Here is a 68,411-nt window from a genome sequence, read left to right on the forward strand (position 1 = left end):
AAGAATCGGCGTTATAAGCTTACAAATGGGTTAACGTCTATTACAGAGCTGATTGTGTGGCGATCGGTTACTTGGAGAAAGAAAACGAAGGACAGGAATTGGAGGTTACTACGTTTGAAAGAGACAGTACTGGCCTTAGGCATGTGCAAATTGTGCACCTGCACAGGGCCACCAAATCTCAGGGGCCACCACGCCAATATATATTGAATATAAAACAGAAAAAGAAATTAACGACACAGCTAAAAATGCAGCGGCAAATTTCAGCAAAAGTTAAATGCTCGTGTCATGAGCACGAGGCGGCTATGCAGTGTCCGCAACGGACGTGGCCATCTGCCGTGCATAAGATACCATATTGACATTGGCAGGCGAAGGGGCCACCGATTCTTTCTCTGCCTAGAGCCACCCCTGAGTACTGCTGCAATAAATTATTTCATCGAAGGTTGCGCACAATCACTGCGCAACCATGAAACCTGTGTTTAATAACGTGCTTTAATTTCTATCATCATGAAAATGATATCACGTACACATCTCAGTATTTTAGTTATTCAGAGGGCTGTAATATCACAAATGTAATGGATTCTGTGTCCTGTCGGAGATAGAGAAAGTCAGTTTAAGAAGCACGTAGTGATTCACACACATAGAGCACATACAGCATTTAATGTGCTACTTCATTATGATGGGATTTGAGAAACTAGTAGATTAAACAATTTTAAAATGAAGTTTATGATGTTCTACTTTAATGACAAAATAAACTACGTGGTTAAAGTGGAAATTTCGAGATTGAAGTTGACATTTCGTGCTTTTTCCCCACTGTGTGCCTTTTATTTTTTTCTCTGTACCCTAATAAGCTTTCATATGACACTCAGACGGTGGGCTATGACTTGCCTTTTCACTGCAACTTTGATATGTGACGACTTCTTTTTTATTTCGGGCACTGTGCGACAACAAATAGTACGTTTTTCCTTCCCTCCACTTGGTATTCGCTGAAATTCTTCGATTTTCCCTCTTGCTTTTGCCATTGTCTTTTCACAGAACGCTGAGCTTAAGGGCGATTTATATTGATTTGCATATTCAAACAGGCGGAATTCTGGGAGGAGTTGGGGCGGAATAGCAGGCGCGTGCACGAGCGTTACTTTTCACATTGATTGGGATTTATGTAGCAGAAGAACGTGGAAGTTGGTGAACGCACAGATTCCTGCATCTGGATTTTTCTGTGTGTAAGCACATTTCGGCTTTTGTGCTTACATCATGTTATAGTGCCAATTCTACGCACGGCGTTATGCATGAGGCCCCATGTCCTTCATATCTATACAGTACATAACATTTGTGTGGCCAGAGCTATGAGGGTTAACTACTTATGATACAGATTTATTAAAGTAAAATACAAAAGAAAATTACTATTGATGTACTAGTTATTCTCACAGCTAGACAAGACACTACATATTGAGTGTCCATTTTAATATGTTCACCTATGTAACACTACTGTATGCTGGTCCTCCATTTACCTTACAGCCTGATCTTGTTAAGGTATGGACTCTATAAGGTGTGAAAGGTGCAGCTCATAACATGTGGATGTCTCAAAGGTGATTCCAGTGTATTCCACATCCATCCATCCATTAATTCAAGCTAATTACTCCCACCAGTTTGTTTTTTTTGTTTTTTTAAATAAATTTGGCATTGGTGACTGTCAATCCATTCTATCACAAACCACTTCTCAGTTAGACCAAGATCAGGTGACTAGGGAGCCCACAGCATTAAGATGATTTCACTCTCCAGTTTCTGGGACTTTTCTGGCCTTAAGGAATGGAGCAGTATCCATTGCAGGGGAAAAAAAATTAGGTTTCTGGTGGGAACACTGCAGCCATTAAGGCAACGATGATCTTATACCCTGTGGCTTTCAAGTATTGCTCAAAGAACAGAACTATTTTTGGTCGTTAGTTTTCATGCTTCATCTGTGGCATTGTACAATGAGTTGTCCATTCTGGGATGTCATCTTTCAGCACCTTTCAGCTTTTAGTTGTTTGTTGGGAGCCCAGCTGTTCTGGTTGTGGTAGCCACCATCAGAAATTTTCACTGCTGGCTTCTTTTTGAGGTTTATTGCATGTAAACACCATAGGGATCACTGTTACTGATTCATTCACTCAAGCACATCTCTTCAAAATATCATCAATCTTTATTCTTGACCATTCTCCCTCTTTATTGCATGTATACATAAAGTGCACTTGAATATAAAAAGGAGATAAAAATGCAAATAATATAAAATGTTCATTAGATACTCACAAAAAATACCAATGTTACACACACAAGGGCTCAGAACTTAGAGATGGGATGAGAGGAGTAGACATTTAGGTGGAGCTCAAAGTAGAGCCGCTGCGCCACCACATCAAAAAGAGCCAGTTGAGGTGGTTTAGGCATCTAATAAAGACACCTCTCTTTCATCCCTCTCTGATTTGGGCATGTCCAAGTCGGGGGAGACTTCAAGGCAGACCCAGAAGACACTGATGTGATTATATCTCTCAAACACCTTGGCAAAACTCCTGGAGGACTTGAAGGAGATGGTGGGGAAAAGGGACATCTGGGCATCATTGCCTACTCTGCTCCCATTACAACCTGGATCCAGATAAATGGCACAGAATGGAGGGATGGTTGGATGGATTGCACACCCATAACATATAAATGACAAAAACGATCCTTCCATTTAAAGGGCTCTAAAGTGCTCAGCTCTGATGTTTTAGATTTCCGTGGGGGCACCGAAGAAACTTAGACTACAGTATGTTCACATTGCAAGCCTAACTGCTTAATTTCTGATTTTTTGCTCTGATCCGATTTGGTTCACATTCATAAGTACAAGAGACCTCTAATGTTTGTCCTCTGAAATGGCACACACGTGCACATAGATACGTTTGTGCATGAGTCATCTGCATCACCAACGACAAAAAATGTCATATTTGTGAGACGACTCATGGTAATAAACCTGACAAAATGGACGCGCTAGTAGCGAGTGTATGCACTGCATTTTGCTGTGGAGGACAGCAAACAATTCATCAGATTTACATGATTAGGTCGAGAAAGCAAAAAAGCAAGATGGCTAGCTTTTGCTGTTTTCACTCCTATTGCTATCACTGCTGCACCAAAAGATGTTTTAGTATGAGAAAAGAGGCAGCAATGGTGGGACTGTGACTGTTATCAAAGCTGTAGCTCCCCTCCATTGTTGTTTTGCCATGCAGTGCTCAACCCATGCGTAAGGGCAAAAAAAAACCATGAATTCAGATCTGATCACCACACATGGAAGTGATTCAAATATGATTTAAAAAGATCAGATTTGTGTCCACATAGCCCTAAAAACTTCAGATTTGTGGCACATTAATGGCAAAAATCATGCTGGTAATGTGAACATAGCGTTAAAGTCTCTTCCCATGTGCCCCCAGATTTAAACAGAACTCTCGTCGTGCTTGTACTGACATCTCCAGATCCTAGACCAGTAATTCCCAACCTTTTCTACACTCCACACCACTTGAAGATGTTTCATTTATGTTTGCACCTCCTACATAAGTACCGTAGATACTTGTGTATAAGTCGAAAAATGTATGCCTTAAAATTCATTCAAAAAAACAGGGTCGACTTATCCACGGGGCAAAACAATTTTCCATAGAATTTGGGTAATGGCACAGTGCTTTTATTTAAAACAGTCAATCAAAATCAGTGTTTAAAGTAAACAGTGCAGTGATTCAAAAGAACTCTTCATTAAATAAATAATCCATAAAGCAAACGTGGAGGTTTAAAAATCAATAAAATAGAAAACCAATCCTTTAAAAACCCGAGGTTAAAACGTTGCTGGAAGCAGTCTTTAAAATCAATAAGCCCGGTGCCTCTTTTAAACTAGCGTCTCACCTGCTTCTCCCGGTTGGGCTTTACAGCAGGTGAGATGCTCACTCAGCAGCTGCCCTTTCTCTCACACACACGCAGTTCTGGAGTCCTCCCGATCCTGGCTTCGGTCTGGCACTCATCCCAGGCCTGAGACTTGGAACCTTGGCATCCAGGACACCCACACCAAGGACTTCACCTCCAAGCCTCCCGACTCGCGCTGCTGTCCTGGCCTTAAGCGGACAGTCTTTTCTTCTTTGGTCACTCCCGCTACATGATCGCTCAGCAGGACCAACTTCTACTTCGACTCCCGGGTGTCGGCCTAACACCAGGCTTCCACACAGCTGCCTGCGAGCGCTCGTTCGGCCACTCGCACCGCCTCTCCCTCTCTCCTGCTTTCTCCAGCCACCTCCGTCTTTCTTTCTCTTCCTTGTTTTTTTTTTTACTCCGTTTTTCCTTCCTCTCTAACTGACTCGCGCTTCTCTTTATATTCAGAGAGGACATAGCAGCTGCAGCACTTAGCCACAGAAACAATCACGGAAGTGGGCAGTCCCTCACCTGTGCACTAGGAGAGAAACGCCCGCACCGCAGATCACCCTGCGGCTCAATACAGCCACCATGCCCCCTTGCTAAGCCATGAGGGCGGTGATTATTTATTTAAAAACTAAAATGGCCTTTGCTAAGACAGCTGTGGACCCATAACACCACATAAGCCTTTGTTGGAATTTCAAGCATCGGCTGGCTGATGTACGCGGTTTATGAACAGATATGGGCTGTGCCTTCGTCAGCGAACAAAAATTGAGCGGAAGCTGCCGAAAGATCTAGAAGAAAAGGTCAGTTCCTTTCATAAATTTATTATCAAGCAAAGACAAAGGCATGACTTTGATCTCAGTAACATTGGTAACATGGATGAAATGCCAATGACATTTGATATGCCGGGGAGTCGAACTGTATTGGTGAGAAGACCGTACTTATTAAGAAAACGGGCCATGAAAAAAACCAAAGTTTTACCCTCGACTTATACGCGGCTCATACCAAATTTTGGAATTTTCGGCTTAAAAATACACTCGACTTATCTGCGAGATCAACTAATACGCAAGTATCTACGGTAATCAAATTTAACATTTTTGAACCAGAAATTAAACCACATGGTGAACAAATTGAACTAAAAAAATAAGTTTTTAACTCAGTGCATAAAATCTAAATATAAATTGAGTAATTTACCTTTATAAAACTCAATAATCTTGTACATATGTCCAGCGTGAAGCTCAGATGCTCAATTGGTGACACGGTGGATGGGGTATCCCATGAAGCATCAAGTACCACAAGGAAATGACACACCATCAATTATCGAGGGTTTCGGGGGATTGGAGACACCCCCTCAAAGTAATAAGTGTTGGCGTAACTAAGCAATGAAACACAGTCAACGATAACACCTGCATTGTAGTACAAAAACTAATGTGCCTGTGATGCCCTGTGCTATGGCAGTTGCACAGACTCCAGGCATCTGGGGCCATAATAAATGAGCAGGGGATGGGACAATTGATACTGTTCCATGGTTTATTCCAGATGTGCCAATAACTATTTACAAAAATGCCTTGTAAATATATAGAGTTCAATACAAGAACATTAATAAAAACTAGAAATATAAGTTCAGGTGGTATATACAGTAAGTACAGTGACTCCAAAACAAACAGTTCTGATGAGAAATTCAACAAAAATAAACAAAAACCTTTTCTTCTGCCTTCTTCTTCTGACAGTTCATAAAGAACGGACAGAAAATTAATCAAAAACAAAAAGTGAAAAATTATAAAGCCCAAAGATGATTATGAAAAAGTGAGCACCCACAAACACAGATTACTTCCACCGAAAACGTATATACAGTACGAATCGCAAGTAAGCTGGCCTCACTAAAAACACGGTCAGCATCAATTTTCCAGCCAAAGGTTAGGCTCAAAATTTTCTTGGGTGGTGGTGATGACAAATGACGGCACTCTTTGCTGGCCATTGTTGACTCGGGTGTGAAATGATGAACCCATCATTCATCAGTCGTGACGATTCGATCCAGATATGCCTGACCTTCCTGCTCAAAACTATTCAAATTTTCCTGACATGCCACCAAAACCTCTTGGCACCCATCTGGGCGCTGAATTTTTGGTATTCCCGCTCCTCATGAATGATTGTAGAGACTGAACCGTGACTGATAGATACTTCTGACGCTATTTGGTCAATTATGAAATGACAATTTTGTTGAATCAGATTGTCCACGGCTTCACTGTTTTCCGCCATCACAGCTGTCTTTTCTCTTTCAAGCCAGTCTGCATCTTTTCTTGAATTACAGCCTTCACCGTACACCTCGGATATCTGTTGATGGATTTCTGATGGGATCTCAACTTTAGTGTGTAAGAAACGGATGACTGACCGCACTTGTTCCTTGGAGTAAGTTTCCAGCTGACCCGCCATTTTCGAGCCTGACTGGTCCTCATGATTACGTAAGCAAAAGCATAGTTCAGGGTAAAAAGCACTCATCAGAGAGTGTGGTACACAGTGGTGGTCCAATATTCACACTCATTATTACTGGTGTCATTTTATTTTCTAACTTTAGCTTGACTGCCCCTCGTAATACAAACTTTAAACTCCCTGCTCTACCTGCTCAGCAGTAAAGAAGTGTCTGCAAGTCCGAAGACCTGTCAAAAGACAAAAGACTTCAGTATTTATACCACTAGTGTGTTTGCATATCCAATCAATGTTCAAGTCTTCCGGGGCTCCTGATAGCAAATGATGTCCAGTCACGTACCACATGTCCTCCTCTGATCAGATGCAGTGTCACTGTTTTAAACATTTCCTTCAACGTGCACGTATGTATTTGAAACCACATCACGCTGGCTGCTCATTCACAGCTTCAGGTTAAGTTGCACATAGAGCTTCCACCTACTTTTTTTTTCACCCTGGCAGCCTCTTAGCCACAGTATTCTGCTCTTTCCTTCCTGCAGTGGCTTTGGACATGCGCTTTGCCATCATGCCACTTCCATTTGAAAGCATGCCTTGAGATAAAATAGCAGCTTTGGACATTCAATGCAGCATAGTGCCGGTCCAAACCAGGAGAATCCTGGAGAATCCTTGTCCTTTCAGGCCTTCAAGGTAGGGGGCAACTCGGAAGGCCACAAAACACTGGTGTGGCTATACCCCTCCACAGTGTTCTTCCTCGCTGGAGCCCTAACAAACGTGATAAGCTAAAGATAACTATAATAATTGCCACTTGTGAAGTGTCTGTGGACTCAGCTTATAACAGTGCCATACAGTTAAACTTGCTACAGTAGTGCCAGGACAACCAGCAGGAGAGATGGGTGGGAGTGTTAGCAGCAGGTGGTGCATCCAACTCATTCCCCTATGTCCCCTCTGGCAAAAATGTCAAACAAGCCTCAAAATCAGTGACATTTCACGATCAGGGCTTGAACGGAACAAACGGAATGGAAATTTAATACTAGACCTCACCCTTCTCTATGGATCAGTGCAAAGTCTAAATTTAATTTTCTTAAAAAAAAAAAGAAGTTATTCAGCTTTACAAATGCTCCACGCGCCAGAAGGAACCTGCAAGAAGAACGTGTATTTCTGTAGCTCATTCACAGGTGACAATTGTGTGTGCGGCGGGACGGTGGCTCTACTGCCTCACAATAAGGAAACCTGGGTTTGCTTCCCGGGGGTCCTCCCTGCATGGAGTTTGCATGTTCTCTCCGTGTCTGCGTGGGTTTCCTCCCACAGTCCAGACATACAGGTTAGGTGCATTGGCGATCCTAAATTGTCCCTAGTGTGTGCATGTGCCCTGCGGTGGGCTGGCACCCTGCCCGGGGTTTGTTCCTGCCTTGCGCCCTGTGCTGGCTGGGATTGGCTCCAGCAGACCCCCATGACCCTGTGTTAGGATATAGCGGGTTGGATACTGACTGACAATTGTGTGTGCAATGCTCGATTCTTCTCACTTCGTAGAACAGTAGCACTAAATAATAAATGACAGGACACTCCAAGACACTGATTACACCAAGATAAAGTTGGCCAAAGCACTTCACCCTGTCCTAGACTAATCCAATCTAACTATTCTTCTTCTTCTTCTTTTATTGTCAGTTTTTATACCCTGTGGTGCATTACTGCCACCTTCTGTGCTGGTGGAGGTAGTATCCTTAAATTCTATTATACAAGTTCTGTGTGTATTTTAAATTTTAGTACTTTGTCATATATTTTTTTTTACTTACATGAGATCGACCCAAGATTTTTTTTTTTTTAAGTTGGGTGATAAAAACCTAAACCCCTTAACTGTCATTTCAGGCAACCTTGTTTTATTACATATTTTTGACACTAGATTAAATCATGTTGTTAAATGGTCAGTTCTAGGTTACTATTTAGTCCTCAGTGACATATTCTTAGTCATCTTATAATGATATTATCCCTACTGTGCTTCTCTCCAAAAGCATTCTCAGCAACTGAATTTGGAATAAATGCCCACCTTTCTTGCCACAATGTCCCAATTTTCCTATTAAAGAGATTATTTCTCACATACTCAGCTACACTTTAATATGTCTGTCCATTTTAAATGACCCTTTCCAAGATAGTTTATCAAACATTTATAGTTCACTATTATCCACATGTGCTGAAACCAACAAAAACTCCATGGTATTAACTTGGTTGTATAGAACCCATAGCATATGTAGAATTTCCATAATCCTATGAGGTCTTGATTTACTTTCCTCATTTTGATTTGATAGTAAAGCTGTCATTGAATCAAAACAAATTACCACATTATAAGGTCTTATTTCCTTTATACAAACTAATGGCAAAATTATAGCCATTAATTCTATTGAAAAGACTGATAAATGATCTGTGCATCTCTTCATAATATTTACTTTGAATTGAGTAATATATACACTGCTGCTCCCACTCTTCCTTAGTTTGGAAATTGAAAACCATCTGTGTGTCTTTGTAAATGACCATATCAATATGATGCAATATATTTTTTAAAGCTTCTTTTTTGACATTTTCCTTTTTCATCAATAGGCTTTGTAAAAAGCTGGGGTGGAATTTTTGCCCAAGAAAATTCTCCTTCACTTTCTACCTGCCAAACCTTCCTTATTTATTTATTTAATTTATTTATTTATTTCCTTCCTTATTTTATTTATTTATTATAGCTCTTCTGAGCCTTCTTCCATATCCTTTAAATCAATTACTCTATTGATGTTCCCACACTTCACCTAACAATTGGTAAATCTTGTATACCTCCCAGAGTGTCACCCGGCTGGGGCCTAATGCCTGATCAACTTGAGTCATGTGGCACACGAGTTCACAAGACAAGCCTCCGGTAGTTTGTGGCATGAGTTATCCATATGAATGACCATCTCATCAGTTAGCAATGCCTTTCACAGACCAGTCACCTCCATCCAGGGCAGTACGAGGTTTTAAAATCGGGAGTGGTCTCCCCTAGACTTTCTCGTATACTCAGATATACAGATGGATATTTGAGGAGTAAACTGCAAGACAATGATTATTTTTTTATATTATGTAGATTAAAGAACCATCAACAACAAATCAAATTAATAATAATATATTGAACTATTCTTATAAAAGTAAAGTTGAATAAACCAGACTCTGCAGCTACATAAATAAAAAAAAATATTTGTAGGCAAAATTTGGTTGACCTAAGTGAAAGTGTACTCAAGTTATCGTGTTTACATACACACACAGACAGACACATTGACATCATTCCAAAAACGGTATTTTCTCAGGGAGGTCTAAAATATCGAGATTCATCAAAATCTCAAAGTTGAATTTTTGGACGATTGCAATACTTTTCCTATACCTTGTACAGTACAATCCCTCTTAACCGGCCACCTTGGGACTAGAGCCATGGCCGGTTGCCATTTTGGCTGGTTAATCCGACACATATCTATTTTCATGTAGAAAAATATTTCTAAGGTATGTACTGTACCTCTTCAACATTCCTGAAGAAACTATATCCACAAGGCTTCATCCACGATTTTGCACACGGTTTTTTTCTCGTACAACGACTGGACAGTGTGGTGTAGCAGGTCCACAGCTCAATTCAAAAAGGGCACTTTTTAAATAAATAATCATCGCACTCACGAGGGGGCGTGGTATGTGTGGCCGATCATTCCCGGAGAATTCGTGATGTGGGCGATCCTAGCTTAAGTGCACAGGTGAGGAGTTGACCGCATGCATAATTGTTCCCGGAAACTGCTAATTCCCACAACTGAGCCACTTCCTCGTGATAAACAGAAGCGCAAGGTGGCTAGGGGGAGAATAGGAAAGAACGGGAGGTTAATGGAGAAGGAAGCAGGTAGAGGAAAGCAGGTACAGGAGAGTGAGCGAGAGAAAGCAGATTCGATGGAGCAAAGGCAGGCAGCTGGGAGGTGAACCCCTGCAGAGGAGTGTTTGGCCAATACTTGGTGGGGCTGAAGAAAGTGGTCGCTCCAGCTGAGCGATCATGGAGCTGGAGTGACCGGTATTGAAGATGACTACTCGCCGAAATGCAGTGGAGGCTTTGGGCTGGTTTAGCCCCAGCGTGAGCTCCCTGGCAGATGGGGAAAGAACCCAAGTCTCGCTCTGGGTGGAGCTTGACGTAGCCAGGGATCGGAGGGCTACCGGACCAGTGTGGAAGGCAGCTGCACCTGCAGGTAGGGCGACTCCCCTGTTGCGAAGCCTGATGGGAGAAGCAGGCGAGCTGGCAAGTAGAAAGAAGAAGGCGCTGTGCTTTGGATTTTAAGAGACCACTTACAGCCATTGTTTTAAACTCGTTTGCGTTGTTTTTAAAGGGCTTGTTTTTTTACGAATGGATTTTAACCTCCACTAAATTCACTCATTTTAATGGATTATTTATTTAAAGAAGACTTTTTGATACACTGCACTTTGTTTAATTTGAACACTGTTTTGTTGTTTGCTGGTTTTAAAATACCTGTCACCTTTCAGGAAAGAAGGACGTGCATACATATAATATAAAGAAGAACTCAGGATTAAAAAAAAAATAAAAAATTATTTTAACAGGCCGGTTAATGGGTGGGCTTGAAAGAAAAAACACAGTGGCCGCCCCTCAAATTTAGAAATCCAGTCATTACTCAAGAAATAGCAAATCTAACAAAGGAACAGAACACTGGGTCAGTAAGGCAGAGCGGCACAGCAGGGAAATAAAAGTTGAACACAGGTGAGCACGGACAGTGACCCAGAAAGTCTCCACAGCAAATACAAACTGCTGGTCTAAATAGTTTTTGATCCAGCAAAATAATGGAATAATACTATAAGATGTGCGGGAACGTGAATACCAGAGAAGGGCAGGCAGGTAGCAGGTAACCCACACAAGGTTGCCCTAGTGCTCTGAATGCGAGTCTGGTATTCCTGCAGGCAAGAGCCTCAACACTGGAGTTGAGTTAATGGCCTGTTGTCATTATTTCACTCAGATAACCGGCCTATACTGTAAATGCTAATCTTAACCACAGTGTATCCTGGCAAAGCTCTGGAGGTGCAGGGGAGACTTTGGCTCTTTTGAATCATTACATAATATTCCCTGAGAGAATGGGCAGAGAGGGCAGGTTGTGTTTTGTGGCGAACCTCAAGGGTCACAGCTGAAGGAACAAGGATGTGAGGGTTGCCAGCGATAGAACAATAAGCTCAGGAATGGCATAACCAAGCAAGGATGGAGAAAACGCTGTGATGTAGCTGTTGACTTGTATTTTGATGTAATGGGGCAGCATTGGCGATGAGGCTACATTTTGGATAGAACACTTGACTTCGTGTTTCTCTTCAGGAAGGACTTGGTATTCAGGACATTTTTGGTTTCACAGCTTTTTAATTTACTTATTGACCTCAATACTGTTTTTAAAGACAGGATTTAATTATGAAGATTTACTTATAACAGCACTTGTCAGTTTGTTTATAATAAGAAACTGTCCACTCACTTGTCACTGGTCCATCTCAGTTATGAGCTACTAGGGGTCCAGGTAACAGCGGAGGGTCAGGTATGTCTAAGCAAGGGTGACCACTGAGAAATAAAACTAAACTCTAGTTAGAGGGTGTAACAAAGGCGCTATATAGGCGCCTGACCCGACACAGAAAGACACAGAGGCACGTATAAAAAGTACAATGACTTTTATTTTTCTTTAGCTGTGGGACACGTCTTCTCCGTGCCACACAGCCCAAACACAGTCCCAAAATCACCAAGCACAAAACACAATTCTTCACCTCTCTCCACCACTCCTCCCAGACAAGCTTCGTCTCCTTCCTCCCAACTCTGGCTCGTCGAGTGGTGGTGGCTGGGCCCTTTTATAGTCCACCTGGAAGCATTCCAGGTGATTAACCACCGGGTCCTAATTGCACTTTCGGATGGGGCTGAAGACTCGTCCAGCCAAGCTGTGGAAAGCAGACAGCACCCCCTAGCGGCCACCCCGGGCCCCAACCAAGCTGTGGAGGACTCCATCTCCCATGGAGCCCTGCGGGCGGTTGGGGAATCACCGTCGGCCAGGGAGGCTGCCACCAAGCGTCCCGGGGGAGGTACTGGAGTGCCCATGGTGGCTCCCCCGGAACATAAGCAGCAGTGGCGTCCCTGCTGGGCATGGGACCCGGCTGTTCTTCACAAGGGAAATGTAGTGTAACCCAGCTAAAGATGTTACACCATATGCATTAATAGTACTTCAATTTGGAATACCTAAAATGTACCCAGGTCAAGACCCTAATTGTAAGCATTTTAACATCAATGAGCATCAGGCTTTGCTCAGTCATGTGTTTAGGTTTGCCCCACAATAAGATCATACTGAAAGAAAAATCTTTGCTTACTAGTCACACAGTATTACAACCACAATAACTCCTAATGCTCTTGTAGCAGTATTTAAAATATCTGATGGAATAATATTACGGGAAAAAAGCTGGAAAATGTTATCTAATCAGAAGTAAAAATCCATCCATATTGCTGTCCAAAGCTTCTTTAGAACTTTGTAAAAATGTCAATATTGTTAAATAAGTAGCCACGGCTTCTACTAACCTGTAAAATGCTTCAATATCTTTTGAAAGACTTCTTCATATCGGGATATTCAGTTTCATAGCTCTCTCTAGATGGGTTAGAGATGGTTTTGAAATAGGATTTTCTATGATGGTAATAATTGCATGCTTAACTTATCTCTCTATTATAAAGAAAATCTTGAAAGGGAGACTAGGGAGACGAGACGTGATCTTCTCGGAAGACAATTTGACGTCCCGTGAGAGACACTTTACCATCACGCAAAGACAATTTGACATCTTCTCAGAAGACAACATAACATCCTGCGAGAGGCACTTTAACGTCATGCGAGACAAGGCAGTGAGACAACATTTAAAACAAGTTCACGGACATCTAACCAAGCAGTTGATGGAATGCTTTTGGCAGACGCACATCATTTGCTCCCAGGTCTTAAAACAACAACAAGCAGAACTCACAGCTTGCCAGCAGAAGATCTGACTGCTTCTCCTTAACGTGCGTTCAGCCCTAGTTCGCTGAGACGCGAAGTGACAAAAGGAAAGCTGCTGTACAGGCTTTGAAATGATCGACGCAAAGCGCGACAAGCAGAAAACACAGCTCGCTAGCAGCAACAAGCCAGCAGATGTTCCGACTGCAACTCCTTAGCATGCGTTCAGCCCCCCTTCACAACGCAAGCGGCAGAGACACGAAGTGACAAAAGGGCAGCTGCTGCACAGGCTTTTAAATGATTGACGTGCAGTGCAACAGAAAGAAAACGCAGCTCGCCAGCAGCAGAAAGACAGCAGATGATCCAACAGCATCTCCTTAGCATATGTTCAGCCACACACCCCCAACCCCCTTCACAACATGAGCAGCGTTATACGTCCTGCAAGAAAAGATTTAACCACGCCCGGGGCTGGAAATAAAGGACAAGTATTGTTTTTACAAAAGTTGTAAAGTAAAAGTGAAAATAATGCATATGTAACAATTCCAAAGAAAATTACAATCTCTTTAAATTGTATATCCGGTAAACAAAACCCGGGGGTGGGCGAGCGAAGCCCCCTAGTCATATTTACTGTAATTTAATACAATTAATAAATAAAACCAATTATAGGAATTGTAACACAAAAACGATTATTCTGACTCATTATGTCTTACTAAAGACTTGTTGGAAGCCACAGATAACAGTGAACAACAGTACCTGACCTGAATGTAGGAACAATGCCTGGGCACATTCTTCTGGATGCAAAAACTTGAATCTTTTATAACATCCCAAAATTTTGTTGCATAGTTGTTTTAAATCGTTTGTGCCATAAAGTAAAAAATCACATTCCAGTCTGCAAGGGCATAATCTTCTTGGGGGTAAAAAAAGGTCAAGACAGGAGCATTACCAATAAGCAACTAAAACAAATTAAAATAAAGACAAAAGCGAAATTAAAATATTAAAACATACCAGCTTTTATTGCCGCTTGTTTAGAAGTTGACAGTGCAAGACAAAAAGCAAATATAAATAGTTAAACTGTATACATAACATTTGCAGAAAGTTAAAAAACGAACATTAAAACAATAACTGCTTAATATATATTTATAATAAATAGTTTTTGCATTCTGTATTTACAGGTTTACACATTAGGCACATTTGAATATTAATTCAAAAAAAAAAAGCAGAGTACTGCAAATAAATGGACTATATACTCTGCTAATGCAAAATAAATGACCATATGCCTGGTTGCATTTCTTTCATTCTCCCCAGAAAAAAATATTAAGCAAACTCAATTTTATAACAATCTACTGTGAACAGAGAATATATGTACAGTATTTTAGGTAGGCAAAGCAAAATTAAAATTCCACATCATAAAGGTTTTCAAAAATATACATTTGTTATACATGAAGAATAAAAATTACAATCTGATACAAAAACATTGAAAAAACATGATACATTAAATGCTCATATTCTTGTCAATTCATTTTTGTGTATTCATAACCTTTTTGACTATAAACAGTGCCATTTCATTAACCACTGCATCTCATACAAGCACAGAACAATTAATGAGAATATTTACATTTAGTGATAATGGTGTTAGTGGCTTTATACCAAAAAAAAAAATAATAAAAATGCTGTAACTTTTTATATCAGAATCATTTACTGGATAAAGGGACATGATGTTTGTAAGATTTGCTGTGAACTGAGGCTCGTTACTGCACATCCTAAATTTTTTATTATCTTTAAAGTCTGGTCAATGAACGCTTCAAAAGGCATTACATTTACTGTATTACGTTTTAAATGACAGTCTAAATCAAACAGATACTAATGTCCTGATTGTTCGTAATTTGAAACTAACTTGCTTTTAATAAAAATAAGTTTGATACATTTTACTTAAAAATGTACATTTAAAATAAAGTATAATTAACTACTCTGGTTTTATTTTCTTCTCATCCAGTTTTGGACAAATTGCTAGTACGAATTTTGAGTATTAAATTGTACTCATGGGGTTAGCATACATATGAAGGAGAACAATCTAATGGGAAGGAATCAAACAGAGGTGTAGCAACCATGTTTTAAAAGGCAGTGGGTACTACAAAAACAAGTCACCTAACCAGACAATACACATACACAGCATACTATAAGGCCAGGTATTCAGGGAGTGGGGTATGGTATGATGAAGAATCAGTCAAAGTCTGCCTCAAGCTATTAGCTTTGTCCATTTGTCTGGCTGCTCTTAAAGCAACAAAACTTCACTAAATATTTGGAAGCAACTTACAAGCAGAAAGGATGGGAAGATAAAAACTATGATTACAAAATTGTTTTTGTGCATAGTTGCTAAATATCAAGACCTTTACAAAAATATTCAATCTAACTGACATAAAAAAAATAGGTGCGGCTGAGGTAGCAGGAAAGACTGCAAGCTGGGGGCTATAATATACTCTCTTGTCTTTAAGAAAAAGGTAACAAGTTACATATTTTCTTACCTTCGCTCGGCAGAAATAATATTTGTTAAAAATCTATGCATTGTAAAGTATAAAAAAAGCATATTAGATATAGTTCGCCTAAACATTTCAATATGAAAGTCTTTCAAAAATAGTTTGGTCAGAATATTAGCTCTTTCAACAAAACAAAAAAAAAAAAATAAATAAACCGGTCTTTCACATATTTAAAAATACAAAACACACTCACACCTCATTAGTACATCTCATAACTAAAACGGATGCTAAATATTTAGAGATATAATCAAGATGCTGGTGTCTCTGTACTTTTAAATAATTTAGAAAAAAAAAATCATCAAGTCATCTCCCACAAGAAAGCAATTTAAAGAATAAACATCTTGTCCATCTATCACTTCAGGTGTGTAATATGCATATTGCACAGACATGGATATCTGACTGACGTTAAAATATGCTGTTGGTCTCTTTTAAGACTGAAGTCTGTACGCTCCTTTGTTTTTTTTTTAGCATTCCAGTTGTAATGACACAGGCAGTCAACAATTCAGTCATTTGCCAGTCACTCCCATTCATAGCAAGGCACACTCACAGACATCAGGAAATTTAGCGTCACCAATTAGTTTAGCATTTACAAATACATTTTAGGTGTGGGGAATGGCCTTGGAGACTCCACACATCCAATTTGGAAGATCTGCTTTATACATATATGATTTGTGAGTGCATATATATGTTACATTTATTAGTTTTACGCACATAGATGTACAGGTGCAATTCAATGCACAGGTTTGGCATTCAGAGCTAGACTACTTATCCTCTTACTCTGTAACTAAACAAACAAAACATTTATTATCAGTTTAGTAAACAAGTTACTGACAAAGATAAAACAACAAATGGAAAAAATGCAGACCTTCAGAGCCTACTTATGAAATAAATTATTAGGATCACTACGGTACTTTTAAATGTACAAGTAGTGAAATCTTTAGATGAAAAATACCATTTTGAAATACACTTTTTTACTATATATATATATATATATATATATATATATATATATATCTTCTATGAATAGCACTTTCTAATTTTATATGAATTAAATCTATCCTATATAAAATACCACATATTATATACACATACACACCTATATATTACAATATATTATGTGTACGTGTATTCACTTATGTATACAATTTGTTATCCTTTAGTAACATTGCAGCTTTTAGCCTTCAGTTGATTTTTTGGTTAGATTATCAACAGCTACTCCAGACAAATGTCAGTTTAGTTCGCCATAGAAAACTGTCTTCCATCACCCCCGATTTCACTGGTCACGATTACCTGACTGCTATGGAATGTTCATCTACCATTAAGTGCACAAACCCTGCAATTCACTGCATAAACATACTACTATCTTATACAATAACGTCTGTAGCATTAAAATAACATAATACCAATCATAAAAATAGAATATACAGCTCAAAAAAATTACGATGACCTTTATTTCCACCTACAGCCAACAAACAACTGTCAACCCAAAACACACTTTCATCAGTAAAAAGGTGAAGAATACATTCTGTCTTGTCTTGTCTCTAGATGTAAACTGTGAAGGTTAGTTTTCTTTTTCTTTTTAAGAAAACAAAAATGAAGACTGCATTTTCCACCGGGATGTTCTCAAACACTGCTGTCCTGCAGCAGGGGCTCAATGTCTTCATCGCTGCCTGGCAGCGGGTTGTTGCTCTGACTTGTAACCACACTGCCACTGTGTCTTCTAGCGTTACAAGTCTTCACTGTAACATGGTTATGTTCAGGAATAAATAAGGCAACCAAGAAAGCAAGAAGGACGGCACAAGCACCAAACAGGAATGGGGGACCAGGAATAATTGAACTCTGGGAGTGAAAAAAAATGCAAACACATATTTAGCTGTAAGTACCTGGTAAAAGCCATGATTGATAGATAGATAGATAGATAGATAGATAGATAGATAGATAGATAGATAGATAGATAGATAGATAGATACTTTATTAATCCCAAGGGGAAATTCACAATTTTAATTTTAATATAATTTTTATAATATATTATATTATTTTAATATAATTATATCAGCTTACTTGGTGGACAGTATAAAAATAGATATTAGGATGCATTCAGAGAAATTCAGCTAACGGCTAATAGATCATTTTGGTTTTAGAAAAATGAAATTAAAGCAGACATTGAAAAAATAATGTCAAGATAAAGGCAGCAACACTTGTCATGAAATGAAATCCTTATAGGAAAATTCAAAGTAATAATTTGAAACAACTACAAATAATTTGCTTCGTCTGAAATGATGATTAGCTATGCTGCTATTTCTTGTACTTATTTATTAAAATATATATGCCATGTGTATACACCATCCAGTATTATGTTTTAATAATAATAATATATCCTTGTAATGTTTACATGTAGCCAAACTTGGTGGTCTACTTATGTATGAGTTAAAGGTCACCAAAGAGAAATACTACAATCCTTTACAGTGCATGCGGAAAATATTCACAGTGCATCACTTTTTCCATATTTTGTTATGTTACAGCCTTATTCCAAAATGGATTACATTCATTTTTCTCCTCTGAATTCTACAAACAACACCCCATAATGACAACGTGAAAAAAGTTTACTTGAGGTTTTTGCAAATTTATTAAAAATAAAAAAAACTGAGAAATCACATGTACATAAGTATTCACAGCCTTTGCCATGAAGCTCAACATTGAGCTCAGGTGCATCCTGTTTCCCTTGATCATCCTTGAGATGTTTCTGCAGCTTAATTGGAGTCCACCTGTGGTAAATTCAGTTGATTGGACATGATTTGGAAAGGCACACACCTGTCTATATAAGGTCTCACAGTTGATAGTTCATGTCAGAGCACAAACCAAGCATGAAGTCAAAGGAAGTGTCTGTAGACCTCCGAGACAGGATTGTCTCGAGGCACAAATCTGGGGAAGATTACAGAAAAATTTCTGCTGCTTTGAAGGTCCCAATGTGCACAGTGGCCTCCATCATCCGTAAGTGGAAGAAGTTCGAAACCACCAGGACTCTTCCTAGAGCTGGCCGATCTAAACTGAGCGATCGGGGGAGAAGGGCCTTAGTCAGGGAGGTGACCAAGAACATGATGGTCATTCTGTCAGAGCTCTAGATGTCCTCTGTGGAGAGAGAAGAACCTTCCAGAAGGACAACCATCTCTGCAGCAATCTATCAATCAGGTCTGTATGGTAGAGTGGCCAGACGGAAACCCCTCCTTAGTAAAAGGCACATGGCAGCCTGCCTGGAGTTTGCCAAAAAGCACCTGAAGGACTCTCAGACCATGGAAAAAAATTCTCTGGTCTGATGAGACAAAGATTGAACTCTTTGGTGTGAATGCCATGCGTCACGTTTGAAGGAAACCAGGCACCGCTCATCACCAGGCCAATACTATCCCTACAGTGAAGCATGGTGGTGGCAGCATCATGCTGTGGGAATGTTTTTCAGGAGCAGGAACTGGGAGACTAGTCAGGATAAAGGGAAAGATGACTGCAGTAATGTACAGAGACATCCTGGATGAAAACCTGCTCCAGAGCGCTCTTGACCTCAGACTGGGGCGACGGTTCATCTTTCAGCAGGACAACGACCCTAAGCACACAGCCAAGATATCAAAGGAGTGGCTTCAGGACAATTCTGTGAATGTCCTTGAGTGGCCCAGCCAGAGCCCAGACTTGAATCCGATTAAACATCTCTGGAGAGATCTTAAAATGGCTGTGCACCGACGCTTCCCATCCAACCTGATGGAGCTTGAGAGGTGCTGCAAAGAGGAATGAGCGAAACTGGCCAAGGATAGGTGTGCCAAACTTGTGGCATCATATTCAAAAAGACTTGAGGCTGTAATTGCTGCCAAAGGTGCATCGACAAAGTATTGAGCAAAGGCTGTGAATACTTATGTACATGTGATTTCTCAGTTTTTTTTATTTTTAATAAATTTGCAAAAACCTCAAGTAAACTTTTTTCATGTTGTCATTCTGGGGTGTTGTCTGTAGAATTCTGAGGAAAAAAATGAATTTAATCCATTTTGGAATAAGGCTGTAACATAACAAAATGTGGAAAAAGTGATGCGCTGTGAATACTTTCCGGATGCACTGTAGATTACCACACAAGTAAAAGGAAACTGAACTCTTAGACTCTGCTCTGTTGGGACCTTGAGCAAGGCCCTTAATCTGCAATTGCTGAGCACTTTGAGTAGTGAGAAAAGTGCTATATAAATGCAAAGAATTATTATTATTAACTTGCTTTAAATCACTGATCCTATCTGTGCAAAGTGATAACATATTTAAAAATTTGTAAAAGGCCCAAGCACAAAATAATAACAGTTTCCCATTTTTGCAGTATTTATTTATATAATCATTTTTTATCAAAAAACTACCAAATCATTACATACAGTTTTATAGAGAACACCTGTTTAAACCTTCTGTTATTGCAGCCCTAGCAGGCTAATTGAATTATTTGCCCAAATGTTAGTCATCTCAACAAGGACCCAATATGGGCTCTGAATAAAAAAAAAGAATCAACTGAAAAAAGTGGGTGACTTCCAACTAGGGTGTAAGTTTGTGAATATGCAACAGGGCATATTTTGAACTGTACATTAAAATACTTTTTGCCACTCTAGCAGAGCAAAAAGTAAGTTTATTATTTTCTTTTTTTTTTTTTAAATATAAATGCTGTAGTACATATCATTGGGCACAACACATAAGATAAAACCGCATCATGTATATTAAGATTGTAATACAGAAACATTTAGTTGAGGAAAGAATGAGGAATTCACGTAAAAACATCCTTTTTCAAAGGCAATTTGCATCAATCAATTCTCATTAAATGTCTTTTTGAAAATTCATTAGGCCATGTATACAATACGTTGCAAGAAATGGATACATTTTAAACTGTCACTGTGTATGGACTTCTATATTTATATATCTTTTTTATGAGGAAGTTACATGTCCATGTCAAATTTTATCACAGTCCAATAATCTAGGCAAGTACCATCTTGCATCCACTGATAAAGGTAAATGTGTTTAAAAGCAACAATGCATTCATGACAGAAAACATTAAGGATCCTATAAAAGAAAGCCCTATTCAAAAATGAAATACTTTACAGAATAAAGAAAAACACCCTATAAATTGTAATTTAAATCACTTAACTCAAAGGCACAACACATGAATACTAGTAAATGTATAATGAGTACTGGTAAAGGAACTGAACAAAACCACCTTTCCTATGGAAAGAAGTATGCTGCAGTGAAAATAAAATCATTTGCTGTTAAAAATGATATTTTTTCATATCTTTAAGCCTAGTATGAGATGGAGTGATGCTTTCTACATACCTCATCACTGGGGTCTAGCATAGCAGTAGTTTTATCTGTATGTTGATCGGGAACAATCTCATTGAGCTCCACATGGAACAAAAAGAATATGAAGCCATAGAGGGCCGGTCCAAGACCATTACATAAGCCTCTAATTCCTGTGATCATTCCTTGGACAACACCTGTTCAAAAGAAAGATACATTTTATGGTTAACAATCAAAATTTATGGTAAAGTAAAACATCTAGGTAAGCTGAATCAATTTTAAATCATAATAGATAGCTAGGCTTCTGTTGTGAAGTTATTACAGTTTTAAAAGGTAAAGTTTACACAGTTAAAAGTTCAATCAAAAGCTAACTTTGACCTGTTTTGCATATCCATGACTCACAATAATAAAGAACAATTAGATGCACTTTTTAACCAACAGGAAAAACAGGGAAAAAGTACTACATAAAGCATCCTGAAAAATCCTTAAATGCTTCTAAAATATTTTTTCTTGCACAGAAATTTCTTCATAGGTAAGGCAGCCACATACACTATAACACTGCTGAGGCGTAGTCCATATTAACCAGGATACATTTTAAAACACTGTTTTTACTTTAAAAGTAAAGTAAATTGAAATGTTAACAACTGCTTTTAAAGGAGTCAAATAAGTATAAAGTTGAAAGCAAAACATTGAATATTCATGTTTCAGTGTGGACAAAAAAAAATTGTTCAAATTTATCTGTGTTGGTATAGACTAGGTCTGAGAATGGCAATAATATATTTGTAACTATTTTCTATTTGTAATTTAGAAATGTAAAATATGAATTTAACAATATCTGTGTATAGCAAATGTAAATTTTAAATATTGTGCATGAAACGGGACTAGTAATAATGAAAGTGTCATTCTAAAAATTTAAGATAACCTTATGGTATGATTCATTACAATGGCACATTTATAAAGACCAACAATAACTGTTTGCAGCAAAAAATAGACCAAAGAAATATACTGTCTGTAAGGTCTGCTAAATATTACATTTTTATTACCAAAATTTTAACATAAAAACTTCTGGAAGTCCCCTTTGTGTGCCTTCCTTGCATTTTACATGTACAGTAGTAAAATCTACCCTGTAATAGTTTGTTTTAAAAGTTAGTATTTACAGTATGATCATCCAATTATAATTATTAATTCTCCATTCATCATAGTAACACATACTTTCCTTTAATTATTCAGTAACAATATTCAGCATGAATATTTTATAATAGATGCGTTTTAAACTGAAAATGTTTATCAGCGCAGTGGTTCTGAAGTTTAGTCTCAGGGGGTACTATGGCTGGATTAAGTGGCCTCCTCAGAGTTACTCAGGGACTCAGAAGTGAGAACTTCTGATGTACAGTCTAGTGCATACTCACTACGCCACACTGACTACACATCAATTAAAACCTCTGACATTTGTAATAGTAATGAGAATGAATCTATTTTCTATATTTTTCTAGTCAATCAATGTTCCAACAAGTTGCTATAACCAAAATATAGAATCCCTATGTGCTTAAAGCAAACAATAGGTAAAAAGCAGCTCACATGACATACATGTACTGTATCATGACAGAGTGTGTACTAATCAGTGTTAGCATCAGATGGACAAATACGAGTCAAATACACATTGTGTTGAAAAACAATTTTGCTTTCATATTTTTATAGATTAAATGAATGAGCTTGAATGATCAGGTATTTAATTCAATTTTAAATATTGCACTTCTAAATAACTACCACTAGGTGGCAATGTGATACTGTTAAATAAAACAACTGGGTGAACGCAGTGAAAATAAAATGTTAAAAAATGTAAAAAAAAAAATAAATAAAAAATACTCGATACATTTTGTGAAAACACGTGCCTGATCATGAAAAATCAACCAAGAATGAATGCTAAAGCAATTACATAAAATTATAAACTGCCAGTTTTGCTAAAGGACTCATAATTTATTCTGACACTACATTCACATGCTTGGTAGATTCACAGGAGACTAAATGGGGACTTGCATGAGTGAGTGTGGGTGTTTGAGTGTTTCCTGTGATGGACTGGTACCCCCTTGCACCTGAAGCTGCTAGAATGATTCTCTCAACCCTTAATTGGACTAAATAGATTTGATAAACTAGATATATGCACTCTACAAAACCAAAAACTGCATTATAACAAACAATTTCAGAAGAAAAGTCTGTGGCTACACATTTTGCTTTAAAGGTTAATCAAGATGTGACTTGAGTATAGTCTATGAAAATAGAAAAGTATATATTCTACTATCAAAGCTGTGGGAGCATATCTAATGGATCTCTCTGCTTTGAACTACATTTTATATGAGAAAACTGGGAGATAGGCTGAGGTAAAAAATAAAGAATTAAAGGTGCATATAGTAAAAGAGTGTTATTTATAATGCTGTATTACAGTAAAATATACAATAAATAATAAAAAGCATCCTTTTTCATAATTAAAATATCCGTTCCAATGAGAAAGAGGACATATAGTATGAAACTTCTGCACATCCTTGAGTCTTCTATAATGACACAGCTAGAGTGTAGCTGCAGCTACAATATCAATCGTAAAAGTAAAACATATATATTCATTAAAAGTAAATTCTGCTGTAACCATAATACAGTAATAATGATTGTAATCGAATAGTTTTGATAAAGTTTTTTTTTTTTTTAATTTAAAGATTAGGTTAGAATAGATTCTGCATGCTCTGAACAAACTTCCAATTTATACATGAAGAAAACTTTGCTAAAAGAATAAAAATTCAGTCTCCTTAATTCAATGTTAGCCACTTATATGATCATTCTATTTCATCACTCCCCATCATAATTTTCACTGCAATATTTGAAAGCACAATCTTTCTTACAAGATAAAGGTGACTGGTCTGTGTCATTCCTAATTCAATTAATACCTGCAGCAGCGCTAAAATAAATTTGTTTCAGAAATGCTCACTACAGTATTAATGCAAGGCCACATTCAGACAATGTGGCAACTCCTAAAATCAGTATTCAGTTTAAAATGCCACATTATTTTATATTTCAAGTATACTTTTTAACATTTCATTTGTAGAATCTTTTAAAAGTATGTTAAGCAATAAACTATGATACAGTTTATTATAATATTTCTCAAAAAACACATAAAATGAAAGTCTGTTAACTACATACCTTGCTGATCAGATTCTGCACTTCGAGAGACTAGAGCACTTACAGCTGGAAACGTTATACTTGACATTGCTGCTACTGCTCCTGCTGCCCACACCATCCTGAAGAATAGAAGCAATTTAGTTAGACACAAGATATGCAAAAAGTTGCCAAGTTGTTGGCTTCCAAAACATTTTTAAAACTCTAATGCATGAATTCCTTTATTAGTTTCACTCTAAATCAAAAAAGATATAATTATTTATGGTTTCCATACAATTCTTTTCGAATGCATAAAGAACTAAAACAGCACCTGTTTTGAACTGTAAGTACACTAACAATATGCCAACTCAGACATTTAGTAAGCAAATTATTATTCCACTGTCTTGAAATTAAAACACTAAGTAAACAGTATGACTATGCACAAATGCAAAATCATCTGTGAAAAAAGTAGATCTTAAGCAGACAGAGAGCACAAATTCTCCACTTACCATGGTTCTGAGCCAAATCCATACCAGGCCAGCTGGAGCATTTGAAAGCCTAAACCAAGCAGGACTGTATTTTTGTTGCCTATTGACTTCATAAAGATTCTGAGAAATAATGTCTAATGGAAGAAAAAGGAAAATGAAAAACAGTTTAGCCATTTCACACACAAGTTGTGTACTTTTTAGAAGGTAAAGCCTCTATCAAAACAAAAAGAAACAAATAACCACTTTTTACCCTTTAGTGTAAGTCTTTTACAGACCAAACTACCACAGAAGATAACTGAATATGTGATATACAGTAAACACATAGATGTAAACAGATGTAATAATGTACCAACATAAAAATAATCTGGTAATAGAAAGAATAAAACGTGCACATTTTTTTAAAATGGAAAGTACAGTGAGTGTGATGTGGGGGTCATTCCTGCAATGTAGCTGTCCTTCCACATAAATTTATTCAGGGGTTTGGTTCACCTGGGCTGGTGTTTCCCCCAAGCAGAACACAGCATAGAATAGTGAATGGACCACTAATACAACATCCCCCTCATCCTATCACATACATTTAACAATCCGAGTCTCCCTAGAAAGAAACACCTGCTCCAGCCCTTTTTGCACAGCATGTCTATGCTATCCACCACAGTCTAATTCCATCAAGGTGTGCTAAAAGATGCTACTGAGGCTTCTTTTGCCCACAGCCATGAGACTGCATAATGTCATCTCCTATTCCCTCCATCTTCATCCTTGGCAGTTATAACATACATACCAGCATAGACATAATGTTTATTTATACTACTATTATTGCTTTATTTATTATTCTATGTTGGCGCCGGAGCAAGTGAAATTCTCTTCATAAATCAAATAGGAATGATCTATCTCAGTTTAGTTATGTATATCCTTTTTTTATCTATCCATCCTCTATCTTAAATAGTGACTTTCCTATATGTCTATTTCATATTATATAATGCGGATGCCGTGGCACTAACAGACCAAAGATGAGCAAATCAGGAAGGAGACTTGCAAAGCTAAAAGAGCATTCACTAAAAGTTGCATGGTGTGGTTTTGGAACAGTAAGAAGGTTGATGTCAGAGCATATAAAGTCTCAGCTGGGCTGATATAAGGTGAGCTATGATGATGGGAATGCCAGCTATTTTAGAATTTACAGCTTTCTTAGTCAGTAGCAGAATTTGAAAGATAATATGGGAAAGAGTGGAAATATAGTTCATAAAGGGGCGATGTGTTCATTTCCATTTGGTACAAATAAGGCAAATTAAAAGAACAAACGGTCAGACTCAATGCATCTCTGCTTTCTGATTGCCAGTTTGTGCGCATTATTAGAAGGCATTTAGAGGGTATTTGACACCTGAAAATAATAACAATGCAAATTAATATTCAAAAATAACTAACCTAAGAATAAAGTCTATGATGCAAATTATACTTAAAATGTGAAATTACATAACATGCTGTAAAAATAAAATACCTGAGCTACAATAGAAAGAATTCCAACAGCCGCTATAAAGGCAGCAATACTGATAGATGTGAATCCAATGATCTGCAGAGAGAAGAGGAACATGTGACAACATAAAAATTATTAGAAGACTCAAATGAAATACACTAATACAGTACTGCACATTACATAGTATAATATACTATATACATTAAACTAAAATCCCCTGAAGGTACAGTATACAGTATTTTCCCAGTAAATAATCCCAACATTTTTGTCTTTACATGCCAAGTTAAAAGAAACACAAATAAAATAAAAGCAAAAAATGCACAAAATTTCTTACTACTCAATAATAAAACATTAACATACTGGTGAAATGGAAAAATAAAAGGGGAGAAAACAACAACATTAATTACCTGTCTTAAATACAGGAAAAAACTCGAGTACTGTCCTGCCTCTGGTAAGTATGACAGAAATACTGTAATGCATATCAGCAGGACTGTTGAATCCTTCCCAACTTTCTTCAAAGACTAGAGCATTAAATAAATAAAATCAGTCACAAAAAGTCACAAAAAGTAAGAAATAATGAGCATTATTAAAAATTCTGTGTTGATCTGTATATAAGAAACATACATTGCATTAATAGTAAAATAGCTCCGTGAAACCTAAACATATTGTTGTTCCATTTACATGAAGGAACCTCTGCCTATTAAATAGTTTTAAGGAATTTCGAGTTCTTAGAACAATGTGCTTTAAATTTCAATAAAACTTCAAATAAATATTTAACAACCAGTGAAAAATCAGAATGAATAAGGCAATGAAAGAAGTGAATGTGTTTTGCTCGGTCATTTTATAGCTTCTAATAATAATGGTATTATCAAGACATGTGATGCTGTATTTATCTGTACTAAAGTACTTTCACTATATTAAGTTAATTCAAGTAGCCTCTGTCAATTTTTTATTTAATTTTTAAAAATCATTGACCTCCGCAGATACATTAGAGTGTTGGTATAGATTTATTGGTATTATTGGTACTAGTTAGGTAGCTAGACAGACAGAATAGAACTATATTTGTTCCCAAGAGGAAATTTAGTCTGATTGTGCTTTGGAGGCTTTTGCATCAGTTTCTCTTAGTGAAATATCAAGCTATTACACATTATGAGAATGCCAAAAAAAAAAAAAGTAATTTACTATTCCGAGCTGTCTGCTTCAATCTGTCCCTACCCTTAAGTACCTTTGTAGTTTTGTTGCTCTGTTTTGCAAAAAAACAAGTGTTCTCCAATTCAGTGCTGTGGGACCCCTGTGGCTTTTTATTCCAACAACTTCTGCTTTTAACTAGACTTCTATTTTATCAAGGATGCAGTTGCTTTCTGGTTTCTACAATTGTTGTATAAATCTATAAATGAAAACTGTATTTGTTAACTATTTATAAAACTTAAGCAATATTTTTAGTGTTAGACAGAATTGGTATTTATCATCTTGCTATTTAAAATTTTGCTCTCACATTTTTTAATGTTAAGTTATTTAACCCACTGTTTACTAGTGAGCACAGTGGCAGATACAACATTTAAGTAGTTGCTCCTCTTTAGCATTCAAGTCATTTGCAACTTTGTTTGTGCTATTCATTGTGGACTGCCAATATATGGATCTAATGAAGGAAGAAAAACTCACCAAAAAAATTAATTGAAAAGAAGGAATTGACAAAATGGTCATTTTGAGTGTTCAAAGCTACTGTATATCAAATTATACAATACTTTCTAAATTTGAGATAAATGTAAATCTCCAACTGCTGTAACTTTCTGAAAACGGAGTGAGTGAAAAGAGGAAAGTTGATTAAACAATGAGATCAATTAAAAAATAAAAATGTATTACTGATTGTGAAACTAAGCACTGTGTCCAAAGCAGATACCCATGAAAACTACCACTGCTTACTGGCTTCTTAATAAAGAAAAATTCATGTGTTTATGTAAACGATATTTTAGCATAGCTTAATTTTTAGTTTTAGTGTTACCCTTTACTGTGAAATATCATAAGTGCTTGTTTTATGATTTACTTCTTAAATAATATAGCAGTATTGAGTGTATCCTTTATCAGGCAACAGAGCATCTCTCTTGAAACTAGGTATGGTGTTTTGTATTTATTTCAGATTTATTTTTAAGATAAATTGATAAAGTACATATAATAGCTAAAACACTGAATTGGCAAATCTTCACTGGAAAAATGTGTATGTTCCATGTTTTTGCATTTTGTATGCTATTTTTAACAAAGTACAATTAAGTATATTGAATATAAAATGGAAAAATGGTCTACATATAACTTTAAAGGTCAATATTTCATTGGGAAGAAAAACACAACACTGGTGCATCACAGACTGAGAGCAAATCTCTAATTAAATAAAGAGCTCAATTAACTGCAGCAATTGATCCTGAATTAATGAAATGGTAGGGAAAAATGAGCAGTCATCAAGTATATTTGAGGTTTGCAAAAGTGTTACTCAGATGTTTATATCATCGTGCTAAGGCCGATATGGCTGGAACATAAAGTTGCAAATAATGTAATAATACATAAAACATTTATTCTGTCTCCTCTTTAGAAGAATCACACGCAAACTGCATTTCACTTTAAATAATTGTAGTCTCTCCTGTATTGTCTTTTAACAATTTTTCTAAAACAATTTTGAAACATCTGAAAGAGACTTCTATACAATAAAATTTAATTTATTGGCACCTTTAATTTGATCGTTTTTACTTAATGTGAACTGACATGACAATCTATAGATGATGACACTACTTTAGTTAAGCTTTTTTTTTTAAATAAGAAACAATTCCAAATTCATCAAATGTTAATTACAACACAAACTGAGCATCAAGAATATGCCCATGTATAAATTTAAAACAAAGTTGTATACATACACCAAAAGGATCTGCTTGTTCCCATGATATAGGTGCTCCCCATGAAACAGGGCGCATCTTCTCAGGCAAAGACTCTGGCACAGCCAAGAGAATAAAGCAAATGTCTGCAAGTGCAATAATTGTTGCAACCAGCACCACCAAGTTATCTCCGTAATTGGTAGATAAATAAGCACCAATTGCAGGGCTTGTAACTAAACTAGCAGCAAAAGTGGCAGAAACCTGAAAGTTAAAAGAAGACAATTATTTCAGTGAGTTATAGACAGATGTAGTGTGCATAATGCAGGAAACAGTACAAAACAGAGCATTTGTACATTGAAAAGACCCACTCACACATATTAACTTATTCTGGATCATTTTGGAATCGCCAACCAACCTAACCAACATGTCTTAGGTACATGAGAAAAAAAAAAAAAATCATGAAAACAGTGAGTAAAATGCATGTGGACAAGGATTGGAGACAGGTGCTACCAAATGGGCTCTGCGACGTCCTATAATATTGGGTTTGCTATAATACGGAGTGGTTTGCTCTAGAGTCCTGCTTTCTCAGACGTTTGCTGTGCACAGTTTGCATGTTCAACCTTTGTCTATGAAAATGTCCTCTGGTAATTTAGATTTGAATATGACCTGTGATGAACTGCACCTTGGCACTGGGATAGGTTCTGGCCTCAAATAAAATATTTCATATAAAGTTTACATATATTTTTTTTTTTACATTGGCAGAACTACAGTTGAATCGTTTTTGCATGCATTTTTTGAAGTTATATCACAAGCAGATTGTTGTGTTAGTCAGAAAGTAATTCTGAAAGGTACTACGCCAGCAACCTGATTTTTTAAAATCAAACACCTTTTCCACCAGACAGTATAGCCTTTACTAAGCATACATGTTTGAGAAATATGCTGGTCCAATTCAAATTATTTTGTAAACAGTCAATGCGGAACTAAGCATCTGCACTGGAAACCACAAGAGGTTCAACCTTGAGAAAGTTACTTAGGCTGACTGTGTTTACACTGTACAGCTGCAAAGATCTGTAAAAGTGTAGCTGTAAGCAAACCTGGAATTATGTTTGCAAGGAAGGTGACTCCATTTCACACAACTTGACATTTTTACATAATAAAATAAATAGATTACTGAGAAACCACAGACAACATCTACATATACACACACAATACATATCGTACATAAAAATATAATTAAATAAAGCTGAAAATAATCATACTAAAAATGAATGTATTTTTAAACCCATCATAACACTCAGGGTTTTCTTTTCCAGGTCTGTGATGTTTTTTGTCTAACACTGAGATGCTGCAGAATTTTTCAAACATCAAGAAGAATCAATCACAATTCCTAGTTTTTCACTAATTTTTACAAACTCTGAATCGGAGTCATATTTGCTTTTACAGCTTTGGGTGAATATTATGTATTTACAATTTTCTCCCTAAATCAAATAAATCTCATTTTGATTATTTTTCTTAGTGTCTATCTCATTTATAAAAGTGCAATTTCTATGAAAACTGTTTTTGATAAAGATATCAATTTAGTAAATATTTATTTAATTGATTAAGGTATGAGAACATACACTTACAATTACAACAAATTCATCGACATAATGGGGCTATAAAGTTTCATTTTTCCCCAGTACTACTGTCAATTACTATAGCAAAAACTATTAATTATATTGCCTTCAACTTTACTTTTGTTATAAAAACATTTCAAATTCGCCGTATTTGTATACCAGCTGCATTGCTCACTTTTACTACTTGGTTGTCCAGTCCTTTCCTATTTTTAATCCTCCTTTGCAAAACTTTCAATGTTATAACACTTGACATTCAAAAGGCACTATTCAAATGAAAAATAAAATGAACACTTTATTAGCTGAGCCAATACCAGAATCCCAGACACTATGCTTTTTATCAAGTTATTATAAGCAAACACGAAATGTCTACAATGTAAATGTCAATCCATGGACTTGCTGAACTACGCTGATCTTTTTTCTTATATTCAAGTCATTCTTATTACTCTAACATTACATGTAACAGCCTGCAGAGTGGAAAAGTCAATTAACAAAAAGGGTACGTTAGAGGTTATGTTCATCTGGACTATGCATAATGAGTGTTCATCGAACTAAGATTTTTGAGCATAAGAATGAACTAACTATGAAAGTTATTAAAACGTTCCATAAAGAAGCATGCTGACTACAACAGCTGTACAAGTAACTGTGATTCACCTCTCAAAGTCTTCTGTGGTTAACTTCACTATCTTGGACTTATATCAGTTTTTGGTGTACACAATGTCACTAACGGACATACTTATTTTACATAAAATTTGAATCAAGAAATTATGTCATTTGGAGTTTTAATTTGTATTATGCCGCTGTTTAGTATCAAATAAATATACAATTTTAGTTGGCATCTTTTTACAATACTGCCTCTGGTATAATTCAGCATTCCTTAATTTTATAGTTTACATAAAAATTTTGAGCCCAGCACAACCCCATATCAGAATATTTTCTGCGTATGCCCAGGAGCAAATTCAATGTAGAATAGTTTTAAAAAAAAAAGAAAAAAGGCATTTTGAAATGAACAAGGATCATTCAAGAAACAGCTCCCACTTGTAAGTACGTAAACCTCAACTTCCAGATTGTTATTTTACTAATAAGTGGAAGCTGAACTGCCTTGAAAACAGGTCTTATTATATAATACATGACATCAATTATGCTAAACAAACCACTGAATCTACTGATTCCTTGTCTCTTTTAGAAAAAAAAGCTACAAAGTAAAAAATTAATGAAAAAGAACAATTCATGTTTACAATGTTCAGACTGCACTTATGAATACAGAACAAAAATCTAACTTTCTTTTTATGACACACAACTGCACAACCAACTCAAGAGAATCATCATAGAAAATTATGGAAATTATACCAAGACAGAAATGCTGTTTCCCAATTCATCCCTTTAATAGGTTTTTCCAAATATTCAAGTTAATTGATTATATTTATTTTAATATCAGGAAAACCTTGAAGTTTTATTATATGTATTAATTTTTATTCTTCTATATATTCACTGAATCCACTTAATCTAATTTCAAAATTGTGAGGAGCTAAAACCTATCCTGTCAGCACAGGAAAATACAGGAACAGGGGTACCTGTCCACCACAGTAGTTATTCATGTGCTCTCTTGTACCAAAGAAAATGAAGAGTCATTAACCACCCTAACCTATGCATATTTTGGGGTGGGAGTAGAAAATTGTAGAGCGCACAAAAAATTCCAAGAATACACAATGATAAGACAACAACTCAAATGCATAACAACATGAGACCAGTCCAATGAAGCTGTAAGGCAGCAGTAACTACTGCATCACTAAATTACAAGTGTATTAACTTTCTGCAATAGCCCAGTGCCACTACAAACTTTTTTTTCCTCATGTAAAACTGCACCTGCAGCTTTTAGAAAGAGAAGTAAAAATATTATAATCAGTCAAGCAAATACATTTAGAATAAGTAATCAAATTAGCTTCACCTTTCTTTGTGTTCGTATATATGTATAGTGTATTATGGATTAATATTGGCAGAATTTTATAGAGGTCTGTTACGTTTTAAATAAAGAAAAAATACAAAAAATAAAATAGAGTTTGATAGTCCAATCAATACAATTAGAAAAACAATTAATACACTATTTTAACATGTAAATTAATATTACCAAAGTATTACACAATTCTTACCAGCCCGTATGCTGTACTCCTCTCATGCTCCTGGGTTACATCTGCTACATATGCAAATATAACAGAAAATGTGACAGAAAAGACTCCTGAAAAAGAAATCATCGCAAAGTACCACCTGCAAAAAAAAAAAAAAATGATTACTTAAAAATCTTATTTAAGAAAAAGCCTTTTAATTCTACATAGACAGGAAGAAATGGAAAAAGATGATCAACTGAGGCAACCCATTCCAGGAGCAGGTTAAAGAAGAAAAAGATCAGTTTTAAAACGAAATGTAAAAATTAACTCATGTTAAGCAAAATATAAAAAACTGATAAAACATTAAACAATTACTACAATGAAAGAGGAAACTCCATATAATATGTCCTATCATTTTAGTAAAAATCCCTCGCTATATTGCGCTTCGACTTTCGTGGCTTCACTCTATCGCAAATTTTATATGTAAGTATAACTAAATATATAACGTGGATTTTTCGCTGCTTCGCAGGTTCTGCGGACAATGGGTCTTTTTACTTCCTGTACAGTACATGCTTCCTCAGTTGGTTTGCCCAGTGGATTTTATAAAAAGGACACTATTGGCGGATGGCTGAGAAGCTAACCAATCAGAGCACAAAGTTAAGTTCCTGTGCGCTGAATGCGGTGTTAACCAGGAAGTCTCGTCTTGCTCATTCAGCATCAATGTGTTTCGCTGTGTAAAGAGTTAACTTTTGTGCTCTTTTGTGTTTATGTGTATAGTCAAGCCCTTCATTAAGGGTCCAAAACGATCTGCTCCTGCTACTGCTTCAGGGTCTGTGCCCAAGCGCCAACGGAAGATGTTAACGGTTGCCGAAAAGGTAAACATTTTGGATTTGTTGAAGGAAGGGAAAAGCTACACCGCTGTAGGACGCTATTACAGCATCAATGAGGCTGCGATTCTTTTTATTTAAAAAGTAGGAAAGGAATATAAGTTGGTGAGTAACCATAATTAATTTTCTACTTACAGTACTTAGTACATGTACGTACATTTAGTGTCACTGTACACACATTTACTGTATACAATTTTTCTTGCATTGTACGTATTTATTGCTGGTGGCCTGTCTATCATAATGGCTGTAACATATGTGATATAGGAGACACTCGATATCTTTAAAATAATATTTAGGTTTTACTGTATATAAACAGTGTGTTTACATACATAATTTCAATGAATCTTACCTAATATATAAGAGAATACAAAGGGATTATGCTGTATACCTGTGCAGGGAATATTTATAAACAGTGTGGGAGAGTTTTTAAGGGCTTAAAATATATAAAAATACCCATACAAACATATGGTTTCTACTTCGCAGATTTTCACCTAACGCAGGGGGGTCTGGAACGCAACCCCCGCGATCAAGGAGGGATTACTGTAGTGGGTTGGATAATGGATGTTCTCATTTGCCGATATTTCCAGAATTTTGTTAATAAAGTCTTCCATGATTACATTCTTCTTACTATATTAAGTACACAGGAAAAGCAAAAAGCGAAGTTCACAGAAAATACCTTTACATTGTACTTCAAATTAACTCTCTAAAAGCCTATAAAACAGTATAAATTTTTTAAATAAACAATAGTCAATAGATCATAAAGTTTTATTTCATGTATGAGCATAAAGAGTTTTTTCCTAAGTAACAGGTTAAAGTGACAAATCATCTTAAATAATCTATGTCACAATTTTGTGAATTTGTTTGCAAACTTTAATGGTCTATAGTGAAAGAAAACAAAGGAGCTTAGTGTTTCTGATAAAGAATTATTTGTATTTGTACTTCTATGAAGCTTCTCGATTCAAATGACATACTCTCTTTACATTTTCCAACTTATTCTTATTAATTTTGCTAAGAGACAAATAAAAATATATGGTACTGCAGAATTTCATATTTTTTTTCATAAGTTATTTATTAACTAATCTGAAATCAGTCACCACTGTTATTCTTCACAAATAATTTTAAACTCTGGTTGTATGTTTGGCCGGAGTTGCCATTTTAGCTATTTGCTTATTTTATGTCTAAAGTAAAAGAATTAATATCTTATTCCAAATCACAGAAAACAGAAGTTGTCTTAACAACAGAAAATTATTATGAATCATCTACTGGAAAACAACTTTATCCACACCTTTTTATTCAAATGCAAGAAAAATCAAGAGGGATTAAGAGGAACTATGGAAAACATACAACATAACAAACCTCACTTAGATACCGACTGTACTTGAATATGTAAACATTGCTTAAATAACCTTTTCCTATTTCCATGCTATGCCACATGAATATGTTATAAACAGTAAAGTAAAACATTCTAACTCAACTCAGCTACAGACATTTCACATGTTTAGAACTACTTTTAACTTTTCTGGATATTTTAGGCATCTCAGCATTGTGAAAGCACTCAGTTTTCTTGAGTTATGCAAGTATGCTGATCCTCATACAGGAATTAGAGAGTTATTGAACATGAAAAACACTTAATTCAACAATCATGCATTTTACTGCCTTGTTATTAAACTGAAAGAACTAGGCTGTAGGCCATGCCTCTTACCAGGGACTTATCCTCATTAGTGGAATTGGGACACAGGTAAAGAACACAGTAACAAGAAGGAATGACTTTCTTCCCCACACATCGGAAAGGGCACCAATCAAGGGGGCACTCATAAATGATAGAAAACCCTGCAAAAGAGAATACAAGTTACACCCTAAGCACAAACAGAGACAAAACCTTATCGAAATGTAAAGCATTGATTGTAATTGTTGGAATATGAATATCACAAAGGTACATATTACATCATTTCACAGGCAAGAATATGACATTATCCTTTCTATTAACACATTTTGTTGTTACTTTTTTATGGAAACATAAAATTCCTCTTTTTAAGATAGCGAGTAAGACTTTCAGACTAATAAAAACGTCTTTGCCTTCAATCAGAGAAACCAGATTTTGATGTTATAGATCTGAAGATCAGAATTAGCAAATGTGATTTACAGTGTTACATGCTTTATTTATTTTCATATGGTGAATATATAAAACCACTGCCAAAAAAAAAAAAACACAAAAACACAAAATGCACTAGGAAGCCTAGTACTTTAGTTCTAGTTAATTATTAGGTGTCTTCCTGAATGCAAAACTCCAACGCATCCCACTGAAAAGGAATGGCACAGAAGGTGACAAAAAGGAACAATTAACTCCATGTGCCCTTTTACAAAACTCCCAGGGAACACCTCTTTCCTTTTTAATGTTCATTTGAGTCTAGACTGATTTTCCCAAATTGTTTCCCAAAACAATAAAGTGTTCTAGACAATTTGCATGCATTGATTAAGTTGTTTTTTGTAAAGTCCCTTTACAGACTCTAAGGCCACATTTATAACCTTACAAGTGTGCATCTGTTTTAATTATTAATGGTTGGTTTCTTTCCCTGCCATAGATGTTACATGTCAGACAATAATATTGTACTATTTTACATAATTATAAAACAAATTAGGTTTCGTTTTGTTTGGATGCATTATTGAATGTAATTGAATGAAATAACTTTCATGTACTTATCTTGTGCAGCTAAGGCTGTCATTATTCATATGCAGTGGTGTTGCTGTTCCGAACACAACCACATGGAATTGGGCATTTTAGTCATGAACTAAAAAACCACAACAGACTCTGGCCATTTTTCATTCAGTGGTACACATGAAAACCATGTTTCTTTTAAGTTAAAGGGTATGAAACAGTGTTAATAAATAGCTCTAATAATGACTTATTGATAAAATATTTCCAATTCTTGGTTGTGAGCTTATCTGAAGCCTAAAACTTTCCTGGATATTCTCAATCTCCTCTACTCTGTCCTAATGTGTTTTATTATTTAGTTACATAAAGTCTTCGGAATAAATCCTACCAAAGGTTTCACCTGATTCAGCAGAGTTACTCCATGTGCAGAGACTCAGCTCATTAATATATGTAGCATATCGAGTGTGGTTTATTGAGGTGTGGAAATTGAATGGAATGTGGTAACCACTTGGTAAGATCTTTTATTTCCACTTGTTAGAAAAGAGGGTATACTTCCATTTTAGCACCAATTACAAGACCATTCTAGTTAACGTATTTGTGGCACACTACATTAAATTCTAATATAAATGCACCACAATATGAGCAAGTGTTAAGAATCCAAGATGGACAAATCACATCTTATAATGTTCTCCCAGCAATTGTTGACTTATTAACTGGAAAAGAAGCAATTCAATAAACTGTGAACCAAAGTCCAACACTATATGGAAGCTCCAAGGAGACTCTGTCACTTGATAATTTCCACACAAAACCACTGTGGCCTTTCACATCATGACACATATTGACTTATATTGAAAGGTAGATTGATTCCAAAGTGGGCAGTGAAAAAAATGTAGGGATTTGACTCAGGATTGAATATGCATTTTGAGAAATTGGTAAAGTCTACCTTTCCACTAGAATGGCTAAGTGAGGATTCCTTATAGGAACAACTATTTATAGATCCACAGAAAAATTTTGAAAGTGGGAAATGGAGGGAGACCAAAGTTGGATTTAATGATTAAGTTAGAAAAGTTCTATTTCCAAGCCCTAGTGAACTATTGTTACACAATCCCTTGAATGCATGACACGTGGGCTGCTTAAAGAGTCGATTTATTATTAGTATTATTATTTCAGAATGTATTTTTACTTACAACCAATCTTTCAAAATGTTCACAAAGGCAGACATTTTACAACATTCTGTTAAAAAATGGCATTTAGTAAGTTTTTTTTTTTTTTTAACATAAAAAACCTGAAAAACGTGCTGGTATAACTATCAAGGAAATCTACTAGGATCTGGGGTCTAATATATAAATGATGCATACGTTCAAAAATGTTGCATATGCCTGTTTCCACACTCCCTTCAAGATGTATAAAAACTAAACTTGGCGTAAAGCCATGCACATTTTCATTTGCGCATACACACTTATCTGCTTGGTTTTGCAAATGGGCAGCACCCAGCATCAAAGCAGTGTAAATGTTTCTGTGTCGTTTCCCTTCTTTTCATATTAGCATCCATGATATGAGCTTTATCAAATACAGCAAAATTAACTGCATATCGTTTGCAAATTTAAGGGAAATGATTGTAATAATTCTATAATAATATAATGGTGTATGGAATGGCTAAACTATTCCAAATAACACAGCTATTTTGATGTTGTTAGAAGACATCTCAAATGGAAGAATTAGAAGAGAGCTCACATTTATAGATAAAGATGACTGGCTTCTAAGATGATTTAGATTTTCAAGAGCTATCTTCATAGAGCTGTGTGCTGAAATGGGGCCGATTTTACAAAGGCAGACTTTAAGGAATTCTGCTCTGCCTGCTTTGTAAGTTCTGTCCATTCTTGGGTTTGTAGCCAAAGGAGCTTTTTAAAGTGAACTTGCGGCCTTGATCAGGTATTTCACAATCATCACTAAGTCGCACCATGCCAGAAGTATGGCATGGTATTACCCACTTGTCACCCAGATACGCAAGATTTCCTTACTCTGTGGTTGAACTGGGAAACATCAAAGCACAATTTGCAGCAACATCTAGTTTCCCAAATGTAATCAGAGCAGTCAGCTGCATGCACATTGCTATTGCAACAGTATTGGACAAGTTACACCAACCAGGGATGAATCATCAAAAGAATGGGCTGGCCATACATCATCTATAGCAGGAGAGACTATAAAACCGGCAACTCCACACAGTTACAGGTGCTTTTTCCAACTAGTGTAGCAAAAGGCAAGCAGCCCTTTCAAGGATATCGAGTCACCTCAAAGAGCCATGTAAATTCACCTCAAATTCACCTATTAATGTGCTGCTCTATAGTCCACAGTTAAGTATGTAACTTGGTGCAAGCATGTAGCGTGCTGCATAATATGGCACACAATCATGGCTTACCTGTACTGAAAAGATGCGTTATGATGAACCTGACCCAGCAAATGATCAGCCAAATCGGAGAGCATTACAACTTTGTTTGAATGTAATTAGCAGAATGTAAAAGCAGGTAATTCAGATGCAGCATTTATTTTTTAACCATACCATAACCAATATTCCTTAGTTGTCCACAACTCTTACAGCATTCACTATTGAATTTTGTGACTCCAGAACAACATCTGTCAGCACACAGCCAGATGGGCTGCCCAGGGATATCCGAGGCAGAGCTGTGTACGCAGTGGGAACAACAGCACCATCACCACCTGGACTCATGCCCTCGGCACGGGGGTCAGTTTTTGTAATATTGTCTGAAACAGAATAAACACGCCTTTTCACGTTGACTTTGATATCTGACCACTTCTTTTTTTATTTTAGGCACCGTGTGACTTTCTGAACTTGAACTTTTGAGGTCTCTGCCATGCTTTATCACTCCATCACTTTCCTTTTCTTGCTTATACCACTGCTTAAGCCAACAAATAGTACCTTTTTCCTTGCCTCCAGTTCGCATTTGCTGAAATTCTTTTTTCCATGTGCTTTTGTCATTGTCTTAACAAAACACTGAATGGAAGGGACTAGTTATATAGATTTGCATAATCAAATAAGTGAAATTCAGGGAGGAGTCGGGGTTAGGCTTTAGGCATGTTCATGAGCATTAAAATTTATGTTGATTGAGATTAATAAAGGGAAAGTGCATGGAACTTTGCATACACACATTTTCAGTTTTGTCCGCATGCCATGTTTTTGTGTGAATTCTACGCACAGCATTATACATAAGGTCTCTGGACTTTCACACATGTAAAAGGGCAGACAATCATAAGAAATCCACGAGCATCAACATTATGTACATGAAAATAAGATGGTGAATACCACAGATCAAGAATTATGCCTATCATGTATTTATTTTTGCATAAAGATCATGAAGTCATGCTGCAGACATAAACATTACTATTACTGAGCACCAAATATTAAGTAGCAAGAACCTAAAGATATAGGATATATTGCTTTTTTTTTCCATTTTCAGAGTTTTTCACCAGATAATCCCAAATACACCCTGTTTCATTGTTTCACTGCCAACCTCAGTGCATCACTTCCTTAACGGATGGAGAATGGCTTCTATGAAGCAGAAACCTACTGGCTGTGCCTAATGGTAACAGGCTTACCAATTCCCTCTTTGGCTCACTTATTTCAGAATATGTAAAATCTACTAACTCTATTTCAAATAACTAACCTTTGAAAACAACCTTGTGGAAAGTGACTAAACTAGCTATAGACTATCATATGTCACTGTCTAAGTTTCTTGCACACATAAAATGACAATATGTCTTATAAAACAAATAACAGGACATTAAGTTTAATCTTGAGGAAAGCAAATCATTTGCACAATATGATCAAACACATTTATAGGTTTGATGTTGAGAATTTTGCTGTTCAAACTAAGATAATGAACAGTGATTATTAGTGAATAAGACTGCAGATGCAGTAAATGTGTCTGTTTTTTCCAAAACTATTTTCTGACATAGTAACTACTATTTACAAATATACTAAACTTAAAATAATTAAGTTGAACATTATGTAACATAAGTACTGGCAAATTCTTTAGATATTTAAATTGTACTGTAAGTATGGCCAATCCCTCATGAAAGAAACAGCATTTCAATGTCTTTTAAATGAAAGGGTATGTCCACCCCATCATTTCAGAAATTCCAAGCAATTATCATACTGATAACAAACACCAACTACAAAAAAATGTGGTTTGTTTCATACGAGGGAAGGGAATAAAATGTGAAGCTAATAAAACACAAAACTTCAGCTATGTTGACTTCAGTTCATAAAGTAAAATTGACAGACATTTAGAGTTCTAAATTACAGGCTTAATTAAATGTTTTGCAGTAAGACAAATATGAAGGCAAAACCAATAATCTTGCTTACCTTTACGCCTTGAATTAACCCATTCATTAAAAATGTATGTTGAGGGAAGGTTTCATGCAGGACCTGCAATGTAAAGTACATATATTTGCAAATTAACAGTAAATAAACACAACAAGCTGCTTCCTAAAATCAGAATTTGATGTTAATTTTGAAAATTAGTTTTCACATATGATGTAATAAAAGTGTTTAGACTTGATCTGTTACCACCTCATCATTTATTTGTGGCTCAGGTGCCACAAATACATGACTCATATAAGTTAAACAACCAAAACCCTTCATTTTATGTTGTTTTTCTTCCCAGTACAGGTGTATATTCAGTATGCTTCATGTAATGTAGTATATTGTATGGCTGGTTCTACCAAAATCCTGCTTACACAAGGCTGCCACTTCAAAATCAGTAAGCTTGGGTTATGGAGGCCACTTCAGGCCTAATATACCTTTAAAGAACTAAGCACAACTTTAAGTGACATTTCAAAAAATATTTACTGTTTATCAGTTTTAGCAGCCCCACAAACACTTGCTGATACAGAGGCAAAAAGAAAAACAGTGCTAAATAAAAGCCTTCAGGGTGGATATTTTCTACAATATAGATTTAAAAGAACATGCCACCCAAAAGTTTTTTTTTATATGTTATTTATCACATGTGGTTTTTAGTGATGGCCAAATAAAAAAAAATAATCTCATGCTTTCAATGAGAACAGAACTAACAACATTTGTGAAAGAATAGGAGACTATGGGAAACAATGCTGGAAAAGCACTCAATATCAAAAATGTCCATGAAAAAAAAAAATCTATTGTTACTTGTGTCGCATAATCCATATGCGAGTTTATGACTGGATGACTTGACAATTTGCAGAACATATGCTATTTTTTGCTGAAAGGCTGTTAAATAAAAATATCTGGAAAAATGAAAGTAATCCACAAACAGGAAACATGGCTCACACCACAGTTGGCTGCTACCAGTAACTAATGCCTGTGATTATTATCTGGGAATTTCCAAGGTGCTATAAGTGAACACTTAATAATGTAATATATTGTGTGCGTCTTTGAGAGGCTGGACCTAGAAAAGCTACGACCCCTGGTTTCAGAACACCTGAATCCTCTGCAGTTTGACTATCAGGCAAATATAGGTGTGGAGGACGCACTAATTTACAGTGCATCCGGAAAGTATTCACAACGCATCACTTTTTCCACATTTTATGTTACAGCCTTATTCCAAAATGGATTAAATTCATTTTTTTCCTCAGAATTCTACACACAACACCCCATAATGACAACGTGAAAAAGTTTACTTGAGGTTTTGCAAATTTATTAAAAATAAAAAAATTGAGAAAGCACATGTACATAAGTATTCACAGCCTTTGCCATGAAGCTCAAAATTGAGCTCAGGTGCATCCTGTTTCCCCAGATCATCCTTGAGATGTTTCTGCAGCCTAATTGGAGTCCACCTGTGGTAATTCAGTTGATTGGACATGATTTGGAAAGGCACACACTTGTCTATATAAGGTCCAATAGTTGACAGTTCATGTCAGAGCACAAACCAAGTATGAAGTCAAAGAAATTGTCTATAGACCTCCGAGGCAGGATTGTCTCGAGGCACAAATCTGGGGAAGGTTACAGAAAAAATTCAGTGGCCTCCATCATCCTTAAGTGGAAGAAGTCTGAAACCACCAGGACTCTTCCTAGAGCTGGCTGGCCATCTAAGCTGAGCGATCAGTGGGGAAGGGCCTTAGTCAGGGAGGTGACCAAGAACCCGATGGTCACTCTGTCAGAGCTCCAGAGGTCCTCTGTGGAGAGAGGAGAACCTTCCAGAAGGACAACCATCTCTGCAGCAATCCACCAATCAGGCCTGTATGGTAGAGTGGCCAGACAGAAGCCACTCCTTAGTAAAAGGCACATGGCAGCCTGCCTGGAGTTTGCCAAAAGGCATCTGAAGGACTCTCAGGCCATGAAAAACAAAATTCTCTGGTCTGATGAGACAAAGATTGAACTCTTTGGTGTGAATGCCAGGTGTCACGTTTGGAGGAAACCAGGCACCGCTCATCACCAGGCCAATACCATTCCTACACTGAAGCATGGTGGTGGCAGCATCATGTTGTGGGGATATTTTTTAGCAGCAGAAACTGGGAGACTAGTCAGGATAAAGGGAAAGATGACTGCAGCAATGTACTGAGACATCCTGGATGAAAAACTGCTCCAGAGCGCTCTTGACCTCAGACTGGGGTGACAGTTCATCTTTCAGCAGGGAAACGACCCTAAGCACACAGCCAAGATATCAAAGGAGTGGCTTCAAGACAACTCTGTGAATGTCCTTGAGTGGCCCAGCCAGAGCCCAGACTTAAATCCAATTGAACATCTCTGGAGAGATCTTAAAATGGCTGTGCACCAAAGCTTCCCATCCAACCTGATGGAGCTTGAGAGGTGCTGCAAAGAGGAATGGTCGAAACTGGCCAAGAATAGGTGTGCCAAGCTTGTGGCATCATATTCAAAAACACTTAAGGCTGTAATTGCTGCCAAAGGTGCATCGACAAAGTATTGAGCAAAGGCTGTGAAACTTATGTACATGTGATTTCTCAGTTTTTTTATTTTTAATAAATTTGCAAAAACCTCAAGTAAACTTTTTTCACGTTGTCATTATGGGGTGTTGTGTGTAGAATTCTGAGGAAAAAAAATAATTTAATCCATTTTGGAATAAGGCTGTAACATAACAAAATGTGGAAAAAGTGATGCGCTGTGAATACTTTCCAGATGCACTGTACATGCTCCATAGAGCCTACTCCCACTTGGACAAAACCAGCACATCAACTGAGGAAAAACCTCAAGGCTTTGAATCTTGATGCTCCCACAGTCTCCTGGGTCATGGACTTCCTGACCAACAGACAGCAGATTGTGAAGGTGAAGGACTGTGTGTCAGAAATGGTGGTGTGTAAAACTGGAGCACCTCAGCAAACTGCCCAGTCTCCCTTCCTGTTCACCCTCTATACAACACAGACTTCCAGCATAATACTAGCACTTGCCCATCCGCAGAAATTTTCAGATGACTCATCCATCATATGCTGCATTAACAATGGAGATGAGTCAGAGAACAGGAAAGTCATGGAGGACTTGGTCTTGTGCATGGACAACAACCTGTAACTCAACATCAGAAAGACAAAAGAGTTGCTGGTGGACTTCTGGCATGACAAAAAGCCTCTGAGACCAGTCATTATTCAGGGCGAAGTCATGGAAGTGGTGCAGAGCTATCCAAACTAGATTCCCAAAACAATGAGCACTTTCTTGGTAAGACATCCAGATTTAGTAGACAGTACCCATAAAATCACCAAGTCTACTGTCCACAAAAAAGCTAAACACTCAGAATAGTTATAAAAGGTTTATGTACAAACAATATTTGAAGTTTACCTCTCTGCAACCTGATATATTATGTAAGCCCTATCACCCAGTAATGAGTCCACCCACAGAGAAGCCCAAGAATTGGCAACACATAAATTCTGATGAAGCACAAAGGTTCCACAGCCAATATTACTTCTGAAGGTGAAGATGACAAAACCAATTTTACATTTTTAAATCAGCTCATCAAACTCAGCAAGGTCGTGAGTGGACTTTATTGAACATGCCTATCACCCAAATTCCATGTAACATTCATCCTTCACCTTGTAGGTGATCAAATTTAAATATTAGGTAAAGTATTTTTTATGTAGCAAATGACAATTACAACTTAGGGATTATACAACAAAACAAGAACAGTTTATTAATAATAACATGATTTCAACAGAGAATTTATAAATAATAATCAATTATAAAATAGTAATTGTCTTGTACTTTTCTTCATGTTTTCAAAATTCAAGTGTCCGTCATTTAAAGTTTAAAATTTCAACCTTAGAAAATAAATTACTGTTGGTCAATATTTGCAAGTTTTTGTTTTTATTTCTGCTTTTAGTATTGTAACCTCTACTCCATTTTTGAATTTGTTTCTTTCATCTAGAATTATTTCCTGATTCTCACTACAGCCAAACAACACAATATTATATGGAGTTTTATTATTACTTTAACTTTGAAGTAAGGTAGACAATTTAGAAAAAGAAAACATATGTTTCAAGGTAAGGCAGTAATACTCAATGATCATAACACCAGAGAGTGTCAATGTGTTGTATGTTAACAGCACACGCCAGCAAGAATATCACTGTACACTTTACATATGATAATATTAACCCTATGAACCTATTAAAACTTTTCTATTTAAAATAAATAGGAACACTTTAAGGAAATACTGTGATGGACTGGCACCCTTCTCCAAGGTTTGTTCTTGCCTTCTGCCCCATGCTAGCTGGCATAGGCTACATCAACCCCACCCCCACAGTTTTAATGTTAAATTAAAACGAATAATATATTATTGTGATTCGCATCAGCAGCAACAGCAAAATAAAAATTACCAGCAACTAAGTCTTCTTCTCAATAAATGAGAGTGGTCAATCAGCTGTTGAAGAAAGGCCAAAACTACACATGTATTTTCAAGGCAGGTCATAATGCAGGCATTTTACATTTTCATGTTACAACAAATTACCCAGACAGCATTCCTCACCTCATTTGAAAAAAAGCAGATACATTTCTAAACGTGCATAACAAAACCTTAAGTTTACAAATTAACAATAAAAGTGTCATGCAAAAACCTATGGAACTTGTCTTTTTTGCTAATAGATTACTTAATTCAAACAGCATAATTGTTCAGTGATTATTGTTATTTTAACATAAATCAAGGGGCCTCTTGATCTGGCTTTTAATCTCAAGACTACTGCTTGTCCATGTAAATTGTGCACATTGTTGAAATGTTTGCTTTATTTTTCTTTAATAACTTCTGTATCTTCCCACATCCCAAATAAGTGCATGTTAGATTACTTTGTGATCCAAAATTACCAAGTGCCATGACAGGGTGTTTGTTTTGCAATGTAACGGTGCCTTTGCCATAGCTGCTTTCTGAATTTGCACTCCATGCAGTCCAAATAAGCCATAGATCCCTTTGACGCTAGTAGTTAATCTATATCAGTGTCAAAGGGAGCTGAAGATTACTCTGGCAATAGAGGGTTCAAGACAGGAAACAACCTAAGATGGGGAACCAGTCTACCACATGCACTATATACTCACACATACTCCCATAAGGGTCCATTTATAATCTCTGATTAAGACAATGTGTATGTGTGTGTGTGTGGAGGATGATAGGAAAACAGAATATCCAGAGGAATGCCTACACAGATCCAGTGAAAACCTGCAAACTCCATGCAGACAATATGAGTTTAGAGAATGCATAAATTTATTAATTAAAGAAAACTCATGTAGACACAAGGATAATATATAAACTCCACACATATAACATGAGTTTCGTAAATGGATTCACTGCATAAACTTTGAAAATAAAAAAAAAAGTTTTATATACTTACAGTTAACATTGGTGTTGTTAGCAAGCCCCATGCAAAGAATTCTAGAAAAATAACAATCACCGCATGGGTAACACTAGCACTTCCAACTCCCTGTTGCTGTAAAATAATAAAAAAATAGGTAAATAAATAATTCAGTAAGACAGTCATATCCATTGTACTACTGAGGAAAATTAAGCATTAACACATCTCACCATTATTTCCACGACAACAGCTAGGAAAGATTTAACACAAATTTTCAAAAACCTTTAAAATATTCTGTTTTCCATAAATAAAAAACATTTTTATTCATAGAATAAATGGAGAGTAGATAAGTTTGTGATGTGCAGGAAGGCAGGATTTTGTTGGTGAAATACAAGATACAAATTACAGTCAAACTAACAGAGAGGAAAAGTATTTACAATTCACTTAAAGGATCCCCTATGACAAATCTGCTATAGCTGTGTTGGGAAGGATTTAACAATTGTTAACTTTAAAATTCAAACCATTTTCACAGTACCTGCTGTAAACAGATGCAGAATTTGTGAAATCCTGTATTAATAGGTACAATTGTATGATTTTAAGCCTAAGCATGTGTGCACAAATTTGACTCTGATTGCCATTTCTTGTCAATAGCAACACTGGGACATGTGTGTTGACTCTCTTCTTCTAGAAAATTGTGACTTAGATTCATTATTTGGGGTTAAACAAAATGTACAAAGCTGACATAACACTAAGTACTTACAAAGACTTGAATGAAATGAAAACGTGAACACCAATACTTAAAATGTAATGTTGACTGAATAAGTAAAAAAAAAAAATCCTACCTGATTACAATGAGGTATGGTTAACATTTAAAATTAAAGCAGCAAACCCTTGTAAATCAAGGACATTTTCTTAAATCACATACAAACTAAAATAATTTTATCACAGGACTTTGTAACATATTTACCAACACTGACAATTTTCCTAAAACTTGATTTTGTATTTATTTTTTTTTTTTTTAAAAAACATTGGCCGTGTTTTTTTGGGCAAAAACTGAAAATTAGTGATGCTCTGATTGATCGGTTGCCAACTTAAATCGGCCGATGTTCACTGCAAATGACTCTTATCAGTGATCAGTAAATTGGTAAATAACGCAAAAAAAAAAAAAAAACTCAGCCTCTGCTTTTTTAATCTTTACGGTAATTTAGATGTAGTGCTCCTGTATTCCAGATATTACTGTAGTGTGTCATCTCTGGTTGGGAAAAAAAAATTATATCTGCTGTTTCTGAAATGGTACTGTTTTTGGAAAATATCCATCCCCTGAGATTTGAAAAGTATATTTAACCTAGATATTTATTTGAAAATTAAGATTAGCATGTAGTTTATATATTTTTTTTCTTTTAAAACGTTTATTATGAAAATATGTATCTTGTGTAGACTGGTAACTTTTCTATGTTTACAGATAATTTTAAAAATAACATTTGTCTACCTCTACCTTCTGACTGTAATAATGTTATATTTTCAACATTGAGGCCAAAGAAACAAACTGAAATGTGGCATAATACACACACATCTTTTTTTCTAAAATAATATCTTGTTATGGAGCAGTGCTGCAAATGTTACAATTCCAGTCATTTTTGGAATTCCAGATGTTGTGCAGAGTAGCAGTGTCACACTTGACACTTCAAAATGTTCATGGTCCTCTTGCATTTGTGAATTGTGTTGCCTAAAGTGAAACAATTTGGTTTTAGAACCACAGTGATGTGCTTATACTGCCATTCGCATCAAGATGCCCAGAGCACTTAGACTGCCTTTATCAAGAGGTGTCACAAGAACTACTGAGATTTTTATGCAGCAGCTCTGGTTCTATTGGGAGCTTTGGTTCAACGCAGCATATCTTAAAAGTATGGAATGCAACAGATATACAATATTAATAACAGGGAGAAATGTGATTTGTATATATGATGAGATTTATACTACAAATGTTCCCCTAAACTTCCACAACAATTAAATTCTTTCTCTTCAATTTCAAGGAAACAATGATAAAGGGATACTTTTCACACTATACCTACTAAGTTTTAAACAAAGAAAGCTAAAAATATTGCCAAAAAATGAACTTTCTGGAGTTTTATGGTCAACTTTAAATATCCAGTTAGAGCGAGACAAATCAAAATTGTTGACTCAGTGTTCAGGTATAATAGTGTCATGGCCAATTCAAATTAAATTCACAAATATTTCAAGCATAATGCAGAATGATAAAATGTTGAAAAAACCTTAACTAAAACTGTAAAGCATGCAGACGTTTTGTAATTTCTGATATAACAGTACTACAGTTTATATTGTTTCCTGGTTCCTCACCATCTGTGACGAATTCCTAATCTGGTTTATTAGTTGTCGAAAGTATAAGCAGACACAAAAATCACATCTAAATTGTATAAAATCCTTTACGTTTTACTGACAATATTTCATACTTATGCAAAATACTTAATCTTCAATAAATTCTCTGTTCAAAACATACCATGCATTTGATTCACTCTGCACTCACTCAAAAAAAATTCAGACAGTATTTTCATGTGGCTTTTTATGCAAAATCAGTTAATAAATACATGAGTGTGAATCAGGGATTTTAGATGAAGGAAAAGAAAAATTAAGCCAGTATGCTGAAAAAATACAAATTACACATTCAAACTAATTACAAAGGTCACATTTTCATTTTCTGGCAGTTTAAGAAATTGCACATTTGTATGAATAAATTACTAATATTAACATCAAAAAGGGTATTTTTTGACACTTTTACAAACTTTCCAATAGTTAATAAATGCATCTGTATAGCTCAGACTTAATAACTGTATAAAATTGAGCTTTTGGATGTTGTCTTTGAAAAACCAAAGTATTAGTGAAACTGTATAAAATTGAGCTTTTGGATGTTGTCTTTGAAAAACCAAAGTATTAGTGATATGTGAGTTGTTATAGGTTTATGAGAATACATGCTAATGTGACATTTTGTATGGTTAAATTATTTTTTATGTACAGTACAGGCCAAAAGTTTGGACACACCTCCTCATTCAATGTGTTTTCTTTATTTTCATGACCATTTGCAGCACTCCATCACTCTCCTTCTTGGTCAAATAGCCCTTACACAGCTTGGAGGTGTGTTTGGGGTCATTGTCCTGTTGAAAAATAAATGATCGTCCAACTAACCTGACTTCTGCACAACACAACTGCTGGTCCCAACCCCATTGATAAAGCAAGAAATTCCACTAAATAACCCTGATAAGGCACACCTGTGAAGTGAAAACCATTTCAGGTGACTACCTGTTGAAGCTCATCGAGAGAATGCCAAGAGTGTGCAAAGCATTAATCAGAGCAAAGGGTGGCCATTTTGAAGAAACCAGAATATAAAACATGTTTTCAGTTATTTCACCTTTTTTTGTTAAGTACATAACTCCACACGTGTTCATTCATAGTTTTGATGCCTTCAGTGAGAATCTACCAATGTAAATGGTCATGAAAATAAAGAAAACACATTGAAAGAGGAAGTGTGTCCAAACTTTTGGCCTGTACTGTATATTGTAAATGTTTCATCACATCATTAGATAAAGATATTTAAATCCAACAGGCTGGTACCAGTGAGTGGAGTCTGTAGAATCAATTCAGGATGAAACAACATCCCTTCACAACAGCAATATAAATGAACTGTGATTATGCCTAAGGTAATGTTGATATGCCATGCCAAGGCTACAAAAGTCCTAGAATCGGGACATTATTATAAACTCTGCTTAATCCAGTGACCTCCTCAGTCATTAGGCACAAATATAATACTGCATACAGTAAAATGGGTGAGATAAGGGTAGATTTTTTTAACCGGTTTATTGTCTTTGGAAGTTGGTGCCTCTCCTTGGAGGACTGGCTGCAGTAAAATAATGTAAAATTGACAATTAATGAAGCCTGTGCAGTTTTGGGAAATGGAAGAAAAACCTAACTAGACACAGGGACAACATGCAGTTTACACAAAGACAGTGATCAGGCTAGGACCCGAACCAAAGACCAGAGAGCTGTAAGGCAAAAGCGCTACACCACTGTGCCACTCTCATGGGACACACTACAGTCTGACTAACTGTGTGTTCGTTTCAGTGTTCTATAGTTCAAAGTTTTCATTTTCCGTGATATACTTAAATTGTTCACTTTCATTATTATATAAAATAGGCACTAAATGAAACAAATAATACAACTTACAAATAACCACATCATGATAATAATTCAATGTTTTCATTCAATCATTAGAATAACTAATTAAAACATTCAATGGTCCCTCATTTTTCCAAATCTCATTAAAACTTGAAGCTTAAGATTTAATTTTATTTTGAAAAGTCATATGAAGTATTGCACTAGAACAAACATTTGCTATTTTGAAAGGACCTGCATGATACATTACACCAGGCTGTTCAAAATGAAGGAGCGGATTTCAGAAATTTATTTCAAACAAACTGTATAAGACAGAAACATATTCCGTACATCACTGGATAGAGGAAAGTTCAAAGTTTAAAAGCCTTCCTAAAAGTACCAGTGAACGCCACCGAGTGCTGTTTCTCATTTATAGTAAATTGGCGACAATACCACAAGATCTGGTGTTACTTGAACGACACCATTCCAAGACGATGGATTGGAAGCGGTGGACAACAAGATCATGCTCATCATCTATGGCCTCCCAGGTCTCCACTGCAATTTTTATCTATGGGGGTACATTAAAGAAAGAGTGTTTGTTCCACCTATGCCCACTAATCTTCAAGATTGAGGAAGCTGTGAATTCAGTAACTACGAACCAGTTGACTCATGTGTGGCCAAGAAATGGTCTACTGTTTTGATGTGTAGTGCAACAAACATGGTGCTCATGTTGAGTACATGCAACCTCAAGGGCCATAGGACCAGGCTTTGAACTTTCCTCTGTCCAATGATGTGCAGAATGTGTTTCTTACTTATATAGTTTGTTTGAAATAAACTTTTGAAATATGCTCTTTCATTTTGAATAGCCTTTTATTATGCAGGATATTCTAAACCTAGCAACATAAGCAATAATTAATTTGTTAATCAATCTAACCTTATTAAATAACACAATTAGCAATACTGAAATTTTAAAATAAGCTGTGTGTATATATTGTATTATTCCAGTCATGTGAGCTATACTATATTGCAGCTGTCTTCTCTTCAATACAACTGAGCTTTAAATCACTGAATAATTCCCTTTAGTTCAATTACTAAACCCAGTTTGTTTATTCCAGGGCTGCAGGGACCTGGAAAGGCAAGCATCAACCTCAAATGGGGTGTGAGTCATCCAAAGTACACATTGTCATATGCAACTTGGCATTTACTCATGCTGGGTCTTTTTAAAGTTGAGAATAGCATAGCATAGCATGACGTTCTCAAACCAAATTAATCCAATTTGTGACCATAACGTGCCACATCTTATGTAAGCCTCATCATATTAGAGGTGGGGACAAGCGCTATACCAGTAAATTAAACAAGGCTTATGATTAATCTAGCATAAACATATTTGGAATTTGGAAACAAGAAGGATTACCCAGAGAAACCCCACTCTGGCCAGGTAGGAAACTGACCCCTCAGTGCTGAAGCATTCAGACAAGAGCACAAACTACTGCAGAACGGTTTCAACTCTGAATAATTTCATCAGTTAAAAAAATATTCCCTTAGCTAGGATGTTTGCAATATGTTGAAGTATCTACACGTGTAAAAGAAATAATGGTGACAATACTTTGCTTTGCAGCAGAAGACTGGTGAGAACATATTAGGGAGGCACATAACTACTGTTAAGGAGCATGGAAGCGAGCCTAACCATTATGACTAACGGTGCCATGAAGTAATTGAAATAGGACCAGATGACAGTTTTGTTCCAGTTTTAGGCAGCCTCATAATTAAGGCTGTTATCATAGGTAAGCAGCTCTACAGCAGTGAACGTCAGCAAGAAATGAGATTGACAAGGGAGAGTAAGGTAGTGATGTGTACACCATTAATAGAAGCAAAAGGAAAGAATCAGTAAAATTTATTGCATAAAATTCTTGTCAACTCATTCCTGCACTGTGTTTTATAGTGGACTATTCTAAGTACCAATTAAAAGTGCACCTTAAAAAAAGGTTATATCGTAAAAAATGTTATGTATTCAAACACCAACAGTTTCTGGACAAATGGAAAAGATTGTGTCTTGAACCAGAGGACATCCAGGATATAAAAGATTAAAACATTTATGGGGCAACCAGCTACCCTGGGTAATCTCTGAAAATGTCCATTATACTGATAATGATACAGTAATCCCTCCTCGATCGCGGGGGTTGCATTCCAGAACCCCCCGCGATAGGTGAAAATCCGCGAAGTAGAAACTATATGTTTGTATGGTTATTTTTATGTATTTTAAGCCCTTATAAACTCTCCCACTGTTTATAAATATTCCCTGCACAGTTATACAGCATAATCCCTTTGTATTCTCTTAGATATTAGGTAAGGTTCAATGAAATTATGTATATAAACACACTGTTTATATATAGTAAAACCTAAATATTATTTTAAAGATATCGAGTGTCTCCGATATCACATATGTTACAGCCATTACGATAGACAGGCCACCAGCAATAAATACGTACAATGCAAGAAAAATAGTATGAAGTAAATGTGTGTACAGTGACACTAAACGTACGTACATGTAGTAAGTACTGTAAGTAGAAAATGAATTATGGTTACTCAGCAACAATGACACGATGACTTGTCCGATAACAATGAGTTTAATTTTACTGCACAACAAAGGAGAGCGTTACAGCCCTTAAAGGAGCCACTTCAGGCGATTGTGTAGCACTGCCGTTGTTCTTCTTCTGGTAGTCTTCAATCCAAATCCCTAAAGCAGATTCCATCCAGACTACTGCCTTATTACATCCACTTACAACTCGTTTTGGACCCTGGTTAAAAAGACACTGCGGCCATAGATCTTATATTCCTTTCCTATTTTTTAAATAAAAAGAATCTTAGCCTCATTGATGCTGTAATGGTGTCCTACAGCGATAGATTTTCCCTGTAGATATTCCCTTCCTTCAACAAATGCAAAACGTTTACCTTTTCGAGCAGATCATTTTGGAGCCATAATGAAGGGCTTGACTATGCACAAAGATAAACACAAAAGAGCATAAAAGTTAACTCTTTACACAGCGAAATACGTTGATGCTGAATGAGCAAGACGAGACTTCCTGGTTAACACTGCATTCAGCACACAGGAACTTAACTGCGTGCTCTGATTGGTTAGCTTCTCAGTCATCCGCCAATAGTGTCCCTTGTATGAAATCAACTAGGCAAACCAACTGAGGAAGCATGTATAGGAACTAAAAAGACACATTGTCTGCAGAACCCGCGAAGCAGCGAAAAATCTGCGTTATATATTTAGTTATGCTTACATATAAAATCCGCGATAGAGTAAGGCCGCGAAAGTCGAAGCGCGATATAGTGAGGGATTACTGTATATTTAAAAACTTACAGTAGAATGTTTTCAACAGTACTGAGCATTATAGGTGAAATTAAACCATGCTTCTTCTTCAGCAAATACAGTTAACATTTTACAAAGGTAGTCTCATCACATTACGGCCATATTCATCCATCCCAAAAAACCAAATGACATTACAGTACTTCTAATCTGTCATACAAAGAAGCATTCTTAGTACCTCATCCAGCTAAAGCTTGGTGGAGAAAATTCTGCATGTCTTTTTGATGGCATGTAGTGTCTAGAGGTGTCCTGTATTTTATAAGGTAGAGTAACGTGTTCATGTTTTACTTACTATATATGCAGCAGGTCTCCAAGGAGAACAGCTTTTAGGAATTACGTAAGTACATTCATGTAAAGTTAGAATTTTGTAAGAATTGCCTCTAAAAGCTTGGTTAATAAGCCTGGAGGTGTGCTATGTGGCTAAAAAAAGCATTTTAGCTCCAAGGGGAAGGAGGGACTGGTATGAAACAGCAATTGCTATAGCTGAGAGTGTAGAGTTACAGTACCGAGTTTCTTGGAAGTTTATCCAATTTATTATCATAAAACATTGAATCGCAGTGGATTTACTTTGCCTTTTTTTACATTAATGAATTAAAAATAAGTATTGCAGGACTACTAGTGGGTGCTTCTCCAGTGGATATAAATGCACATCTGCTCTGCAGCAAAACAGATTTTTATTTTCCAATGTAGACATGATAGTAGAAACTTGACGCTTACTGTTATGCTGTACATGTGCTATTTTTCAGGATTGGGAAATATATTTTCTCTGCATTTTTAAGCATTTTGTTCACTGCACCTTCACATGCACAGTCAGAAAAATTGCATTTATGTGGAAAAGAACAGCTACTGTCTAACTGTATACATGGAGTAGAGAAGGTTGCCCCTGTTGTTTCAAAAGGGAGTCCTCCCAGGCTTATATGACATTTGCTTTTTAATTGTGTTTTTTTACATTTTTATTGTATTTGGTAAAAGAAGGTGGTAAGAAATTATTCTCTTCTCCTGCTTTGTCCACAGTTAGACAAATCTTTCTAACATGGAAGTGGCAGGGAAGCAGCAGTGAAATAGGCAGTGTGCATATGGTAGGAAGTTATCTCTATGCAGCAGGTAGGTGTGAAATGAAACCAGTCTAGTATGGAGTCTTACTGAAGAACTTTCTATTGAGAACTAACATATTGGCTAAAGAGCAAACTGCTTTGACAAAAATTTCACACCTCTGTGAAAGTCAAATCCCCCAACCCCACATCCCCTCCAAGAATGCCCTGTAACAGAAAAAAAAAAGTACTGTATAACCAGAATTGACTCCTATCCCTATGATATTACAATACATAAAGCAGGGGCAGAAAAATAGAAGACTGGACTGATAAATATAAAAATAATTACTGAAATGTAAAGTTGATGATATAACACTACTTTAGCCAAATCTGTTGCATTTTTTATTACTTTACTATTCAAGTATCCTTACATTTCTTTACATAGCAGCTGAGAGCCAAAGACTACCATGGCAAAATCAGGGACATGGAAGCATGTTCCACTCAGTGTTAAAATATTTTAGTTATAAGGGCAACCACCTTTAAAAATAATTTTTATTTTGATATTACTAAAAAGCATCATATCCTCAAAAACTAAAAAAAACAAAAAACTCAATCATGTCAATCATGTTTACCAAAGGAAACATTGAAACATTATTTTTATTAATTATATGCAGCTCAAAAATAATTATACAATATTGCTTGCTGTAATGCAATGTGAAACTTTTACTTTTCACACTGCATGAAAGTATTATGAAATGAAAACAGTCAGCCATTTGTGAGTACTGTTCTGAAATATTAAAATGCCTGAAGATACTGCAGACATCTGTCAGCATTTAACGCTATGAATCACAAAGAAAAGGTAAATGTTTTATTGATGTACATTTATGCCTCAGTTTGCATGCATTTATGTCAGTGTCACCAATTGTAAATTTCTTTTATCTTAACTAACTGTGATCTGTCTGTCAACTGTCTTTATCTGCTTTTACCTACTTGGATCACAAAGGCACAATCAAACTCAAACCGACCAAACTAATGTCCTGTTAGCTGGACAACATGTCTCTAGAAGAGAGCAGGACATCTCCACATGAGCATGAAGAGAACTCCCAATCAAGGAATCAAACTAAAGTAATATGGGGCAGCCCTGCTACCTGATGCACCAGCATCAAACTAATGTTTATATATATTTTGAAAGTATTTATGTACTTTGCTAGAACAAAAATGTGCTAGTAAGTATTAACAAGCATACAAAGTTTAACTTCTTGAAAAATGAGAGGGCACAACAGACTTTTAAAAAATTGTAAGGCACCAAACTACAGTTAGTCCAGTTGTTGTGAAGCTTGGTAATTTGTGTATTAAAAAAACCACAGTCCAAGATCACATACTGTAACTGGCAGTAAAGAAGAACAAGAGGACCCACAACAATTTTCCCTCAAAGATGAAAATGTAAGCCTAAAGGCAGTACGGCATAGTGATTGTGGCAATGCATTTTAAATATTAAAGTTGGCAGTTCAATCCTCACTTACTGTCCATCATGAAATTCAGAACAAATCAATATACAATATACCCCAAATAAAAATAAGAAATATTAAAATTTTTGTACCAGTTTTATATTTTGTCAGATTTTGAAGTATCTGCCAAACATACACGAACAATTAGATTACAATTATTTAACCTAGACCCAGCTATAACAATCCATACTTACAAGAATGACTTAGCAAAAAATTTGAATTAGTATTTTTCATAAACACATACTAATACATCATTTACATACAGTATGTACATACACTAACTAACTCATGCATGCCTGAATGTGTTCTATTTAAAGATTGTATTTAAACACACCCTGATTTGCAGCAAACAATGAGCATAAAAGTTGTCAGCTATTAAATTTAACTCAATGATAGACTTTTCTTTGTTCAAATAATAGCCAGCTGTACAATCCACTAATGTAATTATCAAATTTTACAAATATCACATATTATGTAAATTCCATCTTAAAACAATAGGTGACATTTGAAAGACAAGCCTAGGAGTTAAAAATGCAATAAATACTCCCTACCAAGTACTGTCAATTAGACCACTGTATACAGTTGAATACATTAATCTGCTCACAACCCACACAATATTTTGTTACAACCAGACTACTGATGGCATACATTTCTATTACAATAAACAGTTTACTGTACTGAAACAGAGATTTACAATCATAAGATCTCAGCTATTTTCAAGCATGTAAAAATTGCAGTTTAACCCACACCACGGTAGAATGTTGAAAAACAACCATTATAATGGGAAAAAGGTATGGACAAAGCTGTTGTGACACAAGTGTAGGTGGGCAGGTTCTAGGAAGTTCAACGGTCCATGTGTTTGTTTGACATCCAACAATGTCAAATCTTGTTAAATTACACAGCTCCTGGTCTATGTAGTAGTAGTCGTACTGTTACATGTACAGAGTAATGTGAAATTCTTCCTTGCATGCCTAACCAACATGAAACATGCTGCCACTCTTTAGCACCATGAAGAATAAGAATGTTTACTTACAGTAACTTCATTTGAATTAACGGAAAACCCTTACAAGCTTATCTGTTGTACTCTTTACTCTTTTCTAAATTGTACATTAAACACAGACAGTGATTAGAATAGGATATGATCCCAGTTTCGTGGAGCAAAATGTGGCAGCAGGTTAAACTACTGTGCCATTATGCTCCATAGCAAGGATTATTATGGAACATTCTCTACCCTACTTTATCTAATTTATAGTTGCAGGTAATGGAGAAGAATGCTGCAAAGCATTTTATTTAGAGCTAAAGAACGTTTTGTCAGTTTCATTTCAAAGAGAACAAGCCTTCAGCCAAAAAGGTTTGATAAAGTTGCTGCAATCTATAATTGCCAATGTTTCTTAATCTTGGAAAAATACTGATTAATAATGCAACAAGAATAGAAGGTATTACCAAAAAATTTGTATTATGGTATATTTAAAAATTCTAATGAGTTAGATAGATATTGGTATAATGTGTTTGCATATACATTTAATAAAAAAGTATTAAAAAATTAAAAAACAAATGTATTACTGATTAAAAGTACACACAGACTCGTCTCTTTCTGTGGAAATACTTGTTAACTCTGGTCAGGTCAGGATGGGGACCATGCACTGTTACAGTGTGTTTCCGCACCCATACCACGAAACAGCTCAGGGTCCCGGTTGGCAACCCCCCAGGCAGACTGAAGGTCCAGTCCCACCCTAAGGAAATTACCCTCTATCTGCCGCAGCCAGGAGTTACATGGGCATCCCCTTGGCCTGGTCCAGCCACTCAGGTCCTCAACAATGAGGATCCCGCAAGCCAGATCACCCTTGGGGAATCACGCCGCATGGCCATAGTGCCGTAACTGACACTCCCTCATAATGCAGGTAATGTGCCTCATTCAGGACTCCATGAGCAGCCACTCATTCGAAACAAAGTCAAACCCAAGAAACACAGTACCAAAAGAGTCCAGTCTTCATCTCAGGATACTGGATAGCATCCATACCTTGCAACCAGCAAGACAGAAAGCACCAGGACTCTAAAGACTTGGACCTTCGCCCTTTTGCAACAATATCGGGAGCGCCATAAACCCTTTTCCAGTGACCTCATGACCATGTGCTCTCCCAATCCGTATACGGACTTCATAGGAAGAGTCAGCAGACATGAAAGTCACTGCCGAGGTAAGTAAACTCTCTGCTTCTCAAATGGATCTGATAGCAGGTATTCACCTCAAGTGCAGCTTCTTACCCATTCACTCACTCCATCACCACCATCAAATAAACGAAGGATACATTTTTGTCCTTTCCTCTCTTTGCCTCAACTGCCACCTCTAAACATAACTACATTTTACAAAAACAGCTTAATCCAACAAAGAATCATGATGGGCCAGAGCCAGCACCGATTCACCAATTAAGCAGAAGCACATATCACTAAGGATAGTGATCTTAAAGTGATAGTGTCACATCGTTCATATACAAATCCACACTTACCATTATCTTTAAGACGCTGACATAAAATTAAATTTCCCATTTTCGTTTGCATGTTTTTGTTCTTCTAATTTCCCCAAAATAACATCAAGTGAAGTTTTAAACTATTCATAAACCATTATCAATGAGATTAAGTTGATTAACCATCATTCACGGTGTGCAAATATGTGATACTTATTCAATCGGTGCTACACTTTTTTTTTTTTTTAAATTTCACTCTATCCTTCACAAAATCACGAGCCGCTTTAGCAATACCATGATGAAAAACTCAGTACACCTTGCAATACATTCAAGATATTTTTTAAAAATGCATTTCAATGGCTGGTAGATAGACCCAATAATTGTTACGAGATTTTGTTTTGGTGGAGGTGATGGTGCCCTTCATGTTGCAGGTTTTGCAGTAACTAGTTGTACAACGGCTTCTGCTCATAGGAACATTTACATGGTCAGCATACCAAGGGCCAAATAGGGAGAGGATATAAAAAAAAACTCAAAATTAGATGGTATTGGAATGTCAAAGCCAAATTGCAGTACAAAACGTATACCTATTAAATCATTACTATTATTACAAATCAATTTTTGGGCACATTTTTTGCCATAGCGCTTGTGTTTGAATGGGCAAAATTGTTTAATTTTTGACATTTTTTCCACACTGACCCCAGTTATTGACAGTGCTGATCATGACCAAAATACCATTTAAAGGAACTGAACAATTAAAATGAACTCCAATTTGAACAAGTACAAAATGTTTTAATATGAGTCAATGTTTAATGAATATCTGCAAAGATGTACAAAATAACTTGGCTTCAAGTAATATAGAAACACAGTATCATACAGCTAAGACAAGCACTAATTTAGGAAAGATATTATTGATTCAATCTGAAATCTGCAACCTACTTCCTCAATGGCTCACATCTTATTTATGGCTAAAATGAATAAGGAAGTTTCGCCTGTCTGTATGCAAGTCTGTGGACACGATAACTTAATAATGAATCACTCAGTCTGAATGAACTTGGCACAGTTAATAGTATTGTAAAATGACAGAAGTCTGCCAAGTTTGAGCTAAATCACCCCAGTAGATTTTGCACCACAAATTGTGACGTGCGAGTCCCTGTCTTACACTCCAAAACACGAGTCTGGAGTGTAAGTAAATCTCAGTACTTTAGCAAAACCAGCTTGAAACAGGGACAGCAGGGTTATTTATTGTAGTGGGATCTACCACTCTCCTATACACAGACACAGCAATCAGTCAGGGTCGTGGCCAGGTTAGTGGCCAAGTAATCCTGCTCTCTACATTTACAATATTCCTTGCATCACCCATTGACGATAGGCACTTAGAGCCCGAACAAGGTTGGCTCAGATTTGCTTGCGCTGCGAGCCGCTACAGTGCTGGGCGCCTGCGTTGTCCTGGCAATGGATAGGCCGTCTTCCACAGACGCGCCGATTGCACTTCAGGACACTCTTCGGCATGTCATCCCTTTGTGAGTCCGAAAAGAGTTTAGAAACCTTATAAAAAAAAAAAAAACTAGATATAACATATAGAGAGCATTCAGTATTCCAACTAGGTCAAAATTTCAGCTGAGTTTTCAATACATTTTAAGGCATCTCTGAATAATACCTGACCAATTTCTGTCTATCTGTCTCTGTGTGCTAGTAAACAAGACTGTGGACATGATAAATCAAAAATTAATCAACCAGTCTAAAATTCTGGCGATTAAAGCCAATTTATTGTGCACAAAAATCAACAATAATGTATTGCTAAAATGGAAAGATTAAGTTTGGAAATCCATGCTCTTGGGTACTTTTTTCCATAGGGATAACTTAGGGCATTGCTTAACATCTTCATAAATTCTGGAATTAAAATCTACATAAACCATAAGTCTGAACTAATTTGCAATGTTTCAAACTATTTCAGATTTAGAGAATGGACTGGTTTTGGACAAATCATTTTACAAGTTTAATTATGTGAGTTAGTCGGAGATTGAAGCCAGTTTAAGACTCAAGAACTGTGCTTGTAATGCTAAGTAAAACAAATTGTACAATAAAAACACTCTCATTCACATTCAAGTGGATCACAAATAGCTCCCCCGATTATATATTGGACTAAGCATTCTTGGAAAGAAAGCACAGTACTTCATATATTATTATGGTTGTTCGGCTGATAGTGACACTGGAGATGTTTTCCATCCTCACAATGGGCTGCAGAATGCCTAACAATGCTCTGGTTATAGGACTGTGCAAAGTGAACAATGTGGAAATGAACAGGAGGGATCTGGAAAGTTTCCCACTACATTGCATATGTACTGGCTTCTGAATGCCAAGAGGGGTATTGGTGCCCCTAGAACTGCTGATATCATGAAAGGCCAGTGTTACTAGTGCTTAGAAAGCTCTTTGAATTTTATGAGAAATCAAAATATACAAATAACTGCTGTTTATTGGCTTCTGTGTGCATTATAGAACTAAGTGTTAACAAAGAAAAATTCAGCTTGAACAAAAGCTAAATTCACTTGTGACAACAAAATACAAAAATTAGCTTGGCTATTTAAATAGCAAAAGGTGATTTGTTTGTTTTTAAAATTGAAAGTACTTTAATTTCTTTTAATGATAAAAAGTATTTGTAATTGCTATATTCACACTGCCAATTCCATCTGCTCTAATCTCATATATTTCTAAAATGCTCAGCCCATATGGGATTTGTTTCACTGTTGCATGAACATGTATATTATTATGCATTCATTGAACAGGATTCAAAATGAACATGAACTGCTTATGGACACTAAGACAGGACTGTTAAAGCCAAAATTTTGTGTTTCTGTGTCACTCCCTGTGCATACATAATTCATTACAGAGCCTGGCAATAGCCTGTTGCTTTCACACAAAGTATTTAATGCTGAATTAGTAAATGGAAGGACAGGGGGAGCGGACATGCACAGAACACTACCTTCCCCGGAGCGCAAGATGGCAGCCCCTCTGGGCTGCAGCGGTGTCTTGGATTGCCATATGGCGATAAGGGAGTTGAAGTTTGGCACACCCCTGTTGGGTTCCGTGCGTGTCGTCATGGGGTGCTGGAGGAACGATGGAACCCTACTACATTGGGCTTTCACCATATCAGGGAGTACATCCAGATCAAGCTGACGGACCACTTAAAGGGCTCCTGTGTGCAGCATAAAAGAGAGCACCTCACTTAATTCAGGGAGCCAGAGTACAGGAGGAGAAGAAGGGGGACAAAGCTTGCTGGAGGAGTGGAGGTGGAGAGAAGAGAAGTGCTGTAAATACTGTGGTTATTGCGCTGTGCATTGGTGGGAAACTGTTGGAAAGCATTTCCCATAGTGAATAACAAGCCGTTTATGTTGCTAAACTTGTGCCTTGTGTCTGTCTGTGTCGGGTTTGGGGACCTAATGCGTCCCCTCAAGCCACGGTCTGAATACATTTCTTTAGCTGCTGCTTTTAACAGCTAAAGTGTTGCAACCAGTATGTCTACCTTTACTTCTTACACTTGCAAATTTTCTTTTAAACCTAATCTAGACACTCATGCAGCTTTGTTTTCGAGAAATGATGTTGTAATAATGTTTTGAAAACTACTGGGAAACAACTTTTTTATCTTCATGATGAAAGTGATTCACTGTTTTTTTTAATAATTCAGAGTTACAATAAATTTGTAATCTGGATATTTCTTTCAATGTGATAATCAATATGTTTCAAGTATTAAACTGAGGTATAACTGCTCTTGGGTTACTGCCTATGCAGATCACTTCTAAAACGTGAAAATGTGACCCTTAACCATCTTCTTTTCTATGGATGCCTTCACTTCAACAATTTCTGTCTTTACTTTGGCTGTAGGAGACTTTTAATATGACAAACTTTTAAAACTGAATACCACCTTTTAACTTTATCATAATTATATTCTCAAAAATCAAAGTAATATTTTAGATATCTAAAATATAGTTTTAACTACACAGAATTCTAAATTCAGATTTTTAGAATATATTTTTGACTATTTAAAATGAGAATGGCATACATACACCATCACATTTGCTTAATCTATTGCAGGGTATTGTAATTGTGGCGTCTATTCTACCAGGACTGAGTTGCATGGTGGCAAACCATCTTGATTAGGGCACAAGTCCATCGTACTACTGGAGCAATTTAGAATCACCAATTAATCTAAAACATGCATTTTTAGGAATGTAAGGAGAACCCCTAGAGAAAAAAAGGTTACAGGGAAAAAGTTTAAACTTCAAATGGGCATTACGTAGCAGCGGAATTTGAACCAGGCTGCAAAATTTGTGAGGCAGTAGTATCTTCCATTGCACTGCCATACTGCCATCAAAAACTAAATTGTAGATAACTGTAATACAGTATAGTAAGAAGAAAAACAGATATACATAACTGACAGGCTTTTCCTGTTCATTTGCAGGACCCAGTTCAAGACATCTGTAATTATATTCTGACTAGTTAAAACTCAAATTACAAATATCTACAATGGCACTCTCAGCAGCCAAAATCTGAATTGAAGATATCTGTAATTTTGACCAGTTAGGTCTGTCTTGAAACTAATGAGAATTGATTTTACGAATAATTAAAAAGAATTTTAATTAAAAAAAAAATTATTACATGTCAGTCCTTGGAAATGGTCTTCTGTGAGGTTCACCAGTATACAGGTTATGACTCTAGTATATTTTTCAAATTCTTGTTAACTTTAATCAGCTTCATTAATTTCATTACTGATTATCTTCATCTACTTTGGAACAGTAAAAATTGCATTTTGGATGCTCAAAAAACACTGCATTTACTTGTCTAAAATATATAAAATTGGTATCTTTAATTTAAAACAGACTGCAAATATCTGTAATTTCAATTTTGGTTTGTAAAAATGTAATTATACATACTTCCTAATAAAAGCACAATATGGGAAAAGTCAGTTTGTTTCCTCTACTTAAAATGAAATTATAGATATCTGACATTACGAATTCATCTTGTTAAATTGTATTTACAGTTAATCTATGGATTAAAATTTGTCTGATGAAAATTTAATTGTGGATATCTAAAATTAACATTTGACATTCAGTTTTATAGTAGCTTGCCATACACAAGTCTGTGTGGCTTCAGATGACAATCCAGTTCAAGAAAAGGGTCCTAAATTTATTTACTGACTGTTTTGTCCAGTCTTACATCTGCAAAAATTAAATCTTGCTCATCTTATTACTTATCTAAAGTGCTTTAGAGGAAGTGTAGTAGTGATTTGCCAGGGTCACTTTTTTCCAGTGGCGCAGTGGTAGCGCTGCTGCCTCTCAGTTAGGAGACCCGGTTCGCTTCCTGGGTCCTCCATGCGTGGAGTTTGCATGTTCTCCCCGTGTCTGCGTGGGTTTTCTCAGGGTACTCTGGTTGTCCCTAGTGTGTGCTTGGTGTGTGGGTGTGTGTGTGCTCCCTGTGGTGGGCTGGCACCCTGCTTGGGATTTGTTTCCTGCCTTGCACCCTGTGTTGGCTGGGATTGGCTCCAGCAGACCCCCATGACCTTGTAGTTAAGATATAGAGGGTTGGATAATGGATGGACTTTTTTCCATTCTTCTATTCCTTCAGAATATCAAAACTTTTGTGTTGAATTCTGCAGTGGTCCTGTTATTAGAATATACATGTGGGCCTAAAGAAAGCATTGATGGATTAGCAATAAAAATTTAGGTCACAGAAACTATAGGCAGGCCGCATATTTAAATTTACTAGAAACATGCCACTTCAAACAAAATGTAGAACATTTGTTGAAATATTTTGCCTTGGCCAGGAAAGGGTCATAAGCAATCATAGCTGAAGTGCCAAAGTTCTATTACAAAGAAGCGAGCCAGCCAAGGCACTGAGCATTAACTCACAAGGTTGCTAGCGCAATTCCTGCTACGACTCACAGTGTTACCTTGAGAAAGTCATTGAACCCATTTGCACTTCAAGTGCTAAAAGAATGTGTATCTAAACATCTGAACTCAATATTAACCTTCTATGTCATCTTTGACAAAGCCATCATCAGCCAGATACACAATAGCAAAACCAAACAATCAAAAAAGAAGTCCAGCTTCAGCACTACTACTTTTAGTTTGATATTATGCAGTATATAATGATATAATGGGAATGTTTCTTCACTCACGCAGCTTCTTCTAGTTTTTAGAATAATAGTACTTACTGGCATAACTGTTATGTCACCTGTCTATGGTGTTTATCTACATTTGCCACTAATTTTGGTGCCAGTATAATCATTGGGATCAAGAAGGCCAGCCTAATAACCTCTGGTTGTTAAAAAAAAAAAAAGGTTGTCAATTCCAAGATGTTTATTTGTTCAATGACAGCTACTGACCATTTTTATTTTTCTTTACTCCTCCATAAGAATCTAACTGAAGTATTTTAACATAACATAAACGTGAACTTCATACATACATTATATAGGGGGCTATTCAAATATATCTAAGAATTATATTTTAAAAATATTTTGAAGTTTTCTGTGACATGCAATGCATTTGGCACAATATTCTGCAAGTTTTCAATTCCAGCGTCAAAGTAAGTTCTGGTTGCTGGCCAGGCTATTATCGTAAACAAAAGCTAAAATGAAGACATTAATCATTCATAAATATAAGCACCTTAATAAACTGTTCACATTCAGTATCTGGTTTTGTTTTTGTTTGTTTTTACAGTTACATACCTATAGGCTTCTACGAAGATTAAAACAAATATTATACACAAGTTCTTTCTGATTTTGACAGAAAACTAAACTCCAAAGTAACTTTTTAACCATATTAAAACTACTTAAACTAAACCTAATAGAGTAGAAATATTTTTGTGAAATAAAAACTAAACTAAAAATATATTATGAAGCTAAGCTAAAACTAAACTGAATTTCCAAGTAACATCATAAATAATATAGAAGTAAAAACTAGTATAAAAATTAACATATATAACAGCCTTGGTTGCTGATCAGTCCAACATTGTACAAGTGCAATGAAATACTCATTGCCTCAGAAGTACAAACTCCTTCAGTAGTTCAATCAAGTCGTAATCAGAAAGAGCCGATTCAGGGCTGTTGGGTGGGTGAGGCAGTCCATCCCATGTCAGTATCTGTAGAGTTTCAATCATTAAAATGGCAATTTGAGGAGAAATATTTCTATGGAGAAAACAAAATGAATCCTGCAATTTCTTTCTTTTGAGCAAATTTTCTGTCCTTTAGTCAAGAGAGCTGAAGATACAGCCTACATAAACCAAATCTAAGAAAACATTAACATTTGCTAGTGAAAAGCTGCTTTTCGAGAATTAGTGTGTTTAAACTGCATTATCACTTTTTTTAAACTCAGAAGAGAAATGGTGGACTCAGAGCTCATTACAGTTAACACCACAATTTAAAATTCTACTTCTTCTTTCTCAAATCATTGAAAAAGTTAAGTAACAAATTACTAAACAACTTTCTTTGTGCTCGGACATCAGAAGTCATTTGACCCACCTTGCTCAGTTTCAACTCTGTGTGTACAATTTCCACAAAATTCTCTACACTAATTCTGGTCTCCTCTGAAAGTGTATGAATGATTAAACCCTGGTCAAATTACAAGACTTTTATAGCCATTTTAATTGCAGCTTTCATTTATACAATCATAGTGAGTGATGGTGAATGACTGTTATCATCGGTCGTGTAGTGAGGCACTCACAAAAATTCAGACATAGCACCCTGTGACTAGCTAGCCATGACAAAATCAAATTAGAAGTGAAGACCACTGTGAGTGGCAGTGTTGACAACCAATGGGCTCATTCAGACATATATACACTGTTGTCCAAGACCAAACAAATATGGTCTTCTACAGGTTTTGCAAAGTATACCTTCTTTGTTTTTTATTTTTTTTTTCCCTTTACAAATTAAACATTTGTAATTAAATACAAATTAAACATTTTCCCCATTTTGATTGTTTACTATCACGTGGCATGCCAATTCTTATTTTGATACACCATACTGACTAACTACCGAAACATTCTGGTGCAACAGAAAATGTGAAACTGTATTGAGAACGAGTCATGTAATCTGCCATCCCCTAAGATTCCTAGTCATATAATCAGACACCCACAATGCAATTAGATACAACAACTGCACTCATTAAGTGTGACCTGCTTTATGACTCCAAGTCATGTAGTGTGACCTTGGTCTCATTGGACAACTGGATAACTTATTTATTTTCCAAACATTACTGGGAGTGACATGTTCTTGAACTATGAGAGTAAATTTTATTTATTTTTTACACAATCTTGTCCTACTGTACTTGATTTGGCCCAACATTATACCCTTACCAAACTTCACCTTCAAAATGAGCTTGACGCTTAGTATACACCTTGGTTTGTTAGAAATTTTATGATTATAAAACTGACCTGTGTATGTACACTGATTTAAACATATATGTGCAGGCATGTAAACATTATAGAGCTATATATTATTGTTGTACTATATTTGCAGATTTGTACAAGAGCTCTTGCAGCCTGTATTCAGGAATGAACACTATATAAAAATTAATTTGTCTAAATCAGTTATAGATTACATACAAATTTAAGCATCAACTTTCAAGCAAATGCTTGTATCTAAAAACAATTTAAAATATATATACAAATTTAAAGATTCAGAAAGTGATCAGCCAATAAGAATATACAACAGTTTTTTATTTATAATACAAGCTTGCCACATTCAATCAGATTCATCAATTTTTCCTCTGATTTTACATTGCAAGTATGTTCTAGTCTCACACAGGCACTGTAGCGTTTTTTGTTTTTTTTTTTGGCAAAACAAAGGTGATAAATTAGTTAGATTGACTGATAAAACTTTTTACCTTGCATGTTGGCTATCTGACCTGTCCCATTTGCCCCAATCACTGTGCCACACTCTCTTACTGTTCTGGCACAAACAACCACTCCTCTTGATCACAAAACTTCCTCATAAGTCCATAACTTACCTCAGTACATAGAGGCATGCAGTTCATACAGTTTATTACTGAAAGCAAGTACAGAATGTATTCTCATGTCTAACATAAATCTCTTAAGTTATATTTGCTTTACTTGAGGTCCTTTGACTCCTAAAGGGTAATAGGTCAGGTAAAAGATACCCTCAGCAAAGTAGGTGATTCAGTATAGATTTGGTTCACTCGAAAACGTACAATAATATGTTATCCAATAATATTTAAGCATATTATTTTTAAATTATTGCGCCTGTTCTCAAAACTAAAATATTTAAATGCTCGGTTTGAATTAGTTAATGTGAAAATCATTGATGTGTCATGTTCAAAGTAAATACCACAAAGAGAATCATATTAGCCAATCCATCTCTTTAAACTAAAGACATACATAGAAATGCATGGTTCATAAAACAAAAAAGCAGGCATGTATAAATGTTATGCATAAAATAGATTGTGTGTGTGCAACTATTACAGGAAGAACATTCATACTACTAAAGATAATGCAGAATTTTCTGATGTTATATACAAAAACTTGTGAAACATATACCTGACATACCCTAAATGGCTGCCAGCATCTGGCTTCCAAATGACCAGAGAAATCACTGAGGTGATTGTATCGGTTTCCTAAAATAACCACTGCACCACCACATGACCTATGATATATTCTTTATTATCAACAACAAAAGGGTCACTTCCAAAATAAAAATCAGCAAATACTCTAGACAGGAAAATAATACAAAGTGGAAAG

General features: G+C 36.1%; 1 protein-coding gene across 1 annotated transcript; it reads right to left on the reverse strand.

Moving 5' to 3' along the window:
* Positions 1 to 15,000: 15,000 nt before the first annotated feature.
* On the reverse strand, positions 15,001 to 58,746 carry LOC120532082 (hippocampus abundant transcript-like protein 1). Its single transcript, XM_039757987.1, has 13 exons — positions 58,707 to 58,746; positions 46,357 to 46,376; positions 46,166 to 46,261; positions 40,734 to 40,796; positions 35,399 to 35,526; positions 32,855 to 32,969; positions 29,134 to 29,352; positions 26,638 to 26,751; positions 26,255 to 26,326; positions 24,784 to 24,896; positions 24,320 to 24,417; positions 21,167 to 21,327; positions 15,001 to 17,671 (listed from the first exon to the last, which is right to left on the reverse strand). Exons 1-13 carry the CDS (start codon positions 58,744 to 58,746, stop codon positions 17,456 to 17,458), a joined length of 1,455 nt encoding a protein of 484 aa, XP_039613921.1. The 3' UTR covers positions 15,001 to 17,455.
* Positions 58,747 to 68,411: the final 9,665 nt, after the last annotated feature.

The sequence above is a fragment of the Polypterus senegalus genome, chromosome 7 (assembly GCF_016835505.1).
Source record: "Polypterus senegalus isolate Bchr_013 chromosome 7, ASM1683550v1, whole genome shotgun sequence".
NCBI lineage: Eukaryota > Metazoa > Chordata > Cladistia > Polypteriformes > Polypteridae > Polypterus > Polypterus senegalus.

What these genes read in the sequence shown, in the direction of transcription:
- LOC120532082 (XM_039757987.1), bottom strand. Translation starts at nt 58,746, where the DNA reads ATGGGAAATTTAATTTTATGTCAGCGTCTTAAAGATAATG. An exon ending in GGAGTACAGCATACGGGCTG is followed by an intron (nt 29,353 to 32,854) that starts GTAAGAATTGTG and finishes TTTAACTTTCAG; the next exon opens with GTTTCTGCCACTTTTGCTGC. An exon ending in GGATTTGGCTCAGAACCATG is followed by an intron (nt 24,418 to 24,783) that starts GTAAGTGGAGAA and finishes TCTATTCTTCAG; the next exon opens with GATGGTGTGGGCAGCAGGAG.